This window comes from Nicotiana sylvestris, chromosome 6 (assembly GCF_000393655.2).
Source record: "Nicotiana sylvestris chromosome 6, ASM39365v2, whole genome shotgun sequence".
NCBI lineage: Eukaryota > Viridiplantae > Streptophyta > Magnoliopsida > Solanales > Solanaceae > Nicotiana > Nicotiana sylvestris.
Window position 1 is genome coordinate 4,824,594 of NC_091062.1, and position 72,089 is coordinate 4,896,682.

Here is a 72,089-nt window from a genome sequence, read left to right on the forward strand (position 1 = left end):
TTTGGTATGACACACGTAGCTTTATTTTTGGATATTATTTTTAGCTAAGATTAACTCTCCTTTAAGTAAAAAATAATTGGTTGAGCCAAAATTAATATATTTTGGTCAAACGGTTTGGGGCCGTCTGTGAAGATTTCTTAGTTAATTTTTTAGTTTCCTTTAGATCTACAACTAACGTGGGTCACTAGCTTCACAAACCCCAAGATTTTCCTTTTTCCTTGCATGTACAAAACCTACATGGCAGGTAACCAAGAAGAGAGAACTAAAGTAACAGGTGACTTCCCTAGCAACCTCATGAATGATATCAACGTTAGCTGTGAAACAATAGGCGAGGATGTGACGTCCACTGCCTCCCTAGAACGAGATGTCGCCTCCTCCCCATTGTAGTATAACAAAACCAATGGGAAATGAGCATCCACGTTCATAGAAGAAGGGACGCCACCCGCCGTGAAAAATCTCTTCGAAGCATGGCTGACCGATACGCTAGTAAGAGTGCTTAACAAACCCACTCCATGCACAACTACAAAGACTACAAGAACCTGCACAGTACAACAAGCAGATGAACAAAGCGATCGACCGGACCCTCCAACACCAGGTATAACTCACAATGTTACTAATATTGTAGGTGATAGCGCCCTCGCCGCCGTTCTAAAGAGGATGGAGGAAATGGAGAATGAAAATGACGCACTCAGAGATCAAATGAAAGAACACCAAGAACGAGTAGACAAGATACCGGGCACTCCTAAGCTATTGCCAAAGAGGGACACTGACAGGTTCGTAGAACAACTGTACAATGAAGAAGCAACCCCATATGCCATACCAAAGACCTTCAAAATGTCGTTCTACCTTAGGATATACAACGGAATGACTGATCTCGAAGATCATGTGACTCATTACATCACCACCGTAAAAGGCAACGACCTCACTAAGGAACAAGTGTCTTCTATTTTGTTGAAGAAGTTTGGTGAAAGCCTTACAGGAGGGGTATTGACTTGGTACTCACAACTACCAGCCCGCTCTATAGAAACTTTCAAGGAAATGGCTAATAAGTTCGTAACGGCACATGTCGGAGTCAAGAAGGCCGAAACTAGAGTAAACGACATATGTGCCATCAAACAGTCTGTGGGAGAGGGACTGAGGGACTTACCTCGCCCGATTCAACAGGGTAAGGGTGACTGTGTTAAACGTATACGAGGGGATGGCGGCCGTGGCTTCCCAGAACGGATTGAGTAGATATGGTTCGAGAGCAACTAGAAAACTATTGAGCTAATTGATGAAATATCCTCCAACCACTTAAGATGAAATCCATAATGCCTATTGTGCCCAAGTCCGAGCAGATGAGGATGACCTCAACAGACCAACTCATCAGATCATCTCGGTACAAGTCGAGTCTAGAAAAGAATGAAGAGACAACATTAGGAGAGATCACTCGTTCTCATGACCTAACAAGGAACGACACCAGCCATACATCAGGTCACTCGACCCACCTTCCCTCTGCTATGAAGAAGGCCCATCCAGACCGAGGACACGGACTCAGCAGAATGAGAGAGGTATGACCCCTTATTATTTGCTCAAAATTTTTGTGTGTCACCTACAGAAATAGTCTATGCTCTGGAGAAAATTAGAACAAAGGTAAAGTGGCCTCCAAAGATGAGGTCTGATCCTAGCACTAGAAAATTCGACGCCCTCTGTGAGTTCCACCAGGAACACGGGCACAAAACAGAAGATTGCATCTCCCTTAGGGAAAAAGTTTTAAACATGTTGCGGCAGGGACACCTTAAAGAGCTGCTAAGCGACAAGGGGAGAAACAACTTTGCCGGAGGAAAGGTCCGCCAAAGCCACCATCACCAGCTCGCATCAACATGACCATTGGCGGCAGTAATGACGTCTTTATCAACGGAGTTAAATTCACCACTACTTACAAGCTCAAACGGTCTATCACCAGCGAATGTTATGATGGGCTCGAAGAAGGTATCATCTTCGATGAGTCAGATTTCGATAGTTTGACTTCCCCTCATAATGACGCCCTCGTCATTACCTTGCGCATTTTAGATACCGATGTCAAACGTATAATAGTGGATGATGGAAGTGGATCGTGCATTATCTACCCCTGAGTCCTCACCCAAATGAGACTCGAGGACAAGATAGTGACGCGCTACATCACGCTAAACGGTTTTAATAATGCGGTTGAGCAAATATCGGGAGAAATTACACTCCTCATCTTGGCTGGCAGCGTGACACTGGGGAAAATATTCCACATCATGGACCAGGCCATCGCGTACAATGCAATAGTAGGACAACCACGGATACATCCCTTGGGAGTCATGCCCTCCAGCCTATAACAAGTAATCAAATTCCCAACACCTTGGGGGATATTCAGCATACGCGGAGAATAACGTACATTCCGGTAGTGCTACCACATCGCCTTAGACGACACGACAACCCAACAGAAAAAAGATAAGGAAAAAGAGTCATAGCAATCAACAGGGTCGAGGTCGACACAAGAAGAGACCAGGGATGTCATCATGGATCCCAAAATGGTCGAGGCTGCAAACTCGACCATAAAAGACCTCGATCCTGTTCAATTGGATCTTAAATATTGTAAGAAAAAGGCCTACATGGGCTGCAAACTCCGTGAACCGGGAAAATTCAGTCAATTGTTAATAGCTAATACATATTTGTTTGTCTTCAGCCATACAGATATGCCAGGCATCCCCAGGGAGATCGCCACACACAAATTGAATGTCGACCCATTCTACCCCCAGTAAGGCAGGTCAGGCATAAATTCAACCCCGTCATCAATGATGTCATCCGTGAGGAGGTGGAGAAACTGTTAGAAAATGGCTCCATCAGGGAGTCGAAGTACCCCAAATGGATCGCCAATGTAGTGATGGACAAAAAGAAAATGGGAAATGGTGGATGTGCGTGGATTTCACAGATTTGAACAAAGCATGTTTGAAGGATTCGTTCCCGTTACCACACATCGACCAAATCATAGACATAACGACCGGGCATGAGTTATTGAGTTTCTTGGATGCGTACTCAGGCTATAACCAAATACTTATGGAAGAAGAAGACCAGGAGAAAACCATGTTCATCACCCACCAAGGAACGTATTGCTATAGAGTCATGCCATTTGGGCTGAAGAACGCGAGGGCCACACACAAAGGTTGGTCATAAGGATGTTCAAAGATCAGCTCGGCAAGACCATGGAAGTATACATCGACAATATGGTGGTCAAGTTCGTAAAGGCAGAGGACAATATCGACAATTTGAAGGAAGCTTTCGACATACTAAGGCAATACGGAATGAAACTAAACCATGAGAAATACGCGTTTGGCGTAGCCTCTTGGGCTTCTTAGTGTCACAACAGGGGATCGAGGTCAACCCAGACCAAATCAAAGCTATTGAAGGGAAACTGGAGCTCCTGACTACTATGAATCAAGTCCAAAGGTTGACTAGTCGAAACGTCGACTTATCACTGTTCATCTCGCCGTCATCCGATAGATGTCACAAATTTTTCGGTGTGCTAATAAAAAACAATGGCCTCGAGTGGACACCCAAGTGCATACAAGCTTTGCAAGAACTGAAGGTATATTTGTAATCACCACCCCTACTTTCAAAGCCAGAACACGGGGATCTCCTCGTCTAACTAGTCGTCACCGAAGTAGTAGTAAGTAATCATTGAGATGAGGTACATCTATTACATAATCAAAGGTACGTAATCTCCCATCTATTACATTAGCAAAAGACTCATCGACGTTGAGATGAGGTACATGCACCTCGAGAAACTGGCGTTGGCACTAGTCATAGCTTCATGAAAGCTTAGACCCTATTTCCAGTGCTACCCTATCTCAGTTGTTACCACCTTCCCCTTGAGAGGCATTTTGCATAAACCTGAGCTATTAGGGAGTCTGGCCAAATGTGCCATCGAGCTAAGCGAGCATGATATGACATATCATCCTGAACGGTGATAAAGTCGCAAGTGCTCGCTAACTTCGTTGTAGACTTCAGTGCGAAGGATGACGTCCAAGTTTCTCTCCAAACACAAGACCTCTAGGTCCTATATACTGACAGTGTATCCAACGTTTTTGGATCTGGACTGGGAGTCGTGCTCGAGGTCCCTACAAGCGAAGTAATTCATCAGTCAATAAGATGCTCAGATATGACTAATAATGAGGCCGAGTATGAGGCCGTAATTGTAGGATTGAGGCTAGCACTCAAGTACGGGGCAAAGCAGTTGAAACTCCATTGTGGTTCTCAACTCATGGTCAACCAAGTTACAGGGACTTTCAAAATCAATGAACAAAGATTGTAAAAATACCAGACCGATATCTGTAAGTTATTGCCCGAGTTCGACGAACGCCAGCTCGACCAGTCCCGCGTGTGCAGAATGCTGAAGCAGACGGCCTTGGCAAATTGGTCACAGCCACCAAAAGCATCGCGACCAAAGATGAAAGTGTAGTCCACCTCTTCAACTCATCACTAGATCAAATCGAGGTAAGATCTGTAAGCTTAACTTGATATTGGCGCAATCGTATTATCGCCTATTTGCAGGACGACACACTCCCAAACGATAAAAAGAAATCCAAGAAACTAAGAATGCAAGCAGCCAGATATAGTCTCCTCTATAGCGGCTTGTAGAAGAGGACTTACGGCAGCCCTCTGGTGAAATACTTGGGCCCAAATCAGACCCAGCGCATCCTCGAAGAAGTCCATGAAGTCCATTGTAGTGCTCATTTTGGCAATCGAGCACACGTCAGATGCCTCATACGAGCAGGATACGATTGACCCTCCATTAAAAAGGACGCCTCAAAATTTCTAAAGAAATTCGAACAATGCCAAAAGTACGCCCCAATGATTCACCAAGCAGTCGAATACCTCCACTCAGTCACCTTCCCGTGGCCGTTCACCAAATAGGGAATGGACATCGTGGGCTCCCTCCCAGCAGGGCGAGGTAACGTACGATTCCTTTTGGTTTTAACTGACTATTTCTATAAATGGGTGGAAGTAAGAGCATCTGCCCAAATTTAAGACCAAGAGGTAATCACCTTTATATGGAGTAACATCATCTGCCAATTAGGCCTACATAAAGAGATTAGCTGTGACGATGGATCCCAGTTCACGGGAAAGAAAATCGCCGAATTCTTCGAGAAATGGCATATCAGGAGGATACTATCGACCCCGTATCACCCAGTGGGTAACAGACAAGCAGTGTCCTCTAACAAGTCCATATAAAACATCATGAAGAAAAAGCTCGAAAATGCCAAGGACTGTGGCCGAAAATACTGCCAGAAGTATTATGGGCGTATAGAACTACCCCGAAGACGATTATATGAGAGCAGCCTACTCTTTGGTCTATGGGACCGAAGCAGTTATACTAGTCGAAGTCGGAGAGCCCGGCATAAAATACTCCCACGAAAGCAGTACTAGTAATGGTGAGAGTAGAAGATAAGAAATTGATTAAATCAATGAACGAAGAGATATGGCATATATAAGAATGGTCGTCCAATAGTAGCAAACATAACGTTATTGTAAGCACGTGATTTTTGCTTTACCAGCAATCGCTCCAAAAGAAAATAAAAATAGTGACAAATGACTGCGCTATACAATGTTTCGAGTTTTCCGTGACATGTGTTGTTAATCATTTGCGGGTCTGTCCATTTTGCATCTAATCTTACCGATCAAAATACAAAGCATGTATGTCAGGGTAATTAAAATCATAATTCGGTCGTTAAAAGAAAATCCACAAAAATATGAAATGCATCTAGGTGGTGATTTAAACCTACTTGAATATTTCAATATGTGAGTGATAACTGTGTCAAAGGTTTAAATTAATGATTGTTTTAATGTCATTTTTTATTATTTCTATTTATTTAATTTTAAAATTAGGAAAAGGAACAAAAAGAAAAGAGTGCAAGATTAACCGGACTTGGGCCTATTTGTTTTGAATATTCTAAGCCCAAAAGCAGCCCAAATCAGCAGCCCAAGCGACCCATTCCCCAGGCCATCAAAACGACGTAGTTCAACACCAAAACTACGTCGTTTCAGGGATGATTAATCTGAGCCGTTCATTTCCAGTGATCCGATGGCCCTTATTAGCCCTCATGACCCGACCCACTCCCATTTTAACCGACCCCCTACTTAACCAAAACGGCACCGTATTGATAAGCCTCCCCAATCCTGACCATCAATTGTGATCAATCCAACGGCCAGGATTGAGTCACCCTCCCCGTATATAAACCTGACCCCTTACCCCACGCCCCAAGCCACACCCCCCTTCAGCCACTGTTCACCATCTTCCCCAGGACCCCTTTCCTCTCAAACCCCTAGCAGCCTAGGTTTTTCCCCCATGAGCCCGGTAACTACAGTTCCGATGACCACCAAAATAACATCCCCGATGCACCCAGCCACCCTGAACACAAATCCGTTAACCGCTCACCTCGAATCAACCCGTAGCATCTCGAATCATCAAACGAAGATTCGAGCAAAAACTAGATCTACACCGATTGACCCCAAACTCACACCACAACCCCTCCTGACCTCCCTCACCCCCTGAGTGGCTTTGGTTCCGTTCGAATCTGACTGGAATTGAACGGTTCCCAAATCGAACCTCAAGAGCCCTATGATTCAGATCTATGGGTTTTGTTCGAATCAGTGGCAGGATCAGGGTCTAGCAGACTTTTACCAAAGTGTTCTCAGTTGAGAACACTTCGGTTAAATTCCATTAAACCCCAAATAACCTGGTCCAAGTTCGAGCTTGTGTCGATCTTAGTTTCATTCCCCTGAGGTATTTTTCCTTTTTCTTTCGTCCTCCTAAAATCTATCTGTCGTTCATGTTCTGGTTTGTTTTGTTTTGTGACTCATCTGTCCATGTTTGTGTCCGTTTTAAGTTAATGATGAGTTTGTTTGTTGGTTTTATTGGTTGTTTGCTGTATATTATAGTTTGTGTAGTCATCTAAATAAGTGTCGTCAACTGAATTCACTTGAAAGATTGAAAAATCAGGAGTCTACATTTCAGTACGATTACTGTGCCTGTTTCTTTTATTTTATGATGTTGTTTGTAAGCCTGATATAGTAGCACGTCGATTATAGTTTACACCCTTGACAGCATATTGGATCAATTGGTTGTGAGTTGGTCAGGCTTGGCTCCCAATGTGGCCAACTCATACCATTTGATTAGCACCCCTGTTTGCTTAAAGTTTGAATCATTGCCTGAACTCAGGCAGAGAATTGGCAATTAGCTTTAGGGATCTAACAAATCAGCCTGAAAGCAGTTTGAGTTTAATTAGCTAGTATTCAGGTATTGGCTGAAATCAGAAAGGTTTATATACTAACTATTAAGAGTTAGGGTAATACAGTAATATGCAAGGTATAAGGGTAATCTTGGCATAAGACAGGGTCTGATTAGGGGATAATTTCAGAATATGTCAAGTGGTAATTAAAATATGATTAACCTAGTGATAATGGGGAACAAAACATGAGGGCATGGGTTTAAAAGGAATACTAAAATAAGCCCATAATCCTGGATTAAAGAATAAACCAGGCGTGGGGAGCAAATGGCTGGCACCAAAAGATGTTTAGGCATGGGCTTAAAGGGTATGGGCAGTCTGCCAATTGGCAGGGCAGGCAGCTTAGCTGCACTAGGTCGATTAGCCTATAAAGAAGCTGTTTCAGAACATAAGGGAGGGGGAGAATTTTGAGTCTTGAGGCTGGAATTCTTAGTCTTGAGAAAGGTTTTGTGAGTTAAAGAAAAAGACTGAAAACATAAGAGAGTTTCAAAAAACATTGTAACCAAACACTGTCTGAGAGCTATATAAGAGTTCATATTGGTCAAGCTGTCTTGGCCAGTTCTGTTTCTTTGGCACTGACTGAGCTGCTTGCGATTGTCAAACTGTTGGTCTGCTGCATTGAACACTTTGTCCCTCCTGTTGTTTCCTTACTCTTTCCTGGGATTGTTTGTTTGGTGCTCGACTATCTGCTGGTTTCTTTTGTTCTGGGAATTATTGTTGGTTGTTTGTGGACTGTGGAAAACAATTTTGGTTGTTGGTTTGTTGCTGTGCTATTGCTGTGCATCTGCTGCTGCTGTGTTTGTGGCATACTGCCCGACTGACCATTCCTTTCTTCTTTTGTTCTCTATACCAGGTACACACCTAATACACTATCAGATGTAATTGGAAAATTGAGGATGAATACAAATGAGAAAACCTGAAGAATGTCTTTTATACATAGATTGTTGCATTAAATATCATGTAATGTAGAATAATTTTATTCTTGTTTGGATGCTGGAAGTAGATTGCACGCCTAGTAGATATCAATGCATGGTAATTGAATATCAATTTGTATACGTATGCTGCTAGTTAAAAGTATTCTCAATGTGTTGGATTGTATCTTAGACTTAGTATAATCGTGTAGCATATTCTTTAATACATGCTAAGCATGAAGCCATCCATTGTTAGCTAAGTTCATTTCTTTTGATAAACTGCCTCATTATAATTGATAAGCCACACCTTTAAAACAAAAAAACACAAATTCAGGGCCTCAACCTCATAAAGGTCGAGCCCAGGTCAAAACAGACCAGGCGGGCCCGCATCGAACGAGCAGTGGCCCAGGTCTGGCCTATTACGCATGGGCTGGATTTGGGCCCGGGATTATTTGTTCGGCTGACTGTACATGCAGCCTCATTTCTGATTTTCAAGCTTTTCTGAATGTTGTTACAAACAACTTGCAAGCATGTAATTAATTAGGACTATCTACTGTTTTCAATTGATAGAGACAAACACGACAAGAAACGTAGTTGCTATAGGATATCCTTTTAAAATAAGAACGAGATGAGCCTCGATGAAAATAAACAAAACGCGCAGATGCGGGGCCCTTGTTAAATGTATATTATTGAAGCATTTAGTTTCCAGGACGGGTTGTTTAGCAAATCTCACAACCCTCCTAAAATAACAATACGTTAGACTCTTTAGGACGCGCCTTAATAAATCTTACCTTCTTAAACTTGGGTGCACATTTATGTGACCCAAATCCAATTCTCAACGGAGTCGAAATGTGTTTCTAATCACGGGTACATTGATTGTGACGTGGTTCGAGATGCGTGTCCATGACGTTGCAAATTCATTTTAAAAAAAATAAGAATGAGATGAGCCTCGCCAAATAAAATACAAATTGCGGGGCCCTCAGTAAATATTTGCTTTAAAAATTGTTTAGACTTCGGGACGGACCGTTTAGTAAAATTCCACGGTCCTACCCAAAATAAATACGCTAGTCGCTTTAGGCGCGCCTTTGATAATTTAATTTCCTTAGACTCGGGTGCACATTGATGTGACCCAAATCCAAATCTCAAAACATCAAATAAAATGCGTTCCGGATTGTGGGTGCATTTCATGTGACGCAGTCCAAAGACGTGTTTTAAGCGATGTTCACATTCTTGTAAAAACAATAATAATAAAGCGGTTAAAAGTTAAAATTTGCACATAAGTTCATACTTGTATAAAATCAGATAATCAAGCCGAATATAACAATTGAGCGACCGTGCTAGAACCACGGAACTCGGGAATGCCTAACACCTTCTCCCGGGTTAACAGAATTCCTTATCCGGATTTCTGGTACGCAGACTATAATATAGAGTCATTATTTTCCTCGATTCGGGATTAAAATTGGTGACTTGGGACACCCTAAATCTCCCAAGTGGCGACTCTGAAATAATTAAACCAATCCCGTTTCGATTGTCCTTTAATTGGAAAAAACTCCCCTCGCGCCCCTCGGGCACGGAAAAAGGAGGTGTGACAGTTATTACAACAAGAAAGCAAAGGTCCGACCACTCAAAGTCGAGGGCTACGTACTCAAAGCCAAAACTCATGCGAGCAAAGACCCATCGGGAGGCAAGCTGGGAACAAACTGGGAAGATCCGTACAAAATCACAGCCAAAGCAAATAAGGGTTCATTCCAATTAGAGACAATGGAAGGAAAGCAATTACCAAACAATTGGAACATCAGCAACTTCAAATACTTCAACTTCTAAGGAAAGAAGTGTCCCCCAAGTCGTACTCTTTTTCCCTCACTTGAGTTTTATTCCCGTTAGAGTTTTCTCAAGGATATTTTTACCGAGGCAGCAAAGGGAACTCTTCGAGTCGAAGTATGCATGGGAAGGACTATTTTTTATCTTTCATTGCTCGACTCCTCTATACTTTCCAAGTCAAACAATGAAGGGACTGGGTACACTGGGATTGGGACTGGAATGCCAACCAATGCCCAAAATTTGTAAATATCCCCAATCATGTATCCAGAAGCAACAACGTAAAAGTAATAAGAAATTTACGATTATCAGAGCTCCTTTTGTGTTAAGGTTAAGTTTGACCCATCTCGAACAATACCTATCGGCCCTCAGTCATGACTTAATAAAAGGTTATGTTCGACCCAGATCGAACAACACCTATCGTCCCTCGGTCGCGAACAAATAATAAGGTTAAGTTCGACCCAGCTCGACAACACCTATCGGCTCTCGGCCGTAATTTAATAAAAGGTTAAGTTCCACCCAGCTCAAACAACACCCGTTGACCCTCGACCGCGATCTAATAAAAGGTTAAGTTTGACCCAGCTCGAACAATACCTATCGGCCCTCGGCCGCGATTTAATAAAAGGTTAAGCTCGACCCAACTTGAATGATACATATCAGCCCTCGACCGCGATTTAATAAAAGATATAGTTCGACCGAATACGAACTAAACCACTCGGTCCTCGACCACAACTTGGAAAAGGACCAAAATCAACCAAGTCCAAACAAACACCTATCAGCCTAACCTAAACAAAGAGGCTCACCCAATCTATATAAACAAAGGGCAGATACGACCCATAAATATTTGCCAACAATGCTACGGCCAGCTAGAAGACAACGACAATAGAAAAAGCAAAAATCAAAAAAATCAAACAACAAAAGCAGAGTACACAAGTGCAAAAACGAACAACAGGTATGGAGGAAAGCACAGAAAACAACTTAAAAATCCATATACAAAAAGAGAGTTCATTACTAAGGATCTTAAAGACACCGTCAAATTACACAAAAAAGTCTAAGAAAAATACTACTGGCCCTTGCCATAACGGTCCTATGCGACCTCACCAACTTGTCCCTAAACACCTTTACTGCCTTCGCCCTCAGGATAAGCAGTATCATACACAAGCGTTCTCCTCAAGCCGGTGCACACCCTCTTCCCCATCCTCCTCGTCAACTTGGCGCGTAGCGGGATCATAACTGCAAGCAACTCGAGCTTCACCAGCCTTAACCCAGTCATCCTTAAGGGCAGCCTCAGGAACGGAACCTGCTGCATGCAAATCCTGAAACACATCTAACCGGGCCTCAGTATGAATCCATTCTTCATATAACTCCCGAGGTACATTGGGAAAATCAGAAATGTTGGATGAGTAGGTCCGTGCAAGAAGATGAGCCCTCTCGGCTTCTAGAGCGGTCATTCGATCATGAAGGAAAGAGTTGTCTTTCTCCAGTTCCCTGATGCTCTCCTCGAGCCGGCCTTCCTTAGCTCTCACTGTCGACTGATTATTTTCTTGCTCGGCTCGAGAGTCCTATTCTCCAACTCGAGCATTTCCACATTCCTTCGAGCATCCAAACGAGAAGACTCCGCCTTCTCGAGCTCCTCCTGCTTCTCGGCAACCTCGCCACTGAGGGCCTCCAATTGGAACCGACACTTTTCGAGTTGCCTTCGTAATTCGACCACTTGAGCTTGAAGATCGTTACACTAGGCCTCCACGCCCTTGCTAACCTCATGTTTCTCATCCTTACTTTTCAATGTCCCCTCAAGGACACTAAACTTCTCGATGGCCTATACTATCTCATCGTCCCTCTTGTACAACTTGTCCCTCAGGGCCTGCAAGTCGCCACCCTTGCGAAACCGCTTACGAAGATCCCGATACTTGCCGCAATACTCAACATATTTATCTTTCAGTTTAACTAAAATCTCTTTATGCCTCTTCTTCGTCTGAGCACTCTCAATCTACAAATCACCATTTGCGAACCAAAAAAGAGAAGAAAAAGGTCGGAACAACGAATGCCCTGAATAACAGAAAAAAATTAGTATCACAAATACTTACCCTAAGAGCAAGGCCAACAATTCTCCTCGATAAAGCACCATCGTTTATTTCTTTAAGGGTCTTACCCTCAACTTTGGAACAAAGAGGACCGAGGGCAGGGACTACCTTCTCAGTGTTCACAAACAGATCACAATCCATAGGGATCGCGATAGTCCTCGTAGACCCCTCTAACCTGACTTCAAGCTAAGTAAGACCTTCTTCGATCATCCTCATCGACATCGGAACCTGACTCATCACCTTCTTTAGCGATGATTTTGCCCCTCTCGTCGATAACCAAGGAAATATCTGCGACCGTCGGAGAGGTCGATGCCTCCTCTAGCTGTGAAGGGTCAAGAACATCAGCAGTCGTCCCTTCAGTCTCCATCACCATAGAATGAAGAGATACATCTATATCGACTTTCACCGACCTTGAAGCCTTAAGACTCGACTCGACTCGACATCATCTCCAACAAAAATTATTGCCGTCTCATCAACAAAGTCTCATTCCGCCGCATCAATGACCAGGGTGACTCTGTTACCAGCATCCACAGACCTCCTCTTTTGAGGTTGGAGATCTCCATCACTGGGAAAAAGCTCATCATCCTCGTCGATGAGAGAATATAGAGGAGGAGTTTAAGTCTCAATGGCCGAAGATGAAGCAAAGGCGGAGACTGAAGGTGGAGTTAGAACAGAAACATGACCGGCCGTAGTTGGAGCAGGGGCAGAGACTAAAGGTGTAGTGGCCTTCCTCTTTTTAAACGAAGGCGCGAGAGCTCTCGGCCTCCTCGTAGACCCCTTGGCCAAAGCTAAATAAAAGTGGGAAAGGGAAAATTCAGCAAAGGTAACGGGCATGAACGATGAAATCAAGGCATTGATGGTAGGAAAAGAGTTACCTGTTGAGGGAGGAGACGGCCTAAATCTCTGGGAAAAGCTCAACCAATCGCAGGTATGAGGGAGAATTTGTCTAACCCAATCAGCAATGTGGGCTACCATCTGGAGAGGTCGAACAATAGCTATAGAAAGGAGAAAGCCGGTTAACCGACCCGCAAAAAGGAAAACATTAGAAACAAAGAGGTATGTGAGCTTATACGAGCACTTACGAGTAGGGTTCCAAGCCTCAGGGAAGTCTGCGGTGGTGGACACTACGTCTTCGATCCTGACAAAGAAGTAGTCAAGCCAGAAATACCGACTAGCTTTGTTGTCTATCCTCACCACCAAACATTTTCCCCCACGGTGGCGAAGATTTAGCAAGGTACCTCAGTAGAAATTAGGGGCGAAGAGATGGATCAGGTTGCACACTGTAATGTCAACGCCGACCAATTCAGTGAACTTCGTCAATATCTTGGCCACCTTAAAGATATAAGGGGTGAGCTGCACTGGGCATACGTTGTAGTATCGACACAAGTTTTCTATCAATGGCGGCAAGAGGAACGAATACCCAATTAAGAACGGGCATGCATAAAGGGGGCAGAAGCCGAGACGGTGAACCCGAACCTCGTCGTCGCTCGCGGATCAAGTCCACGTGACCAGGTAGGCCGAGTCTAACCATGAATTCAGTTAATCATTCAGTCGTCAAGCCTGATTTAAACCTCTCCATCACCATTTCCGGCACTTTTTGGAGGTCTGGTTTAGCATCAGGGCACCGAGGTACAATTTCCTCTATAGTAGGGAGGCTTTCCTCCTCAACGGCAGTCCCGCCATCTTCCCCTTGGTCTGGAAAAATGACATTTAGAGGAACGGAGTGGTCTTCCATATGTATATCTAATGGTGGGACAAATATTGTTGTAGAAAAAAAAATGGTAAAGCAAAGAAAACATCATAAAGTTACAAGGATTCTCCGAAAGGGATGAAGAAGAGGCTATGCTTAAGAAGTAGAAGGAGTTTGGAAAAGTTTCAAAATCAACAAACCATCCCCTATTTATAAGACTTAGGGGCACCAGAATCGAAATTGCAAGCCATGATTAGCATGAAGATCGAAACGATACAACCAATCAAGGGTCACACTTGAATCGGTGCAACACGTTGGGAAACAACATCATTATGATGCATGACATCATGGCATCACCTTTTCTCTTGGACCAGATGACTCCAATGAACTTCCCGGGAAATTCCAAGAATTCAAAATGTGCGGCCCTCAGAAAGCAACATTGTCCTGCCGCCACCATCACGACCTGTATAGCCAGCTCGATAAAGATAGATTACAAACGGCACTATCCATTTATCGACCTCGATCGCGAGGACGACTTCAATAAGAGGAGGGACTAACTGTATAGGCCAAAAAATATCTTTGATATGGGCAAGCCACGTCTGCATTATTATAGCTCTCATTGACCACCACGTGCTATTAGTGGTGTCCCCACATAGACTGACCTTTGGTTAAAGTAGCCTCAAAGCAATGAAGGAAGTAGTCGAAGAGTTAACAAAGAACAAGGTCGCGAAGTTACCATGGATCAAGGTCGAGGTCGAGCATCTTAGACGGGGTTATAACGACTAGTTCTAAGATAAGACATAAAAGAAAATATTCTAGTGGATATTCTCTACACATGTACTATCAGGGTTTTCTAGGAAAGAGTTTCCTATAAATAGAAAGAGATACAGTGACAAGGGACATAAGATATTCATTTGTAAAGAATACATTGATTTTGTAAGAGAGAATCTGGTCTTAATATATACAAAAACAACCTTTTTACGAAGATTCTTGTCTAGCATTTTCACCGGATCCAAGAACAACCTAAATTTTCAAAGGCTTAGCAATTATTCATCATTATCAGAAAGAATATCCACAAATCTCATCCCTTTTCGGGTGACTCACACATTTTATTGACCTAAATTCCATTTATTTCTATTTATGACTATTTAATGCCATATTCCATCTGGTGCCCCAAATATGCTTTTGATTGTTGTAAAGTAAGATTTTTTTTTAAAAAAAAAATATTTCAGTAGAGGCAAAAACACTAGTAGATGATTTTTTTTATCTATTCAAGCTTTGACGGATAAGGTTATTTGATACTTATATTAGCTGAAGTGCGCATAATCGGGACTGAATACCTAAATTATTGAAAAAAGTAAAGTTAAGCTCTTTTTTTTTTTTAAAAAAAAAATTATCATCAAAAGTATAAAATTGACATTATTTTGCAATTACTACAGCCACGCATGTTTTCTTGATTTGGGAGTTGAATGTAGTCCTCTATAGACTCAATTTTAAAAATGTTTTAATTCCCCCATTTCCTTATTTATAAAAAAGCCTACTCCTTGCCTTTTGCTCTCACTCTTTTTCATTCATCTCTGAATCTTAATTAATATTCATTTTCCGACTATATTTCCGGCGAATAAACAACTCTGAATCTCTATATTTGTGTCCTCAGATCTGCAACAAAGTTAAAGAGAAAAAGCAAAGAGACCCTTTTGCAGAAAAAAAAAAACATTCAAATAATCAAAAGAGCTAGTATGGAATCTTTACCTATCTTTAGTCATTTCTTTATTTAATTCTTTTACTATTTTTAATCTTCATTGTTTTTTTTTTTGTATAAAACATTCAAAAGCCTGCTAACTATGAAAAAAAATATATTTTGTTCACTGCATGCTTAAAGCTCTTTTTTAGTCTTTTGCTTCTCTTTTCTTTCGATGAAAGTTCTCTTTTTTTCCTTAAATTAAAGGTAGCGAGTGAGTGTGCAACTTCGTTTTCTGTATTCAGAGTTCATTTCCATTTGTTTAATCTTAATCACACATCTTATACATTCCCAATGCCCAAATTAAAATATTTCTTCCGTTTTAATTTATAGTTTGACTCGACATGAAATTTAATAATAAAAACTTTTTTAACTTCTGATTCTGAAATATGTTACATAAATTAAAATGTAAGGAATAAAAAACTTTTGTTTTATTTATGTGGCGTTCTTTCATTATTAGACATATGCATTTTGTTAATTCGTTCAAAGATCATCGTGCTATCATAAAAAAAATTAACTTTAAAATTTTTCTATTTACTCTTAATATATGTTCTTATGATATAAAAATATCATGATATATTTAAGACCGAAAGGTATTCTATAGATACTTTTCTAACTTCTTTTAATAACGAAGATATTTAGATCAATTTGTGCATAACTCAATTATTTTACTGAATACCTCCACTCTCTATAAATAAGATGCATATTTTTGGTATGTTTCCGAAGTCTTTTTTGGTTAAACTCGTGTTCAATCAAACCTCTCTGTAATAATATTTCTATATAATAATTATCTACTATAAAAAGTCAAGTTTTTCTCGAATCAATTTTTGTGTTATGTTAGAATGCACGGAAGAGGGTCAAAATACCCTTTTAGTATTGAATATTGTTTAAAATTACCCTCCATTAGACTATTAGCTCAAACGAACCCTTACCGCGCTCCTATTGATAAAAAATACCCTCCAGTTAAGTATTTGGTTTATCCGAATTTATTTTTATACTGACTCGACCCAATATCTGATACCCGATCCAAGGCATTAAACCCTAAAAATATCATTTTCTTCTTTTTTTTTCTTTCTCTTCGAGGTAACACCTACTAAAAAATATCGAAACAAATAAAATTGTTATAAAGAGATTTTACTTAAATATAAAAAACAGGGAGAGTATTATTTTACTACTTCCCAAAACTCTATTTATTCCCAAAACTCCTTCATTCCTTTTGCTTTTCTCGTCAACCAAAACACAGTTTCAAGACTCGCATTTTCCAGCAAAGTGGTTTCTATAAAAAGGTTTCGTTTTGCTCTTCTCTGCTTTCATAAAAAGATAATTTTGAACTGCTTTTGCTTGCTTTTTCTTGGTGTTTGTTCTTTTCTAAAAATTCAAATCTTGGACTATTTGGTTTCACTATTATATTCAAGCTTCTTCTACATTTTCTTCTAGTCATTTTATAAAGTGAAAAATTTCCAGCTTCTTATGTTGCTGTAGAAACAAAAATCTTCAAGTAGTTGCTGTAAGTTTTCAGTTCTCAACTATTCAAAGATCAAATTGACATTATTTATATTTTATATTTTTTTTACCTGTCTTATCTACTTCTTTCGTTTGATTTTACTGCCCCAACTGCTCCTTTTGCTTCAAAGTCAAAGTCTTTTTTTTTACCCATTTCATAAATTTTACTTCAGGTCAAATCTGCACATGATCTTCTCTACTATAATATGATGATTTGTTCAACCTATATGCACAGATAGTGAAGAATTTTCACACTATAATTATACTGTAAGATGTTATAGTATGTTATCTGTGTTATTTTGCTGATTACTGATCTGTTTATTATGGACGACTATATGTCATTAACATTTAAGTGATTAATTTTTTTCATAAAATTAATCAGTGTATAGAACTTAAGTTATTTTATATATTTTGAACAAATTCTGTAGTCCGTATCTAGAATAAATAAAATCATGTTATTTGTTTTTTTTTTTGCAGAAGAAGGCTAATAAATTCAGTTAATGAATTAAGAGGAAACAAAAAGTCAAGGACATATATTCAAGCAGCAGGCTAAAGTTATAAGGATAACGTAAATCACAAGGTTTTGTTTCTATTTTTCTCTTTCTCTTTTATATTATTATAGTTATATTATTATTTTGTGATACGTGCATTTATTTTTGGTTGGATTTTAAGGGAATAGGGTCGGCTATGTGCAGACTTTTATAGAAGGGAGAGAGAGAGAGGAGTAAATGAGTCTAAAATAGAGTGTCTCTGTACATTCTCATCATTGCTGTTTCTGTTTTAGTCTCTTTTGGCCTTTAATTCTCAACCATATCTTATATCCTTGGGAATGAACAGAAGTAGAGAATTTACAGTATATTCTTTACTCTCTCTCTCTTCCTTTTTCTTCAACTTTTATTTTCTCTTTCTTTTGTTATTTTTTTGTATTTCAAAAGTGTCCGATCTTGAGTCGAGAATCTATCGAGAACAGTCTCTCAATCTTGATGCATAATATCTTCTTCAGATTCTACTCGTAAGATTTTACTGAATTTACTATTATTAACCTCCACTTCCAACCAAGAGATTATGAGTTCGAGTCTCCCCAAGAGCAAAGTGAGAAGTTCTTGGAGGGAAGGATGCCGGGGTCTATTTGGAAACAGACTCTCTACCTCAGGGTAGGGGTAACGTCTGCGTACACACTACCCTCCCTAGACCCCACTAAATAAAATTATACTGTGTTGTTATTGTTGTTGTTGTTGATTGTTATAACGTCGTATTTATTTTGGATTCCGACTATGTCAGATATATCGCATTAAAAAGTCTCAGTTTGAAATAAGATATTTCATATAGAAAATGACTTTACCGTACTCAAATTGGAAATCTCTAATTAAAAATAAAAAAATACTTATCATTTTACCATAATATTTGGTGGTTGTTTTTTTGTCATAGCATCAAGTGAGTTTTGACCCCACATACCAACATTTTTTTTTTTTTTGTCCATCACACGTGATGAGTAGTTAAAGAAAGTTAATAAATGTGACCTTTGCGTATGAGTCTTGATTTTTTGGTCGTGTGACCAAATCTTTTAAGCGTGCATTTATGGGTTATAGCCATGGCCAAGGTCACCCAACAACTCATAAAATATGACAATAATATTTTTTTTAAAAAGGTAGCTGAGCTTCACATGTCCATCGACGCTGAATAAATAGGAAGAAATTATCTAAGGATGACAATTTGAGACTAAACCCATTTGACTCGCTCAATCCGTTCAAGTTTGGAATGGTTATTGACCCATTCATTTGTTCAACTCAACCATTTTGACTCATCTATTTTAGCTCATCTAAAGTTGCTCTGATTTTTAGCCCAAATTGATTCATGAGTAATTTTACTAAAATATTTTAAAAATATTTTTTTTTGTTTGGTATATTATATATGACCATAATAAAAGAAAAAAAAATCTTATTTGATAATTAAACAATTTATAAGAAAATAATGCATATTAACTAAAGTTTGGTAAGAGTTGGGCGAGTTGGCTTATGATCCAAATTTTAGCCCAACTTAACCCAACTCATGTCAGCCCAAGTTACTGTTGGGCGGGTCAATGACCTGCACATTTTGACCCGCCTAAAATCAGCCCAACTCGCCCATTAAACACTCCTAAAATTATCTATTTTTCTTTATCTCAACTTGAACTTGAACCTAAGACCTTATAGTTCTCGCAAACATCTAAATTAGTGCTTAGAAATCAATGTATCTAGCCAATTAAGTCAAACTCTAGTACCTTCTCCTGTTACAAGTGGTGAATAATGTCTTCACAACAACCCTATGTATATATAGCAACATTTTTCTCTCATTTCTTTGTAACAGAAAAAGAAGTTCGAGTGGAAGTTGTAATAATTTTTTGCCATTTATCAAGTCTAGTTACTCTCAAAGTACACAAATATATAAACAAAATATTTAAGAAACTGAGAGCTAGAAATTTAATATAGTTGTGGTCACAGCTCTCAAAGTTCAACCACCAAAGCACCATAGGACCTTAGCCGAATAAACGGATTCAGGATTTCAAGAGGATGTGTGTATTATTGTGAAGAAATGTATCTAGAATTCACGTCTGAGGGTTTAGCTTTAGTATATTACTATGAACCCACTACACTTTTTAAAATTATAGGTTCAAAATGATATTCTTTTTGAAATTTTATTAATTTTCACATACATATCTACATTCCGTGCCGAAATCAAGACTGTTAAGAGTGGGATGTGAACCACCAATTTTATTCGTAGAGGTACAACCAATAATAATTGCACTATAGGAGTCTTTGAGCAAGAGTTCACCAACATATATTTAAGTAATTTGAAAAAATATAATATTATTATACATAATTTAGTAAGAGAAATATGAGTTCACATGAACCCATATCCATCAACCTGAATACGCCTTTGACCTTATTAGGCGGATTTGGTGGGTCTGGTTAGTACGAAAAAATTTTCTCGCACCTGATATTTGCACTAAAATTACGTAATGTTATAATGATTAAGGATAAATCAAGACTAGAACATATTTATTAAAAAGTCGTGTATATTATATTTATTAATTTGATGTAAATATTAAGTGCGACGTAGAGTGGGATTTGGTGGGTAGACTGTAGTGCTGTACAAGTGAATATATGCAAAGGGTATAGTAGAAAGAATAAACTTTGGGTTTGCAGTGCATGGTCATTATCAAAAAACAATTCTTTTATTGGTCAATGTGGATATTCATTGTTTCAAGAGCTGCCCACACTCCACAAGACACTGTTGTCCTATTTTATACAGACATTTTGGACTGTTTGGTTGGAATACTAAACTCCCCATCTTCTTCTTTTTTTCTTTTTTTTATTTGGAAAAATTATATACTATATTTCACTAATCCCAAAAAAGAGAATTAAGTAGGAAAAAAATTCCAAACAATAAGAAAAACAAAGCAAGCTTTGGAGATAGGGGTGTTCATAAAAATCCGAAAATTCGAACCAAATCGAAAACTAAATTAAATCGACCGAAAAAATCGATACTTTTTGGTTTGGTTTGGTTTTGGTTTTGAAATTTAAAAACCGATCAAATTTGGTTTGGTTTTGGTTTTAATAAAAAAAAACCGAACCAAACCGAATATAGGAGTAGCTATTTTAAATTTAGAATTACACCTATATATATGTATACTTTTATACGAAGTTTCAAAAATTTTATAGTAAATGTTAATCGTTTGCACTTTTAGTACAGTTCTTTACCTTTACATTCTAGTTTGATTGGTAGTTTTCTTTTGTTAAGTGTAAGAATCTATTTCATGTTAAAAATAATATATTTTTAATTGAGTCCTTAAATTATTCATCACTATTTGATTCAATTATCATCAATATATCTTGGTAAATAATAGATTTCTCAAAGGGCAATTGATTTGATAGTATTACGTTAAAACTGTGGTCGCTGAAATATGTATTTGGTAGTGTATGTTTTATATTTAAGAAAAAATCCGACAAATAACCGAAAAAACCGAATCGAGAAAAAACCGACTTAATTAGTTTGGTTTGGTTCTAGTATTTGAAAAACCGACTTAATTGGTTTGGTTTCTTTTTAGGAAAAAACTGATCCAAACCGAACCATGAACATCCTATTTGGAGGTATGCAAGCCCAATAAATAGAGGAAAAAGCAAAATGTGCAAAAATTATTAGTTTTAAATTTTAGTAGAAGCATAAATATTATCCCCTCTTCAATTCTAATATGAGTTATGTTGGTAAAATGTAAGGGGTTGTTTGGTTTGAGTACAATTTATGCTGGAATTAGTTATGCTGAAATTAATTATCCTGGTATTATTTCTAGTTAACTGTTTGGGATATTGTATTTAATCTTAGGATTGTCAATTTTACTGTTATATTTTGGGATAACTTATCTTGGGATTACTCAGGGGCGTATGTAGCGTATAGGTGACGGATTCAATTGAACCCATAATATTTTACGTGTATCATAAATTTATGTGTAAAATCTACTAAAACTGCAACAAATAGTAGATTTGAACTTGTAGCTTTTAATAATATAATAAGTTCAATGCTAAAACTTTTAAAGGCTGAACTCATAAGATTTAAATCCTGGATCCGCCTTTGGGATTATTGCCATCCTCTGACAGGTATAAGTTATTCCGGTATACCTTATCTCAGAATTTATCCCAATATTATTTTTATTTATCTATCGTACCAAATAACCTCTAATAAATACTCTACGAGACAATCGAGGTACGTATAAATTAACGAGAACTCTTGTTAAAAAAGTAGTGTCAAAAAGAAAGACGCAATTTAGGGTGTTTTTTCTTTCTCTCTTAGATTTTTTTTTAATTTTTTTTTTTTTGAGAAACAGATAAATCACATAGTCAGATATTGGGCCCTGAGCCAACCACTTGGACCGTTATGGTGAAACCATTCTGTCAACCACCTATGATACATCTCTATCTTGCTTTCGATCCTTCAATTTGAATTTAATAACTGGAACACTATTCATTACCAAATGTTGTGGTAGGGTAATAATTTTTTTTTTATCTTTAATTAGAGGTTTCGAGTAGTCTTTGAAAGGTAGCTTTATCCCAAAGTAAGATTTCTCGGTATGAATCCAAATTAATTAGGCCCCATGTCAGGTTGCAAATACCACCATTACCACCTAACAACAAACCCTGTATAATTTTACATACATGGTTCAAGTTCCAAACACCTAAAAAAGCAGTTCGGTGTATTAAGCTTCCGCTATATGCGAGGTTCCGAAAAGGGCCGGTCCATAAAGGTTTATTGTAAGTAGTCTTACCCTGTATTTTTACAAGAGGCTGTTTTCACGGCTCGAACCCGTGACCTCCTAGTTACGTGACGACAACTCTACCAGTTACGCCAAGACTCTTGGTCACCAAGAGAGAAAAAAATACTAGTTAGAACAGTATTCACTCCTAGTGTTCTAAGTGTAATTATCTTCTGGTCTCTGCCAAATTGTTGAAAAATCCTTGGTTCCTAGGGATTTATTTTATTAGCAGCTGCATTTAGCATTAAATGCATTCTTGTACTATTGTCTTAGCTCACAGTCACTGGCTCCAGCTTTTGGGCTACATTATAAATTATAAACAAAAATTATAATCCACTAGTAATTCATTTGATTCTGATTATTTCAGCTACAATACACTATTGTATGCACCTATGGATGTAACTTATAAGCACTAATATACAGAGGCGGACCTATGTAGTAATTAGAGGGGTTGCCGGCAACCGGAGAGTTCGGCAAAATTTCTGTGTATATATGTATATGTCCTTAAAAATAGTAAAATATTAATAGTAGTACCCGATATATAAAGCAGATTTTAGTTGAATGCAAAAATGTATCCGCAACCTTCAAATTGTGGATCCGCTTCTGCCAATATATACACTAAAACAATTACATTATCAATGTACTATAATTTTTTTGTAGCATGTTAAATGCCTTATTTTCCAAATTTACTAATGCATTTTTTTTATACGTGAGAATCTCCTACCAAGTGGTGCATGGTTATATATTGGTGGATAGGCTCGCCCCTCTATCTTTCTTCACTTAAATACTATGTTTTTGTATGTGAATTTCACTTATTTTGAACTGTTATTTTTGATTATCTTTTAGATTAGCATAAAATTCTTTTACACTGGTTAAATCATTGATTAGAATGCAACAAGTTTTAATTTTTTTCTCATGGACTTTTCTTATATACACTTATAGGGTAAATATCCTTTACATAGTATAATTTAACATAATATAGCTAGTTAATTATCATTTTTACCTGTTAGTAACCTGATTATATAAATAAGTTAAAACTCTCTTTCCATTTATATAGCTCTCATATATAAGCTAAGCTATAGTAGCGGCTAAAGCGTAAAAATAGCACGATATAGCCAGTTTTCGGACTGGTTATTCAAAAATAGCCAGCGTTTACGAAGTCAAAAAAATAGCCACTATTTTGCTGCAACAGAGACCGGTCCAGCATAATATATTGGAGTTCGGTGCACCTGTATATAAACTCCAGCATAATATGTTGGACCGATATACTTTGCTGGCTCCAGTATAATATACTGGAGATTGGACCACCGGTGCTCCAAACTCCAGTATATTATGCTGGACCGGTATACTTGCTGGAACTCCAGCATATTATACTGGAGTTCTAGTGTACTTATGCTGGAACTCCATCATATTATGCTAGAGTTCCAGCATACCTATCCTGGAACTCCAGTATAATATGCTGGAGTTCAAATATACTTATGCTGGAGCTCCAGCATAATATACTGACGTATTTTTCGGGTTTTGAACAGTGTTTTCGCTCAGATTTATCTTTACATGAAAAGTGGCTAAATTTCGATTACTTTTGAAACTGAGCTATTTTTGAACAACTAGTTGTAATTTGGCTATTTTTGAATTTCTCCGAGAAAATTAGAAGGGGGAAATCTAGCAGTCTTTAAATTTTGGTCACGGACCTCAATGAGATGGAACAGGTTAAAACTTAAAAACTAAAATATGGTGATATACATATAGGGGACCCTGTATTTTCTGTCACATTGATTATGACACTTCATTGAAGAAGTTTGTTAGCATTAAGTTGACAGACGATTTTGTCACAGAAGAAATTCTAATGGTTAATTAATTGGGTTTCATTTTTAGCCCGCGCCAGAAAGTATTTACATCTGGTAGCTGAAAAAGTGTATAAAATTTGTATAATTTTTGTATATAGCATACAAAATGTATATATATACAAAAAATATACAAATTTTATACATTTTTTCGGCTATTATTTTTATAGCGCCTATACAATATCATTTTTCCTAATTAATTTAGACTCTAACCGCCAAATTTATGTGACACTATTACTATTTTGGGAGTCAATAAATTTTTGCTTTGATTACAATTTCTCAAACTTTTGAAATATTTTGAATGATAGTATATTGAGTTATAGTACTTTTTAAGTAGTTTTAAAATATGTATATCTTATTCTAGAAAACTTGAATAATTGGTTACTCGAATTAATACTTAAATTTAAGTGTTTTGACCTTTGTATTCCGAATTCTTAAAATGGGACAGAGGTAGTATGTGTGTGTATGTGTGTTTAAGCTTTGTACATGGAAAGTGTTTCAGTATCTAAGACTATGAAGTTAAGTAGATCTATAATAATAGGTAATTTTTTAAGATTTAAGTTATGTACATTAATAGTGTAAAAAATAATTTTTACAGTACTATTAATGACTTTTAATGTGTGATAGCAAGTTATTTATCATTTTTATCATATTACCAATTAATTCTCATCAAAAGATTTATGTGAAATTAACTAATAAGTGAATAAATTGTGTAAATATTGTTTACACCAACATTATGATACTTAGACTCAATTATTTGTAACAAATCTGATATAGTAACTTGAAAATAGGGTAATAACTTGCTACAGTCAGTTAAATTACACAGATATTGTAAGAGTATATGTAATTTAAATCCCATATATATATATGTGTGTGTGTGTATGTGTCTTTAGAAGGGGAACTTTGGAGCAACGATAAAGTTGTCTTTGTGTGACCTATAGGTCATGGATTCGAGACGTGGAAACAGCCACTAATGGTTGCATTTGGGTAGGCTGTCTACATCCCACTCCTTAGGGTGCGGCCTTTCACCGGACCCTGCGTGATGTCTTGTGCACGGGGCTACCTGCCCTATATATATGTCTCTGTTAAGGTCTATGTGGTTGCATATGTTGAATAGCTTTATCCCCTTATGCATGAGAATAGAGACTAATAAAGTGATCCATACATGTGTGTATTCTTGTACTTTTTGATGTCTACATATATCAGGTGTACTTTTGGTACTATTTATCTTTCTGAGGTGAATTCCAGTAGCTTCAATATTTTTTTTTTTGTGGGGTGTTTTTTTAATAAAGGAATCCTTTTGTTTTACTTGGGCCGTTGGTATTTGCATGGTTGCATGGGTCTGTTACTTTGGCTTTGAACCTTTTCAGCGAAAAAAACTGTATTGAAGACAAAATACTGTGAAGATTTGATTCTTTACTACTATTCTTTTTGCTTCTTTTTATCCCCTCAGATTCTTGGATTTACCCGTGAAAAATGTCATGCCAGTTAACTTTGTAGCAGTACTTTAATTATCTATTCATTGTCTTATTATGCAAAATTTTCCCTTTATCTCTATCCCCTTTTAATTCTTTAGCTTTCTTGAATTGTTATAATCTGAAACACTTTCATTCTATTTGTCATGTGAAGGGTCATAGTTGAAAAATCACAAAAAAATGCCTCAGTGGCAAATGAAAGATCCTGAGCAAAAGCATATGGTTTCAAGAACTCCATTAAAAGAGTCGTTGAATCAGAACGCGCAACCCCAAATTAGTGGAGAGCGTAGAATTGAAGAAGTCAAGAGAAATAATAATGCGGGGAGGAGAAGGAGCAGGAGGAAAGGAAAAGGGATATTAGTCGAAAAAATGCAGGATATAAATGATTCTCAGACTAGTACCCCTTGTTCTGCTTCATCATCCGAAAGAAGTCTCGTGTTTCCTCATAGGCCGGGATATGGCCAACTCGGTACTAAGTGTATGGTAAAAGCCAACCATTTCATTGCTGAATTATCAGAAAGGAGCTTAAGCCAATATAGCGTAAGACGTTACTTCTTGGCGCCTAAATTAATTGGTAATGCTTTGGCAATGGCTTGAAATTCTGATCCTTTGATGATTTTCGGGTGCAGGTAAAAATTACTCCGGAAGTTAAATGTACAAGATTGAACAAGGCTGTTATGGCTGAGTTGGTAAAACTTCATAAAGATTCCGACTTGGGTAAAAGAATTCCCGTTTTTGATGGAAGAAGAACACTTTATACAGCAGGGTTGCTTCCCTTTAACGCAAAAGATTTCAGCATCGTTCTTGCTGATGATGACGAATGGATAGGAATCACAAAGTACCTGTCTAGTTCAACCTTTTGTTCTGTTTATATTTTGATTAATACTTGTCATTTTATTCAAATGAGATTTGATATCTTGATAATTGTTCCAGGGAGCGTACGTTTACTGTTACAATCAAGTTCATGTCACAAGCAAACTTGCTTCCGCTACGCGAACTTCTTTCTGGGAAGCAAGTTGACAGTCCTCCACAAGCACTTAAAATTATTGATATTGTGCTCCGGGAGCTCGCTTCTCAAAGGTGAATTTCATTGTCTGTTCTCTATAGCCACGGTATATTATTACAAGCTAAATCAAGTTATCTACAATTATTTAGTTTTTCTCGTGTTCGTTTAGGTACATATCAGTTGGGAGATTTTTCTATTCTCCTAATATTAAGAAGCCACAGACACTAGGTAATGGCTTACAGTCTTGGAGGGGTTTCTACCAGAGCATAAAACCTACTCAAATGGGATTGTCACTTAATATTGGTAGGACAATCGTATTATTCTGTAAAAATTGAATTTCGCCAACTTGATATGATGGTATGTGTGTGTGATTACAATTTAATGTCTTGTATTTGTCGAACAGATATGTCAACAACAGCTTTCATTGAACCACTCCCAGTTGTTGAATTTGTTGCTCAAGTTTTGGGAAAAGATGTTAGTTCAAGGCCACTGTCCGATGCAGATCGAGTAAAGGTACAGATACACAAATGAATTAAATTAATTGTCCTTTAACTTTCTTGAAAACATCAACCATAAGGCAGCATATGTTTAGAGTCTAGAAACGCGTTCTTTCCAAGATCATTGCAGATTATTCATTTATTCTCAATGCTTCTCTTAAGATCTACCTTCGCGAGGTAGGGGTAAGATCTGCATACACACTACCCTCCCCAGACCCCACTATGTAGGATTACACTGGGTTTGTTGTTGTTGCTGTTTCTCTCTTAAGGCTTTTAATTGCTAATATTACATTGATAGAAGAAGCACTGCAGAATAAGTTTTGTGTCAAAACTCTTCCTAGTCATTTTTGGTTTTGTTTTGTTCTATCCCATTTTCTTACTACAGTAGTCTCTTTGGTTTTTGATTGATTATGTGGAATGCCATCATAAAGAGTGCCAACATGGATGCAAAATCCAGTAAAATATAAAATTCTGCTCTCCGGTCTTGATTACAGTTGAGATATCATCCAATATGATAATATAGGCTTCTTTAAAGAAGTTTCCGGTATCTGCAACATGGGATGACAAATAGTCGACTGAGATACCCTATATCGGTTGCTAAAGTTTTGGTTTTCAACTTGTTGCTGATAAGTGATAATGTAGTTTCGTTAATGCTACTGAGTATTTCGTTCATTCTAGTAGTGCTGCAAGTGTATTGTACTTAGAAGTTTGCACTACAAGTGTATACCCTCCCACGTAATTTATAATCTTGTTTATATGCAAGAAGTTATGCACCATCTGTTTCTCTAAGCAGAAAATCTTACTGTCTCCTTGGAATAATTCCTATCCTCGAGATCTTGATACCCTTAATGCCAAAACCTATTGCTTTAGATAAAAGCTGATCGATTGTTTGTGCTTTAATCAGGTTAAGAAGGCTCTCAGAGGTGTCAAAGTTGAAGTTACACATAGGGGAAATATTCGAAGGAAATACCGAATTTCTGGGTTGACATCACAGCCAACAAGAGAGCTAATGTACTTCTAGTTTCATATAGCTTCACTTTTGTTTTTATTTTTTTGCACTTTTTCTTGATCGTAATGCTTTACTTTCTTATGTTCATTACAGTTTTCCAGTTGATGAAGAAAAGAACATGAAATCGGTCATCGAGTATTTCCAAGAGGTGTACGGATTTACCATTCAGTATCCTCATTTACCTTGTCTCCTCGTGGGAAGCCAAAAGAAAGTAAATTACTTACCGATGGAGGTAAACATGCGGAAAAACTTCAAGATTCAACTCACTTTAATCTCAAGCGAAAAGTTTTCCAAATAACGATTGCTATTAATAGGCTTGTAAGATTCTTGAGGGACAAAGATACACCAAAAGGCTGGATGAGAAACAGATCACATCACTATTAAAATCGTCATGCCAACGACCACGAGAACAAGAAATGGATATTTTGCAGGTTTGTCGATTCATTTCCATGAAAACATAATATGTAGATATATACATTTTTAATCCAATTTTTGGAATGCATTTGGCTTTCTTGTAATAGACACAAGGTTAGTAGGTGATTGCTTTATTTTATATCATCACAAATCGTCTATAAATTTGATAAGATTATGATCATTTTCTCCCCTGAAATTACTTCTTGTAAGCTCTTTCTTTCTAAATCATTGGCTTTTGTGTTAATATATTGAACTAAAAGGTGTCTGCTATATGTCCAGACCATTCGCCAGAACGGATACAAACACGATCCTATAGCAAAGGAGTTTGGCATAAGCATTGATGATAAGCTTGCAACAGTTGAAGCTCGAGTTCTCCCAGCCCCGTGGGTAACGACTGATATACCTGAACTTTTATGACTCGGTTTTATAATCACCAAGAGATTATTCATTTGTTTTTTTGTCTTTGTTAGTTGAAGTACAATGATTCAGGGAAGGAAAAGGAATGTCATCCACAGCTAGGTCAGTGGAACATGGTAAATAAGGTAATAAAATCCTGGTGAAATATCCATGCTTAAGATCCTTTAGTTGTCGTATTTAGTATTTGAGGAATGATTAAATTTGAACATATTGACTTCATCATACAGAAAGTAATTAACGGAAGTACTGTAAACCATTGGGCTTGCATCAACTTCTCATGTAATGTCCAAGAAAATGCGGCCCGTGGATTTTGTCATCAGCTTGCCCAGATGTGCCAAGTTTCTGGAATGGTAAATATTTCTGATTTGAACATCTTTTAGCTGCAGTAGGTTTTATTTCTTTCTTTTCTTGTACTGTTTTAGCTCATTATCATGGAAACAAGTTCGCGCTATACTCTACAGATTTGTCGGAGCCTAAGCATACTGTCCAAATGGTATTGATTGTTGACGTTTCATTTCAGGAATTTAATTGTGAGCCAGTGGTACCGATTTATAGTGCAAGACCGGATCAAGCAAAGAAGGCACTGAGTTATGTATATAACGCTGCTGCAAACAAACTTGGAGGAAAAGAATTGGAGTTGCTAATTGCCATTCTTCCTGACAACAATGGTTCTTTGTATGGTATGTCCCAAGCTTTGTTAAATCTTCTATAATGGTGATAACGGTCGAACATGTTGGAAAAAATTCTTCCGCTTGATAGATCTGGAATATAAGTCGTCTATATATTTATGAATATCGTTAACACATTGATCATGATGGTCAATTGGAAACAGCCTCTCTACCTTCAAGGTAGGTGTAAGGTCTGCGTACAGACTACCCTCCCCGTACCCTATTTATGGGATTACACTGGGTTTTTTGTTGTTGTTAACACATTGATCATCAATGTTTAGGTTCTCTGAAGAAAATTTGTGAGACAGATTTGGGGCTGATTTCTCAGTGTTGTCTTACAAAGCATGTATTAAAGATTAGCAAGCAATACCTGTCAAATGTATCGCTGAAAATCAATGTGAAGGTATGAAGTAAATGACCAAACTACTGCTAGCAATTCAATACGCTGAGACAATTATAATCCATTTCTTATGCTGTACTCCTTGTGCGCTGTAGATGGGAGGAAGAAATACTGTGCTTTTAGATGCTTTGAGGTGGAAAATTCCACTTGTCAGTGATATTCCAACTATTATATTTGGTGCGGACGTGACTCATCCAGAATCGGGAGAGGATTGTAGTCCATCAATTGCAGCTGTGAGCGTCTTTTTTTTTAAAAATATAATTGCTAGAACTTTTTCAAGTGGTTAAATTTGATATCTAATTTTCTTGATTCAGGTTGTAGCATCACAAGATTGGCCGGAAGTTACTAAATATGCAGGTTTGGTATGTGCTCAGCCTCATAGACAAGAACTCATTCAGGATCTTTATCGGACCTGGCAAGATCCTCAACGGGGAACAATGTCCGGAGGGATGATTAGGTGCATATAATGCTTAATATCGTCACTTAAATCTTGTGAAATGTAAACATTCAGTTAAATCAAATGCACTGACATTTTTATTTTTGCCATTTTCCAGAGAACTTTTGTTGGCATTCAAGAAAGCCACAGGACAAAAACCACTGAGAATAATATTCTACAGGTACAATCAAGTGACAATTTCTCGATCAGTTCATTCGATACGAACAAGTGGATATTGCTGTGAATTACATTGTCTTTCAATTTTATGTAGGGATGGTGTCAGTGATGGACAGTTTTATCAGGTCCTACTTTATGAACTCGATGCAATTCGTAAGGTATGCGAGTGTTGGCGTTATTCTTATATAATTTTCAGTTCTGTGTTTGTCTAGTTCACTCATTCTTTGCAATACACAGGCTTGTGCATCTCTTGAACCAGGTTACCAACCTCCAGTAACGTTCATAGTTGTCCAAAAACGTCACCACACACGACTTTTGCCAAACAATCACAATGATAGAAATCATACTGACAGAAGTGGAAACATCCTACCTGGTACAACTCTACTCTTCTTACCCTGACATTGTGCTTAAACTTTTTGAAAAAGTTCACATTACGAAATGGGAGAATTTCTCCGACTGGTAATTAGATGCTCGATAGCCTAAGTGAGGTTTGCGAACGTTGGTAGTTAATATGCTGACCAATTTTCCTTTCTGACTTGGGTATGTGTTATTTCTCTTGTTGCTTGACTTAAAATCACCAAATGCAGGTACTGTGGTTGATACTAAAATTTGTCATCCCACTGAATTTGATTTTTACTTATGTAGTCATGCTGGAATTCAGGTGAAGTGCTAATCAATTTGCTTTAGTTTAATTTTGGATTTCTAAAGTACCTCATTTGCTTAGTATGTAGTCAGTATTGGATTTCTAGAAAAGGGCAGCCTTGTGCACGAAGCATCCAGCGTTCATGCAGGGGCCGGGGAAGGGCCACACCTTAAGGGGGCGTGATGTCGGCAGCGTACCCTAATGCAAGCATCCGTGGCTGATTCCACGGCTCGAACCCGTGACTTATAAGTCGCACAAAGACAACTTTACCGTTGCTCCAAGGCTCCTCTTCTAATATTTGATTTCTGACGTACTCATATTTCGTACCAACTGGTAAAGTTGCTGCCATGTGACTAGGAGGTCACGGGTTCGAGCTGTGAAAAGAGCCTCTTGCAGAAATGCAGGGTAAGGCCGCGTATAATAAATCCTTGTGGTCCGGCCCTTCCCTGAAACCCGCATATAGCGGGAGCTTAGTGCACTGGGCTGCCCTTTTCATATTTCGTACCAGGTCATACCATAAGATAGCTCGTTAGCGATACAACTCGTTATTTGGAAGAAAGCTCAACAAGAATTTACAATGTTGGATTTGCAGGGAACTAGTCGTCCTGCACACTATCATGTTCTCTGGGATGAAAACAATTTTACTGCAGATGAAATGCAGTCTTTGACTAACAACCTTTGCTATACGTAAGGAATCTTAATTCTCAACATTTATCCTTTTCGAAAGTTGCTTTTGATATCTATTTTTGGGAAGTTCCTTAGTGACTGTTGGATTAATTGCAGATATGCTCGATGCACTCGATCTGTTTCTGTAGGTAAATTTCTAATACTCTCTCCTAAGAGAATTAGAGAGCTTAGATTCCATAGGCTTGTTGTAGTTGTATGAGCTTAATCCTTGTGCTGAAATTGATAATAAGCTCGTTCTCGCATAACTTACATTAGTTTTGTTCTGGATTCAGTTCCTCCGGCATATTATGCTCATTTGGCAGCCTACAGAGCACGTTGCTACGTAGAACCTGACTCGCATGGCAATGGTTCAAAGCGTAGCACACGTACAACGAATGGTTCTGTCAACGTCCGTCCTCTACCAGCATTGAAAGAGAAGGTGAAGAATGTGATGTTCTATTGCTAGCGTTAATGTTAAGTTAACTACATGTATGAAATTAGGATAGGGATCTAATCATGAACTAATGTTATGTTTATAAGAAATTAGGATAGTTAATGTTAATGTTGCAATAGGAAATTTTGTGAACTAGAGGTCTTCTCTCTGTGTAATACATGTATAATGCCTAGTTAAAATTTTGGAATCAGATGAATAGTTTCACTTGGAGATATTTGCAGTTAAATCAGAGCTTTAATGTGGTACGTAGTTACTTTTTTTTTTTTTTTAAAACTTTACATAGCGGTGTTCAGTGAGGATTCATATAGTCGACCCTAACTTGTTCGGGACTGAGACGTAGTTATTTATATAACAGTCGTGTTTGGGTTAGCTTGCGTACACCTCAATTATTCTATTGCGTACTTGCTACTTTTCACCACCACAAGCACCAAGTAACTGTGGACACTCGTAGTGGCGGAGCAACATTGAACCAAGGGGTGTCCTTCACCGGAAAATTACACTATATTGCTAGATAATTTTTTTATTTTATGTATATTTGCTATACGGTGACTCTCTTTGACTTTTCGATGTATCTAATTATTTATATTTTGATACTCCTTGATGAAAATTCTGGCTCCGCCACTGTACACTCAGGACAAGTATTAAAATATTGCTTGAGATATATGTCATACAATTAATACCCTAAGACTTCCACATAGATGTCACTATTGACTGTTCTACAGTAATAATTTAAATATTGTGAAAAAATAAAAAGAAGATACATCTAATAATTTAGTGATCTCAGAAATCCTAATAACACCTTGATGTAAACCTCAGCCGCAAAATGTTTCAACCCATATATAAACCTATATATATTCCTACTTAATTAGGAGTAAAACCTAGGTTCATACTTCTTCCTCATGTATGGATTAGACATTATGAGTTCTATCAAACAGCATGCGTCTACACTAAATCTGTTACTTCCAAGAATTTCCGATGAATATCATGCAGCTGGAGCATAATCATAATCGCCATCATCGTCTCCTTCCAAGGATGCAGCAGGAGCATAGTCATAGTCTCCATCATCATCTCCTTCTAAGCATGCGGCTGGAGCATAATCATACCCATCATCTCCATCATCATCTCCATCTAAACACGATTTTCTCTTCTCGAACCTAATAATCTTGAAAATACAAGACATTATATCTTTCTTCTTAATTGGACTATTGGAATATGGAAATATGAGATATTGGGTGTTGTATCTCTTTGATAAGATGTGAAAATTGTTTTTTTTTTTGTAGTTTGTATGATTGGTGAAGAAACCATTTGCTTATATAAAGGTAAGAGCCAACTCTGGACTCATTTTGACTGAGTTTGGCACGTTAGGAAGTGTGTAATGTTAGCTGAAGAATGTGCAGAGCCATAAGCTTGGCTGCAATTTTAGGTGCCACATCCAAAATTCACTTTACATGTCATTATGTATGATTAGTGTTGAAAGGTGAATGCCAGAATTTAAAATTTATAGTTTTTAAATTTGACATCAGATCTATAGCGCATCTAGATTTACAATTACATATTTATACATATTTAATGAATTTTCTATATAAATACAAAATTTAAGCAAAAACTACTGAATTCGTCCGAACACGTACATACCCTCTAGCTCCGCCCCATAGTGTTAAAGATTATTCTCCATCCTAGTGGTGGACATAGAATCTCTGTCTCTCTATAACTTTTTGGGTGGGTTTTCAGTATAAACCATCAAAATGCAAAAAATTCATTAGCTTTCACTTTTCATAAACTAATCTGTTAGCCACATGCAATTGTCTATATTTGGTGTTTCAACCTTTTACCAAAAAAAGATGGAACGTGTGCATAAATGACCCAAAGCAAATATTAGTACGTGGAAACGTGTGCATGACACGTGGAAGTGTGTATTGTCTATGTGAATGCTGATTTGCTTAGTTGGCATGCCACCTAGGCGAATATATGTTGACTACATTAATGTCGAGTTACATGTTCTTTTGACCAGAAATATTGTGAAAATGTCGACATTCCTTTTTGTGCATGAGTTCTCAAGTATATGTATCCGACATAAGAGTGGTTGACTACACTCGTGAACCAAGAATTTCACGAAGCATATTCAAAATTTTAAAACACACACACACACACACATATATATATATATATATATATATATATATATATATATATATGTATATGTATATATATATATATATATATATATGTATATGTATATGTATATGTATATATATATATATATATGTATATATATATATATGTATGTATTCTCAGTGTAGAAGATTGTTATGTTTGCCCTATGTGGCTGACTACTCTTTTATGTTTACCCTATGTGGATGACTACTCTTCATACACTATAATATTTACTTCCTTAGTTTCAGTTTATGTAACTTCAATTGCTTTTTAGCAAATTATAAAAAATGATGACCTTTTTAAGAAAAAAAATAATTTAACTTAAACTTTTTTATGTAATTTCACAAGTTTTTATAATCTCATTTTAAACTCTGTATTCAGTCAAATAGGATCACATAAATAAGACAGAAGGAGTACTATTTGACACCGTGATTGATATACAAGCCAACACCTCTTTTGACTGCTACGTACAATGGTGAACCACCAACCTTTATACTCAGGGGCGGATGCACGCTTACCAAAGCGGTGTCATGCGACATCGCTTCGTCAGTAAATTTTACTAATATATATATATATTAATACTGTATGAAAATGACATCACTTGACATAAATTATTATATGGTATGTTGGTTATGTGTTTGATTTTGCTCTAGGAGGTCAAAGGTACAAATCTCAACTGACACATTTTTCTTTTGCAAATATTTGAGAGAGCCTTTTGTGAATAAAAATTGTAATGAAGTAGAATTGAACTCATGATCTTTTCTAACTTAACATTCAACACAACTAATAGATTAAGGATATCTATTGTCTAAAAGTATGATAATCAAATATATATTCCAGTTCTTCTATAAATTTCGAGACCGCTTACAAAAATTTATGCGTACACCCTGTAATTATATAAGTTATGAGTTTAAATGTATTCACAGAAAGATGTAGATAATCATGCGACCAACTATGGAATATACAATCACACATCATCAAGTGAGACTACATTAAAATTATATTACTACAATCCACGTCACTCTTCTGCATATATAAGTTATTCAAATAAATATTGTCAAAAATGAAGATACATCCAACTAGCTACTGATCTAAGAGTCCCTTATAACACCTTAGTGTAGACCTCACTCGCAAAAGATTTCAACTAATACATAAGCCTATATATTTCTATCAATAAAAAAAAAAGAGGACTAGGATATATTAAGTAAACTTGAACCAAGTTTCCTACTTCTTCCTCATGTATGAATTAGAGGCCGTGAGTTTGACCAAACACGCTATGTCTACTCTAATCTGCCATTGTCAAGATTAATCTCCGTTGAATTCATGCAGCAGGAGCATAATTACAGTCCCGTCATCGTCATCGCCTTCCAAGGATGCTGCTGGAGCATAGTCATAGTCTGCATCATCGTCGTCACCACCTCCTTCTAAGCATGATGCTGGGGCATAATCATACCCATTATCTCCATCATCATCTCCATCTGAACACGACGACCTTTTCTTCTCGAATCCAATAATCTTGAAAATGCTAGACATCGTATATATCTTTGGGTTATTGGAGTATGAAAATATTGAAATATGAGATATTGGATGTTGTATATGTTTCTTAATTTGAATATAGGATATGAAGAATTGTTGTTGTAGTCTGAATAGGTGAGGAAACCATTTGCTTATATAAGGGGAAGAGCCAACTCTGGACTAGGTATTGGCACGTTAGGAAGTGTGCAATATACCTGAGAATGTGACAAAACCATATGCTTGGCTACATGAAGCCACACATCAAAAATTCACTTTACATGTAATCATATATATATGAGGAGTGGTAAAGATTATTCTCCATAAATAGTTCACAATTAAGCGAATAATGAAGTAATAGACCTCAAATTCTGTTGTCATCTTCATCAAGCGGGAAGAGCTACTTGTAAACTATTTTCTTACGTGTATGTGGCCCAATAAGATTAGGCCCATAATTAATATTTAATTAATGAGCAAATCTCATCCGTCCGATCGGTTACTTGATGGACGTACCGGATTAAGTGAGAACCTCTATAAATTGGTCATCTCCCCACCCATTAGGGTTACCGTATTTTTATTCTCTCTTCCATCTCTAAAGGCGGCGGTAACATAAAGTTAGGGCAAGGGGCGAGAAACCAGTTTTGAACTAACGCTTCCGCTTCAAGATAATGGATTCCGCTTCAGGTATGTTTTCTATGGCAATTACATGTAAGATTATCATGTTCAAGATTCTGGTATGAATTAAAGTTTATGCTTACATGTGGTATCATGAACCTGGATTACTTGAATTGATAATCTTCATTAAAAATAATAAACCTTTGCAAATGAGTTGCTGTTTTGAAATTATGTATACATACGGTAATTATGAAATCATGCTTTAAATCATTGGCGCAACCAGTGAAGTGATTCTTCAATGCCTTAAATCTTGTGAACTCTGTAACAAATAATTCTTCAACGCCTGAGGCATTAAAGACCTTGGGCAGCATCTTCTTTATTGACCGAGAGAAACAAAATTGTTTCTCTGTACTTGAATAGATTTTGTATTATATAGGTTATGATATTAGAAGATAACGATTATACTGATATGCAAGAATTTGATGATACGGGAGTAACGTTAATGATGCCTTAATGCCATAAATTGATTTGAAACTTTTTTTAAAAAATTCTTGGACAGTATAGTAATCTATTTTGGGCTATTAGGTTGGTGAAACTATTTATTGTTTATTTTATGTATGTGATCAATGTGTATATAGTTTGTTAGTCACCAAAGTGACCAAACTAGATTGTTTAAAGTATTCACATGCATAAAAACTTATGATCTCTATTTTGTGTGTGCACTTATGTTATATAGTTTGTTAGTCACCAAAGAGACCAAACTAGTTTGTTTATGAAAATACGCATACATAAAATTGTAGTTTATCCATGAAATTAATGAAATGCCTATAATAAAAATTAGTGGATAAATTAATTTTCACTATTGCTAGAACTTAAGGATTTACCCAAAGGTGAATCAATTATTCTATGAATAGTGAATATGATGAGGTAAATTAATATTCTTAGTCAAATATATATTGCTTGTCCAAAGATGGCATATATATTTGGTTAAAAATATTTTATTACCTATTAAAGACTAAATGACATTTAAATTATGATAGTGTGTCGTAGTATCTACCCAAAGGAGAATTGCGATATGCTTTAACTGTTTTGTTGAATCCATATTGATTTGTGAGCATGTATTATCTATTTTGCAGCTATTCTTTTTCATTCGCTTGCTTCGTCTGTTACTATGTTCAATGGATTGAACTTCTCTGAATGGCGTGAACAAGTCCAGTTCCACTTAGGTGTGATGGATCTTGACTTGGCTCTGCTGAATGATAAGCCCGCTGCCATTACTGATTCGACCAGTGCGGATGAGAAGTCTTTCTATAAAGCATGGGAACGCTCTAACAGGCTAAGCCTTATGTTTATGCGAATGAATATTGCCAACAACATTAAGAGTACTATTCCACAAACAGAAAGTACCAGGAAATACCTGACGTTTGTGGAAGAACGTTTTCGTTCTGCAGATAAGTCTCTCGCTGGTACACTAATGGCTGAACTCACGACCACGAAGTTTGATGGGTCGCGTAGTATGCAAAACCATATCATCGAGATGACTAACATTGCAGCAAAACTTCAGACCTTAGGGATGAAAGTGGATGACTCCTTCTTGGTTCAGTTTATTCTGAACTCATTACCTCCTGAGTATGGACCTTTTCAAATTAACTATAACACTATTAAGGATAAGTGGAATGTTAGTGAATTGTCCAGTATGCTTACTCAAGAGGAGTCGAGACTTAAGAAACAAGGGAATCATTCAATTAACCTCATGGGTCAAGGAGCTGGTAAAGGACTTAAAGTGAAGGCCAACAAGTTTAAGAAGAAGAAAGCACCTGCTAAAGCTCAACAGGATGCTAACAAGGAACATAAGGCAGATACGTGTCGTTTCTGTAACAAGGAAGGACACTATCAGAAAGATTGCCTGAAACGTAAAGCTTGGTTCGAAAAGAAAGGTACAATTAGTGCTTTTGTATGTTTCGAATCAAATTTAGTAGAAGTTCCTAATAGTACTTGGTGGCTTGATTCTGGTGCAACTGCTCATGTATCTACTACGTTGCAGGGATTCCTTACGATCCAAACTACAAGTCCAAATAAGGATTTCTTGTTCATGGGAAATCGCATGAAGGCTCCAATTAAAGGCATAGGGACTTATCGTTTGATCATGGAGACTGGACGTCACCTTGATCTATTACAAACTCTTTATGTACCTTCAGTTTCTAGGAATTTGATTTCTCTTTCAAGACTTGATGTTTCTGGATTTGATTTAAAGTTTGGAAATGGATGTTTCAATTTATATAAGAATGCTAATTTTTATGGTTCTGGCTTTCTCAGTGATGGTTTATATAAATTAAAACTCGATATTGGTTTTTCTGAATCTCTTCTTACTGTTCAACATAATGTTGGAATTAAACGTAGTTTACTAGATGAAAGTTCTGCTTAATTGTGACATAGATGTTTGGGTCATATATATAAAGAATGGTTAGAAAGATTAGTAAAAAAATGAGATTCTTCCGAATCTAAATTTTACTGATCTTACTATGTGTTTGGATTGCATTAAGGGAAAGCAAACCAAGCATATTAAGAAAGGTGCCACAAGAAGCACCCAACTTCTTGAAATTATACACACAGATATTTGTGGACCCTTTGATGTTCCATCTTTTGGTGGAGAGAAATATTTTCACTTTTATCGATGATTTTTCACGTTATGGATACATCTATTTGTTGAAAGAAAAATCTCAAGCAGTAAATGCTCTCAAAGTGTTTGTTAATGAGGTTGAAAGGCAATTAGATAAAAAGGTGAAAATCATTAGGTCAGATAGAGGTGGTGAATATTATGGAAAATATAATAAATCAGGACAATGTCCAGGTCCATTTGCAAAGTTCCTCGAGGAACGTGGCATATGTGCACAGTATACTATGCCAGGAACACCTCAACAAAATGGTGTTGCAGAAAGGCGTAATAGAACACTTATAGATATGGTTAGGAGCATGATAAGTAATTCCTCATTAACCAAATCATTGTGGATGTATGCTCTTAAAACCGCTGTATATTTATTAAATAGGGTTCCTAGTAAGGCAGTTCCAAAGACCCCTTTTGAATTGTGGACAGGAAGGAAACCTAGTTTAAGGCACCTGCATGTTTGGGGTTGCCCAGCGGAAGCTAGAGTTTATAATCCACAAGAAAAGAAATTAGATTCTCGAACAGTAAGTGGTTACTTTATTGGTTACCCAGAGAAATCTAAAGGGTATGTGTTTTACTGTCCAAACCATAGTTCGAGAATTGTTGAAACCGGTAATGCAAGATTCATTAAGAATGGTGAAGTTAGTGAGAGTGTTGAAAAGCAAAGTGTGGAAATTGTCACACCTCCTTTTTCACTATACCCCGCAAAGGGCATGAAGGAGGTTTTCCATTTAAAGGACAATCAGAACGGGATTTAATTATTAATTATTCAGAGTCTCCACTTGGGAGATTAATGGTGTCCCAAGTCACCGGTTGTATCCCGAACCGAGGAAAAATCTGACTCTATTACAGTCTGCGAACCATAAATCCGAGTAAGGAATCCTGTTAACCCGGGAGAAGGTGTTAGGCATTCCCGAGTTCCGTGGTTCTAGCACGGTCGCTTAACTGTTGTATTTAATTTTTATCTGATTTTAATACCTGCTAGCTTATGTGCCCTTTATTCGTAAACCGCTTTTTATTATTATTTATTTTAAAAGAATTGTGACGTCGTGAAAACGCGTTTCGAACCACGTCGCAATCAATGCACCCGTGGTTGTCAACACATTTCGACTTAGTCGAGATTTAGATTTGGGTCACATCAATGCGCACCCGAATTTAAGAAAGTGATTTAATTAAATCATGCCCACAGATTCTAACGTATTATTATTTTGGGGAAGGCTGTGGAACTTACTAAACAACCTTTCCAAATTTAGTTATTTTAATAACCATTCGTTGAGGGCCCCGCGTACATGATTTTGTTTGGCGAAGTTCGTCTCAAACACTTTTATTAAAAAAAAATGCCCATTTGAGAGTGACTACAATTTTCTATTGATCAATTGTCCCTAAAAGAAGAAAGAAAAACTTAATTACGTAAAAACTGAACTGAGATTATGCACTAAAATTCAGTAGTCCAACCTCAACAATGAGCTGGACCACTGATGGGCTTCAGAAACGGCCCAAAAATTTGGTCAGGCACGAGAAAGGGAAGCCCAGATGATAGGTGACAGCACCTGGGATCGAATCCCCTAGGAAAGCCCAAACTCATGAAGGCAATCCATGTGATAGCCTGAGATGGCTTATCGATGAACCCAGCGAGGCCTCGACCTAGTTCCACCAAACGCCCCCTGAAATTACCCCTAAATTATTTTAAGTATTCAACAACTATAGCAAAGGAGAAACAATACGCATTTACTCGAATTAGAGGGATATTAGTCAATTGAATTCCAGTTTTATGCACAGACTAATTTATCTACTGATATTCCGGTGAGTCCTTAGACATCATTAAGGTGAGAACCAAACTGTAAACACGATTTCAACAACATAAAGCAGACTAACTACTTCTGAATTAATTCACGCCAACATTGCTATCAACCTATCATGTAATCAACTAACACTAGTGCTCACCTTATAGTAATCACATGAATCCAATCAAATTAGAAAATGACTACTATCAGAAGAGTTCACACGTTTGTAAGCTAATCAGTTAACAGTCCTCAAATATTACAGAATCGGGGCAGTCTTAGTTCGAGTTCAACAACCCAATGTTTATTCAATTTGTATATTGTAAAAATCCAAATCAAATCGACCCAATCTAGTTTAACACATAAACTGGAGATGAGTTTCACGTTCCAATCAGCACAATCATAAACAAAAGCCAAGCATGTAACAGAACTTTTTAAACTACAATTTCGCAGCAGAAAACTTGGCTCATTTTTATTTTGTGTTTCCTAACAGGATATGCTACATTGAGTCAAGCTTGAAATATGTACCTGGGTTCGAAAGTACAGCGAAGAATGAGAAATCAGCAGATGAAACAATTCGCAGCAACAACAGAAATTCAACAGGATTACAACCAACAGCAAATGGAGTGAATTTTGATCCAAAATAGTTCCTCAAAGACCAATGATGATTTATAGGACTTAGTACACAGTCAGATAACCAAAGCAGTGCAGTGAACCCACAATTTAACCCAAGGCTAGTTCAAATGAGATCAGATGACTCCCAAATTGACTCAACTTCAAATCAAACCAACACAGCACCCCAAATCGATCCTAAATGCCTCCAATTGAAATCAAAATTTACTCGAACACCAACCAGAAACACCTTTGCATTTCAATTACCAAAGCTTAAGCCATGAAAATCCAATCAATTAGTTAGCAGCTGTTGTTCACCCAGAATCTTAATGCAACAGTAATATTTTTTTTTTGAATTTCAGGTTTCTACTTCAGATCTGGAAAGAGTTTTTGGGGAGCTTCAATAGCTGAGAAGTTCAATCCCTTCCTCAAGGCACTTGATGCCCTTTTATAGGTGACACCAAATGATGAATCAGATTTTAGGTTTCTTTTTAGTCCCTCCCTTATTTTCAGTTTAGTCCCCTTACTTTTGACTTGCTCAACAAGTAAATCCCTCTATTGTGCTAATATCTACACTAAAGTACCCTTCTAGAGGGCCCTAGGATGCTCTTCTACCCCTAAAATACCTATACTACCCTTACCCCTACTTTGAAATTACTATTCCTATAGAAACTGCTCTTTTCTATGCCTAAAATGTCCTTCTAATAGTCTGAAAACTACAGACTAAGGTCAACTGATCCCAGTCTCTTACCCTGGCTAGAATTTAATTAAAGTTAGCCAAAACAAAAGATTTTGTTCAGCTATAACCAACCAGGTTCACCTGTAACGCAAAATATTCAAGCTGAATTATACTACCAATTAATCCTAATGCACACTCTACCAAGCCAATAAACACTCGAAAGTAATCATCAACATGAGAATGGACTAAGTTAACAACTAATCCCGGAATCATCACCCATAAGCAAGAAACAAACAAAAGAGAAGAACAGAACAAAGGCCTGGAGAAATCAGATCAAAAAACTACTAATCTAACTGACTAATTAACGATAATTCAGAGCCTAAGTCCTACTGTTAATTGAAACAGCTAACTGATAAAGCATAGAAACACGAACTAATTTAACCTAATAAAATTAGACTTAAAACAAGTAAAAATCAGAATTAACCATGGACAATTTCCACAATCGATCAAATCAAATAGAGAAGAAGAAGAGACTGTTAGGCTACACTGATGGAAATCGAGCTTAGAAAGTTGGAGAGAGACTCACCGACGGAGAGAAAACTCCGGTCAACCACTGCCATTCGAATCTCTCCAGATTTTTGACACGCAACATCCCTAACCATGTGTTTTTACAAGAGAACACATGGTTAAGGATATTGTGGTCCAAAATCACAAAGATTTTGGGTTAGGGTTTTGGCCATAAATTCTTAGATTTGAAATTCGAGCCGCTTCACCGAGATTCGAAGGAAGATGGTCATGGATTTGGGTTGAGGGAAGTCCGGGGATGGTGTGGTATGATTTTGGTCCAGTTTGGATGAATTTGCGACTTGGACGGAAAACTTTAATCGAAGATTCGACGAGCTCCGGCAATATTCAAGGGAAACCAATGGTAGGAATGGAAAGAGGAGAGTGAGGAGGACCAGAGGTGTAAATTTGGGGGTGATTAGCATCGGCGCGGCCACCGGCGATCTAGGGGTTTCAGGGCGGCGCGGCTAGGGTTTGTGGGGGGTGAGGAAGACGATGGGGAATGGGGTGGGGGAGGGGGGGGGACCTTCAGACAGTTTTATAGTACGCCTACCCCGCCTCTGAGCCATTGATCTTGTTAACCTCGACGGTTTGGATTGATCGACGCCAAACGACGTCATTTTGATTTTAGCGTATTGGACTGGATGGGGAGAGGATTCTGGGATGTTTGGCGTGATGGCTTGGGCTGATGCTCAATTCAGAAGAGGCCCAATTGTTTCTTGCTTGAGACAGCCCTTTTATTCCTCATTTTAAATTATTCTTCTCTTTGAATTTTGATTTTCCAAATTAATTCATCCTTATTTTCCACCTCATTTTTGTTACTAATTATCTAATTTGCAAAGATTGCAAGAAGTTAAAAACTAAACTAAGCTAATTAATGTCTAAAAACTTTTAAAACTAATTTGTGACAATTTCACAATTAAAACAATAAAATGCTAAAGTGAGCTATTTTGTAATTTTCATGTTTTGTTTAAAAACAAATTAATCCCTAATTAATCCTAAAAATATGAAACTATATCCTAAATGTAAATGCATATTTTTGTATTTTCATGTGAATTAACACGCACAAATAAAAATGCAAACAATTAACAGAAAATGACACAAAAATTCACAAAAATTGTTAAAATAAGGGAAACATCATTTTGTTTGAGTTTTTGGGAATAATTTCATATATAGGGCAAACAATCACATGCTCACAGCTGCCCCTCTTTGCTCGGAAACATGAAAAGTTTTCGTGCAAAGATAAGTGAGCAAATACGAGCGATTTTTGCCCGTTTAAATATTCCGTGGTGAAGCATTTTGAAAAGTTTTGACCGCACCCTGTTTTAGAGGTTGCCTACATATCCTGGGCTAAACAGGAATCAGGTCAGTGTAGTTCAGGAGTGTCTGGTAGCTGGGACTACCAGGAACTGTAATTTCACCGCGCTTGCTGCTGTTACTGCTTGCTGACCTCCCTTATTACACTACGTCAAAGATAAAAGAAGCTAAACTAACTATGCTCTATGAATTACAAAAGTCCTATCTAGATTCTTCAAACTTGCTCTTGTACTTCCTTGTTGCCTTGTTGTCTTGTGTTTTTTTGTTGCCTCATTGTCTTGTGTTTTCTCGATAAAATTCCTTGTTGCTACTTCAACTGGTCAACTGAGATGTTGTTCCCTCTCTCCAAATTGCTGAACTTGAATAAACTTGAACTCAAATGTATTCCTCTGTTATCCAAGCGGGCTCCTGACTGCTGGACTTGAAATTGAAAATACTCCTTTATTATCCAGGCGGGCTCCTGACTTCACAGAAATAGACAAACGAAGAAAACTTTCTGCCCAGTTTCCACCGGATATTAATAGGAATTTGACTAAAGCTAGACTTGAAATACCTCTGCTTTACAGGCGGGCTCCTGCTTTCCGAAACTTGAATTGTATACCTCTGTTCTCCAGGCGGGCTCCTGACTGCGACTACCTAAAAATTTAGCACTTCCATTCTCCCGGCGGGCTCCTGACTTCGACTACTTAAAAATTTAACACCTCCATTCTCCAGGCGGGCTCCTGACTTCAACTACTTAAAAATTTGACACCTCCATTCTTCAGGCGGGCTCCTGACTTCGACTACTTAAAAAAAATTAACACCTCCATTCTCCAGGCGGGCTCCTGACTTCGACTACTTAAAAATTTAACACCTCCATTCTCCAGGCGGGCTCCTGACTTCGACTACTTAAAAATTTAACACCTCCATTCTCCAGGTGGGCTCCTGACTTCGACTACTTAAAAATTTAACACCTCCATTCTCCAGGCGGGCTCCTGACTTCGACTACTTAAAAATTTAATACCTCCATTCTCCAGGCGGGCTCCTGACTTCGACTACTTAAAAATTTAATACCTCTATTCTCCAGGCGGGCTCCTGACTTCAAAATAGACAAAGAAATTGATTGAAAACTAAAATCTGAATTGTGTCACCTCTGTTCTTCAAGCGGGCTCTTGATTGCTTAAAATTTGAACTGTATGTCTCTATTCTCCAGGCGGGCTCCTGATTGCCGAAATTCGAAATGCGTGCCTCTGTTTTCCAGGCGGACTCCTGACTTTTAAAATTTAAACTGTATGTCTCCGTTCTTCAGGCGAACTCCTGACACCAAACTTAAAAGAGTATGTCTCTGTTCTCCAGGCGGACTCCTGTCTTCAACAAAATAATCAACCAACGAAAATCTTTCTGCCCCAGTTTGGAAGCTGGGTGTATGGGTGAGTGTTAAACTGAATCATATTATCACATATTACTAAGAATTGAAAGCTAAATCCTATTATCTAGGGAAGTTCTGACAACTCCTCATAATTACAAATCTAAAGTATTACTCTCACTATATCATGTTATCTACAAGGGTTTAAACTATATCTTTTTATCCAGGAAGATCCCGTCAAACTCCAAACAATTATGAACCTACGGTGTTACTTCTCACTATACCATGTTATCTTATCCGGGTATTTGAATTATGTCCTATTATCCAGGAAGGTCCTGACAACTTGCATTTTATCCTAAACATGCAAACTTTGCAACCAAATTATATTCCCCTACGCTATTCATGATTATCTCGTATTTAATCAAACCGCACTTTGCGGTCAAACTTGATTACTGCTTGCTTTCCTTTTATGAGAATTCCTCATGAATAACCAACTTTCTGCCCCTCCACGCACTGACTCTGAACCGCTTGACTTTCTGACCAACTTTTAAATTCCCCGACCTCTGGCGACCTAAATGTTTTACACCCATGCTGTTATTTCGGTTTTCTGACCCTTTTGTTTGAACCTTTGCATTTCCTACGACATCTCCCAATCATTTTACCGATAAAACTTCCGTTAATTCCCTGTATTCCATTTTACATCATGTTGTTTTTGACATGCTCTGACCACGATGTACTTTATAATTCTGGAAGCTGGTAGTGAGCCTTGAGATCCTTTCCCACTTGCTTTTGAACATAACTAACGTTAGAACATTTAGACAAACAAAACCCCCAAAAGAGAATGAAATGCAATGGTTTTACGGGTTAAGGATAAGAAGAATCCAAAACCGGATGACTACTAAAAATGAGGTAAAGAAAAGAAACTTATCTAACCGAAACAGTTGGCACCAATGGTCATGACATGCATTTCGGACTAATCGGCCCAACCGATCCAACTAAGCAACACTCAATTGCCATACCTCATTGCCCAGAACTTCCATCACTTGTTTGATTTACCCAGACCTTAACTTTGTTTTCCTGCGGTATCACAAAACGGTTTCCATCAACAGACCTTTCTCAGTTTGCCATTTCTCATCTCACCTTTGCCTCTAGGTGCCTGTGAAGGTTTTCACCAACAAGACTCTCTCATTTATTTTTCTCTCAGCTCTCGTCGCCTTACGGTGCCCGTGAGGGTTTTCACCCATAAGACTCTCTCATTTCTATCTTTTGTTCTTCTTGCTTGAACCAGAGTGTTGCCCTTATCGTGAGTTATTCCTACCTGTTCAACTTGGCACTTCTCAAAACTGATCAGAAGGTCTTTCTTTTGACCGTAATGTAGGCTTTTGGATTGGGTTAGAAAGAAAAGTATAAAAGGCTCAAAACAATTCAAATGAGTTCAAATTACAACTTTCGGAATCCAACTGTTCACAACAATCACAACTTCTGCCCCAGTTTCTTGCTTGGGGATTTTTGGATTTTTATTTTGGTATGACTGAACCTCAGAGTAAGGCTGCCTACGTACCCTTTCGGGATCAAGTCAAACGTAGTTCACTGTATCAAAGTTACCTTTGTTGTTGTGTGTTTTTTCTTTTCTTTTATTTCTTTTCTTCTTCTTTTCCTTCTCTTTCTCTTTTCTTTCACTTTTCATTTTTCTTCTTTTTGTTTTTTTCTTTTTCCTTCTTCTTTCTTTTTTTTCTTTTCTTTTCTTTTTCCTTTGCTTTTCTCTTTTTTTCTTTTATGTTCGGCACCTGTGTTCCTTGATAGTGTCATTGATTCCGAAAGAGGGGTATGAAAAATAAGTAAGGCTCAAAGGGGATGACAAGGGATAAAAGTGTTTGGATAGCAGGACAAAACACCTTCGTCATTTCAATCTTTAAGATATGCCAAATACAAACAAATACATTCAGAAATAAAGAAATCATACATAATATCTCTTGACTGCATCGGAATTGATGGCCATTTCTATACATTTTCCTTCTACATCTGTCAAATACAATGCCCCGTTAGACAACACTCTAGTTACTACAAATGGTCCCTGCCAGTTTGGGGCAAATTTTCCTTTTGCTTCAGCCCAATGAGGCAAAATCTGCCTCAGTACTAACTGTCCGACTTCGAATTTCCTTGGACGCACTTTCTTGTTGTATGCTCTTACCATTCTTCGTTGGTACAGTTGACCATGACACACTGATGCCAATCTCTTCTCGTCAATCAAACTCAACTGCTCAAGGCGGCTTTTCACCCATTCATCATCATCGATCTCAGCCTCTGCAACGACTTGCAGAGACGGGATTTCCACCTCTGTAGGTATTACTGCCTCGGTGCCATACACCAATGAATAAGGAGTCGTCCCCACCGAGGTACGAACGGTGGTGCGGTATCCTAACAATGCAAAAGGTAATTTCTCATGCCACTGTCTAGACCCTTCAACCATCTTCCGGAGTATTTTCTTTATATTCTTATTGGCTGCTTCAACCGCACCATTTGCCTTGGGACGCTATGGAGTAGAATGCCTATGGGTAATCTTAAACTGCTCACATGTCTCTTTCATCAAATGGCTATTAAGATTAGCACCATTATCTGTGATGATTACCTTCGGAATCCCAAATCGACAGATGATATTTGAGTGCACGAAGTCGACCACAACTTTCTTAGTCACAGACTTGAACGTCTTAGCTTCCACCCATTTAGTAAAATAGTCTATAGCTACCAGAATAAACCTGTGCCCATTTGACGCTGCTGGATCAATTGGCCCAATAACATCCATGCCCCATGCGACAAAAGGCCATGGTGCGGACATCGTATGTAGTTCTGATGGTGGAGAGTGAATCAAATCTCCATGCACTTGGCACTGATGACATTTACGCACAAAACTGATACAATCCCGCTCCATAGTGAGCCAATAATAACCTGCTCGGAGAATCTTTTTTGCTAGAACGTACCCACTTATATGCGGTCCACAAACTCCGGAATGTACCTCAGTCATGACAGATGTGGCCTATCTTGCATCCGTGCATCTCAACAACCCAAGGTCTGGAGTTCTTTTGTACAACACTCCTCCACTAAAGAAAAACCCGCTTGCCAATCGCCGAATCATTCTTTTCTGATCACCGATGGCCTGTACCGGATATACTCCCGTCCTGATGTACTCTTTAATATCATGGAACCACGGCTCGCCATCAATTTCCTCTTCTATCATATTACAGTAAGCATGCTGATTACGGACCTGAATCTGCAACGGATCAACATAAGCCTTGTCTGGATGATGCAACATCGACGCCAAAGTAGCCAAAGCGTCGGCAACCTCATTATGAATCCTTGGAATGTTCCTGAATTCTATAGCTTGAAACCGCTGACAAAGCTCATGCAGACATTGCCGGTACGGTATAAGCTTTAAATCCCGTGTTTCCCATTCTCCTTGAATCTGGTATACCAGTAGGTCTGAGTCACCCATGACCAAGATTTCCCGTACACCCATATCTACAGCTAATCTCAATCCCAATATACACGCCTCATATTCTGCCATGTTGTTCGTACAGTAAAAATGAAGCCGAGCTGTAACAGGGTAATGCTGACCTATTTCAGAAATAAGTACCGCTCCTATTCCCATGCCTTTCATATTTGCAGCCCCATCAAAGAAAAGTTTCCATCTCGGCTACTCAGCTTGTTCCAATTCATCAATGTGCATCACCTCTTCATTAGGGAAATAAGTTTTCAAAGGTTCGTAATCTTCATCGATGGGGTTCTCAGCCAAATGATCGGCTAGTGCCTGTGCTTTCATCGCAGTCCGTGTCACATAGATAATGTCGAACTCTGTAAGAAGGATCTTCCACTTTTCAAGCCACCCTGTGGGCTAAGCTTCTGAAAAATATACTTCAGTGGGTCCAATCGAGATATGAGGTAAGTGCTGTAGGATGACAAATAATGTTTCAACTTCTGTGCCACCCAAGTTAGGGCGCAACATGTCCTCTCCAGATGAGTATACTTAACCTCGTAAGATGTGAACTTCTTGCTGAGATAGTAGATAGCCTGTTCCTTTCTACCCATAACATCGTGCTGCCCCAGTACACAGCCGAATGAATTATCCAAAACCATCAGATATAGAATCAAAGGCCTCCCTGGTTCTGGCGGGACCAACATGGGTGGGTTCGACAAATACCCCTTTATCTTATCAAAAGCCTCCTGACATTCATCAGTCCATTTGACCGTAGTGCCTTTCTTCAACAATTTGAAAATCGGCTCACAAGTTGTCGTGAGCTGAGCAATGAACCTACTGATATAGTTCAATCTTCCTAACAAACTCATCACCTCAGTTTTATTTCTTGGAGGTGGCAATTCCTGAATAGCTTTGTTCTTCGACGGGTCTAACTCAATACCCCGCCGGCTGACTATAAACCCCAACAACTTCCCAGATGGCACCCCGAAAACACACTTTGCAGGATTGAGCTTAAGATTGTACCTGCAAAGCCTTTGAAAGAACTTTGTCAAATCTCTGACATGGGCTGACTGCTGTCTAGACTTCACGATCACATCATCCACGTACACCTCGATTTCCTTGTGTATCATATCATGGAATATTGTTGTCATGGCCCTCATATAAGTTGCCCCAGCGTTTTTCAAACCGAACGGCATGACCCGATAACAATACGTTCCCTACGGCGTGATGAATGCCGTCTTTTCTGCATCTTCCTCGTCCATTAGAATTTGATGATAACCCGCGTAACAATCCACAAAAGAGCCAATATCATGTTTGGCACAATTGTCAATCAGTATATGGATGTTGGGCAGTGGGAAGTTGTCTTTTGGACTCGCCTTGTTAAGATCTCATAATCGACACACATCCTAGTCTTGCCATCTTTCTTCGGCATAGGCACAACATTAGCTAACCAAGTGGGATACCGTGTAACCCGAATGACCTTTGCATCAAATTGCTTGGTAATTTCTTCTTTGATCTTCACACTTATGTCCGTTTTGAACTTTCTCAACTTCTGCTTGACAGGAAGGAGTGCCGGATCAGTGGGCAATTTGTGAACCACCAAATCAGTGCTTAGACCCGGCATATCATCATATGACCATGCAAAAACATCTTTGTACTCATGCAATACTTTAATTATCTCCTCCTTGAGTTGTGGCTCCAGATGAATACTTACTTTAGTTTCCCGCACATTGTCTTGGTCCCCTAGATTAACTGTTTCTGTGTCATTTAGGTTAGGTTTGAGTTTTTCTTCAAAGTGACTTAATTCTTTACTAATTTCCTCATAAGCCTCATCGTCATTACAATCCACCCCATCATCACACTCGATTTCTTGTATTATTATTTCTGAGCTAGATTGGCTTTTAAAACTGGGCCGAAGATTCCTCATGCATGTCATATCATTGATATCAGCATAAAAAGAACTGTACAAAAAGAAAAGAAAAAATGGAAACACAATTAGGAATGAAGAAAGAAGAAAATTGCATTTCATTGAATGTAAAGATAATAGGGTTTTAACTCATCCAAACGGACAGAACATAGCAACTGAATTACAAACCCTGGAATAATCCAGGTGACAAAAGGAAAACAAAACCCACTACCACGACTCCCTCCGAATTGGAAGAGGAGTAGCTTCCCAATTGTTGACGTTAGCATGCGGTCCGATATACTGTATATCTGCTCCGCTTGACCCTTCCCTGGTCTCAACCATGTTCACTTCAGTAAATACCCTCTCGAACACCTTATCCAAGTTCCCCTCTACACCAATCAGTGGACCCTACACCTTTGCCAATGACTGCTTCTTGCCACCCGGCCTTACGAAGGACCTGGAAAAGCGTGGAATCGGTTTAGGAAAAACCCAAGCTTTCTTTTTCAATTTACGAGCCCTTCTAACATCTGCCGCTGTTGGTTTGAACCCTAGTCTGAAGGTGTCAAGATTTTTGGGCAGAGAAACAGGTTGAACAATGCCCTGAAGCTCAGCCTCCAGACCTTTTCCTGGAACGAACCCATTACTCAACATTTCTGATACTACCATGACGGTCGCAGCTGCCACCCTGGGACATGGAATTCTTTTACCCTCGGGCACTCTGTTCACCGGGACCGTGTCGAAGACCTGATAAACCCATGGTCCCTTATCATCTTCAGTTTCTATAAAGGGCACAATGGCATCATTCATGGTGCATGTGGGATCTTCCCATATAACATGATTTCTTGTCTGTCCCACTCGAACTTGACCATTTGGTGCAGTGTGGAAGTCACTGCTTTGGCCGCGTGGATCCATGGTCAACCCAACAAAAGATTGTAGGACACTGCAACATCCAACACCTGAAATTCCATAGTGAACTCGACTAGGCCAATAGTCAATTCGAGTATAATATCCCCCACTGTGTTTGTTCCCCCTCCGTCGAACCCTCGAACACAAATACTATTTTTGCGGATTCTATCATCATCAACCTTCAACTTGTTCAATGTGGACAACGTACAAATATTAGAACTTGACCCGTTATCGATCAACGCCCGAGTAACCATTGAATCTTCACACTTGACCGTCAAGTAGAGAGCTTTATTGTGTTCTGTGCCTTCCACAGGCAATTCATCATCAGAAAATGTTACCCTGTTTACCTCAAAGATTTTGTTGGCAATTGTCTCCAGATGGTTCACTAAAATTTTGTCGGGCACATGAGCTTCATTCAATATCTTCATCAAAGCTCGGCAATGCTCATCAAAATGGATCAATAATGACAACAACGAGATCTAGGCCGATGTTTTTCTCAATTGTTCAACAATGGAATAATCTTGCACTTTCATCTTTTTCAGAAATTCTTCTGCCTCTTCTTCTGTCACAGCCTTTTTGACTAACACTGGATTATCCTTAACGTCCCTATCCCTTCTCAACTCTTCGGGCACAAAACAACGTCCCGACCGAGTTAGTCCTTGTGCTTCACAACTCTCTTCCTCAATTTCCTTTCCTTTGTATGTCAACACTACCTTGTCATATTTCCACGGTACGGCTTTACTATCAACCACGGGTAATTGGACTACCGGCTTTATGACAACTGTATCTATGTAGGCCCCTTTCACAACAACCACGGGTGCAGATGATGACCCTGGTACAACTAACTTGACTGGCTCTGGCTTTTTTGCAGCAACAAATGGTCCTTTTCCTATTACCAACAATGGCTTATCTTTTATCGCTTTTAGCTGAACCGCTGGCCTCACGCTAACTGTCTTTTCTTTGACCTTGGCTTTCGTAGAACGGATCACCATGACCGTCTGCGAGGGTTTTTTAGGCTCTGTCCCCTTATGTATCAGTTCGATCATATTGGCTTCATAATGTGCTGGTAACGGGTTTTGATTGATGTTTGGAGCTTCTGGAGCCTGTACTTTAATACGGCGATTATCAATGAGTTCTTGTACCGCGTTTTTCAATTTCCAGCATTTTTCAGTATCGTGCCCCGACATCCTTGAGCAATACTCGCAGCTAACAGAATGGTCCAGGTTTCTGGGAAGGGGGTTTGGTGCTTTGGACTCAATTGGGGTCAACATTCCCAACTGTTTCAATCTATGGAAGAGAGTGGTGTAAGATTCTCCCAGCGGAGTAAATGTTTTTCTGTTTGGGGCCTTCTCACTTCTAAAAGCTTGGTTTGGGCGGAAGCCGGTTCCTGGTCTGTTTGCCCTGGGGGGGTAGATAGGTGTTTTGTGGGGGTGGATGTGTGTTTTGGGGAGTCGGTGCACGCCATTGTGAGTGCACCGGAGGCTGAGTGTATGTCTGGGCGTGGTGGATAGAAAAGTGTGGTTCTGGTGGTGGATAGTAGTGTTGCGGTGGGCCATATAGGGTATATTGGTAATTTGGGTGGTGGGGTCTGGGTTGGTTGTAGTAGGGTGGAGGGTTATTGGGCCTGGACCAAGTACTAGTTTCAACCGTAGCAACTTCTTCCTTCTTCTTCTTTCCAAGCACACCACCAGTACCGCTTTGGATGGCCTGGGTAGTTGCTTTCAATGCCGAGTAGCTCAAGATCTTGTTAGACTTCAATCCCTCTTCAATCATGGCTCCCATTTTTACCACTTCATTAAACGATTTTCTGATAGATGTCACTAGATGACCAAAATAGGTAGACTCCAAGGTTTGTAAGAAGTAATCTACCATCTCACTCTCCCTCATCGGAGGATCAACCCTTGCTGCTTGTTCCCTCCAACGAAAACCAAACTCTCTAAAACTTTCCCCAGGCTTCTTTTCCAGCTTCAACAATGACAGACGGTCAGGGACTATCTCAAGGTTATACTGAAAATGGCCAATGAATGCTTGTTCCAAATCATCCCATGTATACCATCGGCCAGGGTCCTGTCTCGTGTACCATTCCAGCGCAGACCCGCTCAAGCTTTGACCAAAATAGGCTATCAACAATTCATCCTTCCCCCCAACACCTCTCATTTTGCTACAAAAGCCATGCAGATGGGCTACTGGGTCATCGTGCCCCTCATACAAGTCAAACTTCGGCATTTTGAACCCCGCAGGCAACTGAACATCGGGGAAAGGGCACAAATCTTTGTACGCAATGCTGACTTGGTTGCCTAAACCATGCATGTTCCTGAAGGATTGCTCTAGGCTTTTGACTTTACGAATCACTTCCTCCTGTTCTGCATTCTTAACCGGTTTCTCAACTTCTCCTGGGATTTCAAAATGGGGAGAATAGGTATATGGCTCAGGCGCTTTGAAAGTGGGTTCGGGAGGGTAATATTGGGTGTCGTGAGCTTGGAATAGCGGCTCACTGGACGATCTATGTAATGGGGTTGGGGGAGGTGCCACAAAGACTGGAACCATGGGTGAGGGAGGGTTCTGTTTGGGGGGTGGAGCTGGAGGAGCGTATGAAGTGGTACCATAGCCCTGGGCGTGATAGGGGAAGGCTGAAGATGCGTGGGGAGTGGTGGGCTCCTGAGCCTGAGCCAGAGGTGGTATGTAAGATGGATTAGCGGGGTATAGCGGTGCTGGGTGTCCTTGAGCCCATGCCCGATGCATTTCGGCCATTTGCGCTTTTAGTTTCCTCATCTCTTCTTTCATAGCACCCACATCTGTTACCTCAACTTCATTTGAAGGGTCTACGATGCTGATTTCCGAGTCCTGTCCTGTCATGTTTACTTTATCTTTCGACCGGGTGTTGTACGGGTGAGTTGCCAGAATTGCCAATCAACTAACCACCTGCCTGGACTCACACATTTAGACAACCACTTTGTTAGTGATTAAGTCTTAACAGATTTGACAACCGCACGTTGGTATGAATGCACCTATACAGTTAATCATTTCTATTATGCTTTTGCTCTATCGTATGCGTCATCCCGGCACTTCGTTCCTTGTTTCTTTTTATCTTTCTTTCACATTTCTCACCTTATCCCTCTCTGGTGCTCTTTTCTTTCTTCTATTTCTTTCTCTTTTGGGTTTCCGCTCATTTCTTGCTTTCTCTTTCTCTTTTTGTTTTTCCGCTCTCGTCTTTCTTTCTCCCTTTTTTCGCTCCCATCTTTTTATCTCTCTCTCTTTCTTACGTTTTGTTGTTACGATTACGGTCGAATCCTATGGAGATTGCCTGCGTATCGTGACCCCGCACGAATCAAACCAAGCGTAGTTCGTGAAAAATAAATGCAAAAATAAAGGGTGGAAATTTTGAAATTTTCAATTTTCATTACTAAAACAAACTATTACAAACTAAACATTTTTCGGAATGAAACTAACAGACGCAAATTAAAAGCAAACACAGACTCTAAGACTACAAACATGCTTGACCTGAAAGGATGACGGACAAACGAAAGACAAACTCAAAAGGTAGAAAACTACAAACATGGCCTATGCATACTCTAGTGCTTCAAACTTAGGTGTCCGCGGGGCATCGTTTGGCCTTGCCGCGAGCCTAGGATCCAAATCCCTTTTCTAGCTGCTCTAATTCATTCATGGTTCGTTTCACATAGATCATTACTGCGGAGACAAAAGTAGTATGGGTCATGTCTTCACAAGCCTGGCATCTCCTGAAAATGGCATGAGCAATGGCTCTAATCCTGTCTTTTGTTTGCTTCTTTTCTATAAGCAAGCGTCTTATCTGATCGCTGCATGTCTTTAAAGCTCGAGAATCCTGCAGGTGTTGATCTTGCAACTGCTGCACTTCTACCTCCATTTGGGCCAACAAGTCGTAACAATGTCCACTTTCAATTCCAAAATCCCTAGCCTGTCTAACCGCTTTACCCTCAAGGGCAAACACTTTTCTCTTTAAATCGGCAACAATTTTCCCATGGTCCCTTTTCAACTGATTCAAGTACTGGCGACGCTCCTCGGTTCTTGTAAGCCCATTGCACTTTAAGCTCTGCCACGATATTCTCAGATTTTTCTAATTCATCCCGCCATTCCCTGACTTCATTTTCCAGCCTTTTTATCAATTGCTCATCTGATCGGCTCCTTAGTTGCTTATCGACGGTTATCCTCAATTGCCGGATTTGGGCCCTAAGCGCTTCGTTTTCTCGAGCCAGTCTGTTCTTCTCACCTTGATCCGCAACAACTTGTACACTGTTCTCGAATTTCAGACTCTCAACTTACTGCTTCACTTTACCAATCTCAACTCGATAACCTTCTTCCTTTGCTAACCAGTCCCATTGCTCTTGGGACGACTCGGCGAAATCTTCGAGATGAGGTCTTTTAGCCGGTCTCCCGTATGCCATGTCACCTCTGAACCAATCATGATACCCGAGGCAACTTCCCCTTTAGCCCTATCTGACACACAAGTGTTCGCCATCAAATGTTGACACTCACTCTAGATTTGGCGAACTTCTTCTTCGGGGAATCGACCGTCAGGACTAATTTCGACCACTAGGGTACTCAGATCTTCATCTCTCGGTACTACTTGATACCTCCCGAGCTGCCTCAGAACCCGATATGGCGCATATGGCTGGATGCTTTTGAGTCCCATCAACAGAAAATACGGCCTGGCTGCTGGCATGTATATGACTTCTTCGACAGGCAACCATCCGAGCACCCACTGTATCTGGCTGGCAGTGAGAGTCCGAAATAATGATGTCCAAGCCGTGACTCCTTCAGGTAAACTAGCCCCTTTGATTCTTGTGTAAAATTCTCCTATACAAGTTTTCTCAAATGAACCATAACTCAAGAGCTGAGAGCGGGCACAAATGCTTAGTCATCCACATTTGTAACAACAAGTTACATCCCTCAAAATATTTCCCCCCAGCTTTGCAAGCCGTGAGAGCCCGAAAGATGTCAGCCACGATCATAGGTGCTAAAGTGCTTTTCCCCATAGTTTGCAAGGTACTAACGACCCCCGCTACTTTCAAATCAATATTACCATCTTTCCTTGGGAATACTATGAGGCCCAAAAAGGCTATCATAAAAGCCACCCGTCTGTGTTCCTCCCATTTTTGTCGGTTACTTCTACTACATAGCTTAAAGTCTGGATTAATGAATCCGTCCACGTGGCCATATCTATCATATATGAAACGAAAACTGCAGAAACCCTTTGCAAAATCTGGATGATGAACTGTTCGAGGTATTTTCAAGGAATCCAAAAACCAATGTACGGTAATGGCCCTGGGAGCAATTAAGTATTTGAACCTCAACGGAGCTTGATCACTTCTGATGTACCCCGCTATTTCCTCCAATGTCGGGGTGAGCTCAAAGTCCGAGAAATGAAATACATTATGTGCCGAATTCCAATAAGCGACCAATGCCCTGATAATATCACCCCGAGGCTGAATGTCTAATAAATCCGGGAGATCTTTCAAATACTTTTGCACTTCGTCTTGCCCTTCTTTGCCTAAATCATTCCACCATAATCGCAACTCAAAAGGGATTTTGGTCATTATTGAAAAGGGTTCATTCAGCATCGTGCTCATCCTGCACATTTATTAAGGCGATTAAGCAAAAGAAAAACTTTTACTCGACTCAAAAAAGACCTATATATATTTTTGACTCAGAATTACCTATATATTTTAAAATTTTAAAAATGAAGAACTCGATTCTCAAACGCGGCCTTTCAGCACTTCGGGAACAAAGATTTTAAGGCTGCGAAAGTCAACCAGTCAAAAATCAAAAATTGACCAAGACGACTGTTTTTGCAAAGTCAGCCTTCCAGCGTCCTTTTTGGGGACATTCGGCTATTTATGACAAGACGGCCCCACTTGACTTATTTACGACGAAAAATAAAAATTTTGACATTTTTTGGCTATTTTTGTAAAAGAAAGGTTGGACCCGATGAGGGTTGCCTACGTATCCCACACCTTGTGAGAATCAAACCGGCGTATTTCGAGCGAACTAACCGAACCATTTTAAAACAAGACTCTTTTTGATTTTCATTTTTCATGGCAAGACAAACTATTTTCATTTTCTATTTTTTTGAAAACAAGACAAAATAACGTTATTTTTTTTTTCGACGAACAATAAAACAACCTACTTTTCCAAACTAAAATAAAGACTCTTTCCTATTTTCTTTTTCAACAAACAACTGTCCGAAAATAAAAGACTCTTTTTTCCTATTTTCCTCTTTTCTGTTTTCTCAAAATTTCGGCAGAGTTTCGACAGTACTTGGTTTTTCTGTTATTTCTCTCTTTTTCTCTTTTTTCCGACTTTTCAACATTCCCGAGTTTCAGAAAATCGGTCAGCATGCAGGTTCGAAACAAATATATGCACAGAGCAAGTAGGGTGCATCATGATGGTCCTTTCATTTCAGGTTGCTAGCCCTAGACAGACTCAACCCCGACGTTGAGTCCCCTAAGTCAAATGCAACATGATGCAAATAATCGTTCCTACTAGGGATCCGGCATGAAGTCCCGTTATTCTATATTCAAAACCTGGGTCGGTGTTCTAGACCGTGTACCCGAGCGGACAACTCAGGTCGAGGAGGGGGCAACTTACCGGGAACCAAAAGACCATCCGACTTCGTAACTTATCCGGCCTCTTTCTTATTTCAAGGTATGACACTAACAGAATAGGGAGTCTCAACCAATAAGCACATCCCCGGAGGTGAAGAGAGAAGGGTGTCGGCACAATTTATATATAGTTCAGATAATATCAAAGCGGTAACACTTAGCACATTCAGCACAAAACATGTAGGAAAATCAGATATAATCAAATACAACAATTTATCTAAGCACGAATCCTGAACCCTGCGAAACTAGAGATTCTGGGTTCGATCCCCAGTAGAGTCGCCAGAGCTGTCACACCTCCTTTTTCACTACACCCCGCAAAGGGCATGAAGGAATTTTTCCATTTAAAGGACAATCAGAACGGGGATTTAATTATTAATTATTCAGAGTCGCCACTTGGGAGATTAATGGTGTCCCAATTCACCGGTTGAACCCCGAACCGAGGAAAATTGTGACTCTATTACAGTCTGCGAACCAGAAATCCGAGTAAGGAATCCTGTTAACCCGGGAGAAGGTGTTAGGCATTCCCGAGTTCCGTGGTTCTAGCACGGTCGCTTAACTGTTGTATTTAATTTTTATCTGATTTTAATACCTGCTAGCTTATGTGCCCTTTATTCGTAAACCGCTTTTTATCATTATTTATTTTAAAAGAATTGTGACGTCGTGAAAACGCATTTCGAACCACGTTGCAATCAATGCACCCGTGGTTGTCAACACATTTCGACTTCGCCGAGATTTGGATTTGGGTCACATCAATGCGCACCCGAATTTAAGAAAGTGATTTAATTAAATCGTGCCTACAGATTCTAATGTATTATTATTTTGGGGAAGGCTGTGGAACTTACTAAACAACCTTTCCAAATTTAGTTATTTTAATAACCATTCGTTGAGGGCCCCGCGTACATGATTTTGTTTGGCGAAGTTCGTCTCAAACACTTTTATTAAACCATTTGAGAGTGACTACAATTTTCTATTGATCAATTGTCCCTAAAAGAAGAAAGAAAAACTTAATTACGTAAAAATTGAACTGAGATTATGCACTAAAATTCAGTAGTCCAACCTCAACAATGAGCTGGACCACTGATGGGCTTCAGAAACGGCCCAAAAATTTGGTCAGGCAGGAGAAAGGGAAGCCCAGATAATAGGTGACAACACCTGGGATCGAATCCCCTAGGAAAGCCCAAACTCATGAAGGCAGTCCATGTGACAGCCTGAGATGGCTTATCACTGAAAAGTGTTCAACAATTATAGCAAAGGGGAAACAATACGCATCTAATCGAATTAGAGGGATATTAGTCAATTGAATTCCAGTTTTATGCACAGACTAATTTATCTACTGATATTCCGGCGAGTCCTTAGACATCATTAAGGTGAGAACCAAGCTGTAAACACGATTTCAACAGCATAAAGCAGACTAACTACTTCTGAATTAATTCACGCCAACATTGCTATCAACCTAACATGTAATCAACTAACACTAGTGCTCACCTTATAGTAATCACATGAATCCAATCAAATTAGAAAATGACTACTATCAGAAGAGTTCACACGTTTGTAAGCTAATCAGTTAACAGTCCTCAAATATTACAGAATCGGGGCAGTCTTAGTTCGAGTTCAACAACCCAATGATTATTCAATTTGTATATTGTAAAAATCCAAATCAAATCGACCCAATCTAGTTTAACACATAAACTGGAGATGAGTTTCACGTTCCAATCAGCACAATCATAAACAAAAGCCAAGCATGTAACAGAACTTTTTAAACTATAATTTCGCAGCAGAAAACTTGGCTCATTTTTATTCTGTGTTTCCCAGCAGGATATGCTACATTGAGTCAAGCTTGAAATATGTACCTGGGTTCGAAAGTACAGTGAAGAATGAGAAATCAGCAGATGAAACAATTCGCAGCAACAGCAGAAATTCAACAGGATTACAACCAACAACAAATGGAGTGAATTTTGATCCAAAATAGTTCCTCAAAGAACAATGATGATTTATAGGACTTAGCATACAATCAGATAACCAGAGCAGTGCAGTGAACCCACAATTTAACCCAAGGCTAGTTCAAATGAGATCAGATGACTCCCAAGTGGACTCAACTTCAAATCAAACCAACACAACACCCCAAATCGATCCTAAATGCCTCCAATTGAAATCAAAATTTACTCGAACACCAACCAGAAACACCTTTGCATTTCAATTACCAAAGCTTAAGCCATGAAAATCCAATCAATTAGTTACCAGCTGTTGTTCACCCAGAATCTTAATGCAACAGTAATATTTTTTTTTTTTTTGAATTTCAGGTTTCTACTTCAGATCTGGAAAGAGTTTTTGGGGAGCTTCAATAGCTGAGAAGTTCAATCCCTTCCTCAAGGCACTTGATGCCCTTTTATAGGTGACACCAAAGGATGAATCAGATTTTAGGTTTCTTTTTAGTCCCTCCCTTACTTTCAGTTTAGTCCCCTTACTTTTGACTTGATCAACAAGTAAATCCCTCTATTGTGCTAATATCTGCACTAAAGTACCCTTCTAGAAGGCCCTAGAATGCTCTTCTACCCCTAAAATACCTATACTACCCTTACCCCTACTTTGAAATTACTATTCCTAAAGAAACTGCCCTTTTCTATGCCTAAAATGTCCTTATAATAGTCTAAAAACTACAGACTAAGGTTAACTGATCCCAGTCTCTTACCCTGGCTAGAATTTAATTAAAGTTAGCCAAAACAAAAGATTTTGTTCAGCTATAACCAACCAGGTTCACCTCTAACGCAAAATATTCAAGCTGAATTATACTACCAATTAATCCTAATGCACACTCTACCAAGCCAATAAACACCCGAAAGTAATCATCAACATGAGAATGGACTAAGCTAACAACTAATCACGGAATCATCACCCATAAGCAAGAAACAGACAAAAGAGAAGAACAGAACAAAGGCCTGGAGAAATTAGATCAAAAAACTACTAATCTAACTGACTAATTAACGATAATTCAGAGCCTAAGTCCTACTATTAATTGAAACGGCTAACTGATAAAGCATAGAAACACGAACTAATTTAACCTAATAAAATTAGACTTAAAACAAGTAAAAATCCAAATTAACCATGGACAATTTCCACAATCGATCAAATCAAATAGAGAAGAAGAAGAGACTATTAGGCTACACTGATGGAAATCGATCTTAGAAAGTTGGAGAGAGACTCACCAACGGAGAGAAAACTCCGGTCAACCACTGCCATCCGAATCTCTCCAGATTTTTGACACGCAACATCCCTAACCATGTGTTTTTACAAGAGAACACATGGTTAAGGATATTATGGTCCAAAATCACAAAGATTTTGGGTTAGGGTTTTGGCCATAAATTCTTAGATTTGAAATTCGAGCCGCTTCACCGAGATTCGAAGGAAGATGGTCATGGATTTGGGTTGAGGGAAGTCCGGGGATGGTGTGGTATGATTTGGTCCAGTTTGGATGAATTTGCGACTTGGCCGGAAAACTTCAATCGGAGATTTGACGAGCTACGACAATATTCGAGGGAAACCAATGGTAGGAATGGAAAGAGGAGAGTGAGGAGGATAAGGGGTGTAAATTTGGGGGTGATTAGCATCGGCGCCGCCACCGACGATCTAGAGGGCGGCGCGGCTAGGGTTTGTGGGGGGTGAGGAAGACGATGGGGAATGGGGTGGGGGGGGGGGGACCTTCGGACAGTTTTATAGTACGCCTACCCCGCCTCTGAGCCGTTGATCTTGTTAACCTCGACGGTTTGGGTTGATCGACGCCAAACGAAGTCGTTTTGATTTTAGCGTATTGGACCGGATGGGGAGAGGGTTCTAGGCTGTTTGGCGTGATGGCTTGGGTTGATGCTCAATTCAGAAGAGGCCCAATTGTTTCTTTGCTTGAGACAACCCTTTTATTCCTCATTTTAAATTGTTCTTCTCTTTGAGTTTTGATTTTCCAACTTAATTCATCCTTATTTTCCACCTCATTTTTGTTACTAATTATCTAATTTGAAAAGATTGCAAGAAGTTAAAAACTAAACTAAGCTAATTAATGTCTAAAAACTTTTAAAACAAATTTGTGACAATTTCACAATTAAAACAATAAAATGCTAAAGTGAGCTATTTTGTAATTTTCATGTTTTGTTTAAAAACAAATTAATCCCTAATTAATCCTAAAAATATGAAACTATATCCTAAATGTAAATGCATATTTTTGTATTTTCATGTGAATTAACACGCACAAATAAAAATGCAAACAATTAACAGAAAATGACACAAAAATTCACAAAAATTGTATAAATAAGGAAAACATCATTTTGTTTGAATTTTTGGGAATAATTTCATATATAGGGCAAAAAATCACATGCTCACAGAAATTAAAGAGGTGAGGGTCAATATTCTATTACCCAGAAATGTGCCTACTTCCACACAAATACCAAATATTGTTCCAGTTGTTGAAGAACTCTTTGACAACACAGAGCAACATTTGGATGAAATACTTCATGAGAAACTAACTCACAAATATCTGACACAAATGAACCACAAGAAATGCCATTAAGAAAATCTTAAAGAGTTAGAAAATCGGCTATTTTGGATGATTACGTGGTTTATTTGCAAGAGTCGGATTTTGACATTGGTCTTAATAAGGATCCGGTTTCATTTTCACAAGCCATAGAAAGTAATGAGTCTGACAAATGGATTGATGCCATGAAGGAAGAGTTAAAATCCATGGAATACAATAAAGTCTGGGATCTTGTTGAATTGCCAAAAAGTTCTAAAAGAATCGGGTGTAGATGAGTCTTTAAGACCAAACACGATTCAAATGGCAATATTGAGAGATACAAATCCAGACTTGTTGCCAAGGGTTATACTCAGAAAGGAGGCATTGATTATAAAGAGACCTTTTCGCCGGTCTCAAAGAAAGACTCGTTAAGAATTATTATGTCTTTGGTGGCTCATTGTGATTTAGAGTTACACCAAATGGATGTGAAAACTGCCTTTCTTAATGGAGACCTCGAGGAAGAAATTTATATGGACCAACCAGAGGGTTTCGAAACTAAAGGAAAAGGTCAAATGGTGTGTAAACTGAAGAAGTCAATATATGGACTTAAACAAGCCTTACGACAATGGTATATAAAGTTTAATGATACCATAACATCTTTTAGATTTGTGAAAAATACCGTTGATCGGTGTATATACCAAAAGATCAGTGGGAGCAAGTTTATATTTTTAGTCCTATATGTTGATGATATTCTACTTGCTGCTAATGATTTAGGCATATTACGTGAGACTAAAGATTTTCTCTCTAAGAATTTTGAAATGAAAGATATGGGTGAGGTATCCTATGTGATAGGAATAGAAATATTCCGTGATAGATCACAAGGATTATTGGGATTGTCTCAGAAAGGCTATATCGAAAGAGTTTTAGAGAGATTTAACATGAATAATTGTTCAGCAGGAATTGTTCCAATTCAAAAAGGGGACAAATTTAGTCTCATGCAATGCCTTAAGAATGATGTAGAATGAAAGGAAATGGAATCAATTCCTTACTCTTCAATTGTTGGTAGTCTGATGTATGCTCAGACTTGCACAAGACCGGATATTAGTTTTGCGGTCGGAATGCTAGGAAGATATCAGAGTAACCCAGGAATTGATCATTGGAAAGCTGCAAAGAAAGTTTTGAGGTACCTGAAAGGAACGAAGGATTACATGCTCATGTATAGGAGATCCAAGCATTTGGAAGTTGTTGGATATTCAGATTCAGATTTCGCTGGATGTATTGACACTAGAAAATCCACGTTTGGTTATTTGTTCCAATTAGCTGAAGGAGCAATTTCGTGGAAGAGTGCCAAACAGTCTGTTATTGCTACATCCACGATGGAAGCAGAATTTGTGGCATGTTTTGAAGCCACAATTCATGCATTATGGTTGCGAAACTTTATTTCAGGACTTGGGGTTGTCGACACCATTACCAAGCCGCTGAAAATTTACTGTGATAATTCTGCAACAGTATTCTTCTCCAAGAACGATAAGTACTCCAAAGGTGCCAAACATATGGAATTGAAGTACTTTACCGTCAAGGAAGAAGTTCAGAAACAAAGAGTGTCACTTGAGCATATTAGAACTGATCTCATGATTGCAGATCCGTTAACGAAAGATTTACAGCCAAAGATATTTAAAGAACATGTACATAGAATGGGTCTTGGCTGTACTTATGATTGATGTATTTCTGATGTTTTGACACTCTGAGCTCATTTATATGTTTCTGATATACATTAATAATTTTCTGTTTCTCATAATGGTGTACACATTATTGTTTTGAGATATTACAGGATAAGTCTCAAGGAGACATTATTGTGGACCATAATATTTTATAGCTTATGAACCTGATATGATAAATTACTAATGTTGTAGTATATGGAAGGGAGTATGTAGACAAATTATGTATAACCGCCATAACTCATATTTACTAGTTTATCGTATTGTGGTATTTATGATGGACATTATAGAAGAGATTTGTTTATGCGCAACTAATGTTCCTATATTAAATATTAATATTATGTGAATATTGGGCCAAGTGGGAAAATGTAAACTATTTTCTTACGTGTATGTGGCCCAATAAGATTAGGCCCATAATTAATATTTAATTAATGAGCAAATCTCATCCATCCGATCGGTTACTTGATGGACGTACCAGATTAAGTGAGAACCTCTATAAATTGGTCCTCTCCCCACCCATTAGGGTTACCGTATTTTTATTCTCTCTTCCATCCCTAAAGGCGGCGGTAACATAAAGTTAGGGCAAGGGGCGAGAAACCAGTTTTGAACTAACGCTTCCGCTTCAAGATAATGGATTCCGCTTTAGGTATGTTTTCTATGGCAATTACATGTAAGATTATCATGTTCAAGATTCTGGTATGAATTAAAGTTTATGCTTACACTACAATATTAGGTACATGTTTGGATGAACTTAGTAACTTTCGCTTAGATGTATTTATGTTACATAAATCCATAAATATATATAATTGTTTAATTCCGGATCCAATAACTGAAACGAACTATGAATTCGGTGATAAGTTAAGAACAAAATCAATTAAAAGAACATAATGTAGTGATCAGAATCATCTTGATGCCTTCACTTTCATAACCCTGTCTCTTCGCCACATGAAAGTTTTGTACAGATTTTCCGAATGGACTCTATATATCTTTGCTAGTTTGTGATATCAAGTTTTGAAAGGGTAGTACGATTTCAAGGTGCAACTTTCTGTGGATGTAATTTGAATGAGCCACAACAACATTTAGCTCGTGGAAACGGGTGCATGCCACGTGGAACTGTGTATAATCTACGTGGATGCTTAGTTGGCATGAAAGGGCGGAGTTATAGTGTATACTATGATTCACGTGAACGCAATAGCTTTTGTCTCAAACTCGGTAATAAATGCATTAAGAAATTCACCGTCTATGAATATTTGATCATAAACTTAATTATTATTGTATCTTAACTTAATATATATTTACTATAGGAACCCATAAATTCCAAATCTTGAAGCCGTTTTTGACCTGCCACCCAGACAGGGTTACACTGCAGAACGTGTATATGTGGACAACCCTGTGATAGGCATATCCTTGACGAGAAATGTTGTGAACTTGTAGACATTATTCCTTTGCATGAATTCTCAAGCATATAATTGCGAGCATGATAACATTTGAGTGCAGCTTAATGATCAGTCAAGACATCTTTACATTCGTCTGAAATTGGATCTAAAACTGAATACTTTAGATTTATTCCAGAGAGGCAGAGCTTTTGGGTAAAAGAAAAAGCAATCTTTTTATTCTTATAAAATGTTGGTTGAGTCTGCACATCCCTAACACATAATAGCATCTTATAATGTTGGTTTATTTAGTGTCACATGTTCACTAAATGTCAGTCGGTTTTTTAAAAATTAATTTTAATTTACTTTAAATAAAAAAATGATTGAAATTGATCGGTTCTAAATTTTCTGGGACACAAAATACTTTCCCGCATTTTGGCGGAAAAAAAAAACCCGACAGAATCGGTCCGTTATTGGCGAATCTCCTTAGTTATTTTGTTTCCTTTATTTGTATAAATATTTTTGTACAGTTATTTTATTCCTTTATTTGTGTAGATTTTAGTGTATATTTAGTTTGTCAATTACATCTCATTATCCTATTTAGGAGTAATTCTTGGTCCATCCTTTGTATTTAGAGAGCTTTGTACATCATGAATAAATGAATAAGCCTTCATACTCTTTCTGCTGTGCACCTTTATGGTATCAAGGCTTTTCAAAGCTCCAATGAGAATCAATTGTCTGCTCGTCTCTTTTAAATCTACTTCCTAGTTTCAATGTCATCCATGGTTAATCCAAGCGACTCCATCATCCCTGCTAATAAAACACTACCAGAAATTGGGCAAAAACCGACTAACTTTGGCAGGTCAAAAACCGACAAAAAATGGACCAAAGTTGGTTGGTTTTTAAAATATTTTATTTTTTAATTTGTTTTTATGAAACCGACCAACTTTGGTCGGTTTTTTTTGGCGCAAAAATGCGGGAAACTATTTTTGAGTCCCTTGAAATTTATTTTTCAATTAAAATAATTAAAAATTAATATTAAAAAAAACCGACCAAAATTCGTCGGTTAATTCGGCCGGTCATTTTAAAAATTGGTCTAATTTTATAGTTGGTCGGTTTTTTTTTGCAATATTGTTTTTGAATCGTTGGTCGGTAAATTTCGACCAACGTTGGTCGGTATATTAAAAAGACCATCAAGATACCGTCCAATCATATTTGGCGCATTTTGGTCGGTAATTGGCCATAACCGACCAAATTTGGTCAGTTTTTGGCGGATTTCTAGTATTGACACCAATTACCTAGTTCAATTTAATCCAAGTTCCCAATTTCCTCTAAATCTCACTGGTTCAATCAATTTTGTCAATTGGAAGACCCAAGTCAAGTCTCTGTTGTCCACATCTATGGCTATCTTGACGGAATTATGACAACACCATCAAAAACTATCACCGTCAACAACTCAGAGGAACCCAGTGAGGACCAGTTGATCCGAAATGTATTGATGGCATCTGTTGATCCGGAGATCACCTCTGCAATCACAAAAACTTCCACTTCCAAGCAAGCGTGGGACTCATTACATAACTTAATATGTGAACGAATCTCATACACGGGTGCTCAGTCTCCGAAACTCCTTAGAAATAATTAAAAAAAATTCCGGCAGTATGACTGAGTACTTGCGAGAGATAAGGAACGTTGCTGATGATCTTGCAACTGCTGGAGCTCCTATTCCGGATGACGAACTTGCAGTCAAAATACTCAGTGGTCTAGGACCTGAGTATGATTCGATTTCGGCGGCGATTCAAGCGCGAGATGCACCTATCTCGTATGAAGAATTGTACAACAAGCTTCTGAATCGGGAACTTCTCCCAAAGCATCAAGAGCTGAACTAATCAACATCCTCAATCACTACCGCAGTGGCACAAAAAGCTTCCTTAAATAATTTTGTACCTCGCAACAATAAGCAAGGACAGCCATGGCGTTCACAAAATTCCAAGCAGCAGTATGCACCATCCTATCCCAGACAACAAAATATAGCATCATCACCTAACTGGTGTCCAAAAGTCCATCCTCAACAAAATCGTCCAGTTTGCCAGTTATGTGGTCACACTAGGCATACTGCCAATGTATACCGCTCATGCTCTCATAATCACTTGGAAGCCAAGGCAAACTTTGCTGTTATGCCTTGGATTGTTGATTCAGGAGCATCACATCATGTGACTACTAATACTCAGAATCTTCAACATTCAGATGACTACACTGGTACAGAGGACATTACGATGGGTATGTGAAAAAATAAAGTTAATTTTTTGGAATAATATAGAATTCTCTAGAATGTCCTAGTTTAGTATACTTGATATTTATCTAGTGGACATATCTAGATGTTCTAGAATGTTGTAGGAAGATAAGACATATCTAGATATTCTAGAGTGTTGTTAGAAGATAAGGTTGCTAGAATTTTCTTTGTACATTATCTAGAATCATATAGGGGGTATCTTGTTCATTTATAAGTAAGCCAAAATCAAGAAAACCTTCTTTCCTAAATAAGTTCTCCTATCTAAAATCTCTCTTCTTTTTTCAAGCTTCCTCTTCTTTAGTTGAATCCTCCAATCTTGGTTAACGATCTTGGGCTAGCAGAAAGTCTCCGAATAATACTCTTCTTCTGCTATTCTTTACATGGTATCAGAGCCATAAGTTGGCTCCTGGATTTCAAGGTCGGGTTAGTGGTTGATTCAACTGGTTTCTCTAAATGGATTTGGGTTGTCGTGCTAATGGACTGGGGATTGAGTTATTGAACCAGTCCAACTACAAGGTATGGAAGACTTGTATGGAGTCATACCTTGTTGGTGAGGATTTGTGGGAAGTTGTCAATGGGAGTAACACAAGTCCTCCTACTGACGCATCGGAAAATAGCAATGCACGTAAGAAGTGGAAGCAGATTAATGCTAAGGCGGAGTTTATCCTAAAGAGGTCCATCTCTCATAATTTATTTGATCATATTATAAGGTGTAAATCAGCTCACGAAATATGGAGGACCTTCGATCGGCTATTCAACAAGAAGGATGAAGCTCGGCTACAGATTTTGGAGAATGAGTTAGCTAACACCACTCAAGGTAATCTCTCGACCGCTGAGTATTTTTTGAAGGTAAAAAATCTATGTTGTGAAATTTCTCTATTGAATCCGGACGAGGCTATCTTTGAAGCACGAATAAGAAGAATTATTATTCGTGGCTTAAAGCCAGAATATATTCCCTTTGTTACATCGATTCAAGGATGGGTTCAACAACCATCTTTGGAAGAATTTGAGAATTTGCTATCGTCACAAGAGCTATTAGCCAAACAGATGGCTGGTGTATCCATCAAAGAAGGGGAAGGAAATGCTCTTGTCGCCGATAAGAGGAACTTTAAAGGGAAATCAAGAGATAACATGCACTTTCAATCCTCAAGTAGTTCGAGCTCGCTAGGAAAGAAGGGGGAGTCTTCCAGCAACGGTAAAAAGCCTTTAAAATGTTACCGTTGTGGCAAAGTCGGGCACATAAAAAGATATTGTCGAGCCAAAGAGAGCAATATAGCTCAAATCGAGGAAGTTGCTGAAGAAGAAGAAAAAGAAGAAGACTGGGGAAAGTGCTTCACAGCGGAGACTCGAGCAATAAATGCCATGGCTTCCATAAATTTTGAAAGAGACTGGATCATGGATTCAGGATGCGGGCACCATCTCACTGGAGATCAATCCAAATTCTCCACCTTTCGCGAATACAACGTATATGAGGTCATTGTTACAACAGATAATACAATCCATAATGTGGAGAAGGAAGACACTGTTGTGATCAACGAGAAGCAAAAAAACACTATCACCCTCAACAGTGTCTTTCACGTTCCAGGTATGAAGAAAAATCTATTTTCAGTTGCAAATGCTGTAGATGCTGGAAACTATTTGCTATTTGGCCCACGTGATGTGAAGTTCCTCCGAAATATCAAGGTACTCAAGGCAAGATATCGTTCACTCAGGTAAGAGAGTTAACGATTTATATGTCTTATCTGCCTCTAATTCATATATTGAGAAGATGAGTAGCAATGATAATACACATATTTGGCATGCTAGACTTGGACATCTAAGCATGGATAAATTAAAAGCCATGGTAAAGTTGAATCTAGTAAAAGGTTTGCCTAACTTAAGAAATTTTGATGGAGGAGAGGTTTGTGAAGGATGTCAATATGGAAAGGCACATCGTCTTCCATTTGACAGATCCTTGTCAAGGTGCAATGCCCCACTAGAACTTATTCACAGTGACTTAATGGGGCCAACGAGAACTCCTTCATTTTCAGGCTACTCCTATATGCTAATTTTCATTGATGATTTTACTAGATTTACTTGGATTTATTTTGTGAAGCACAAGTCAGAAGTTTTCAGTAAGTTTGTGGAGTTCAAAAAAACTGTTGAAGGTGAACTCCATTCCAGAATAAGGCGGCTACGAACTGATAATGGCGGTGAGTTTACATCAGATGAGTTTCTTTCCTTTTGTCATCAGCATGGCATTAAAATAGAGCTGACATGCGCTGATACGCCACAACAAAATGGAGTGGTGGAAAGGAAGATCCGACACTTAACTGAGACATGTAAGAGTTGGCTTCATGCCAAGAATCTACCTAGAGCCTTGTGGGCTGAAGGTATGAAATGTGCAGCGTACGTGATTAACAGAATGCCGATTTCTCCAAATAATATGAAGTCTCCCTATGAATTAATGTTTGGAGAAAAGCCTAGCGTGAAACAACTCAGGGTTTTTGGCTTTATTTGTTATGTTCACATACCGGATTCTCAAAGGAGCAAGTTAGATGCCAAGGCAAGGAAATGCATCTTTGTCGGATATGATGAAAGGAAAAAGGGATGGAAGTGCATGAATCCTAAAACTCATCTCTTTGTTGTCTCAAGGGATGTCATATTCGACGAAGTGTCTTTGTATTATGGAGCTGCATTGAATGGAGCGAGTTCAAAAACTTTAAATAATGGAGATTCAAGCTTGTCCATTGCAGGTGCTTCTCTAGATAATACAACTGCCGAGGAGTTAAGAGAAAGGGGGAGTCATGTACCTCAACAACATGAAACTCAACAAGAAGATGATTCAAGTGGTTCGGGAAGGCCAAAAAGAACTATTATCAAGCCAGCCCGCTTTAGAGATGAAAATTTTGTCAGTACGTATTCCTGTTTCTTTGCAGGACCAATTGATGATGAAGAACCTTCCTCATTCGAAGAAGCTAAAGGAGTCAAAGAATGGGAGCTTGCTATGGATGATGAAATGGAGGCTCTGATAAAAAATCAAACTTGGATCCTTGTACCAAAGCCGAAGGATGTACAACCCATTTCTTGTAAATGAGTTTACAAAATCAAAAGAAGAGCTGATGGCAACATAGATAGATATAAAGCAAGGCTAGTTGCTCGGGGATTTTCTCAAAAGTATGGTGAAGATTATGAAGAAACCTTTAGTCCGGTGGCTAAGATGATCTCTGTCCGAGTTGTGCTAGCCTTGGCAGCCTCGCATAATTGGAAGTTATGGCAACTTGACATGAAGAATGCTTTCTTATATGGAGAGCTTGACAAAGATATTTATATGGAGCAACCACCCGGGTATGTCTCTAACTTACATCCTAATCATGTCTGCAAACTTAAGAAGGCCCTTTATGGCCTCAAGCAAGCTCCACGAGCATGGTATGGAAAAATTGCTCAGTATCTACATTTTTGTGGCTATAATGCATCACAATCAGATCCTAGCTTATTTGTTAAAAAATAAGGATACTTGCATATGGTTGTTCTTTTGTACGTGGATGATATGATAATAACAGGAAACAATGAAGATGAAGTTGCTAGGCTTCAAGATGAGCTTTCCATAAGATTTGACATCAAGAAGTT

General features: G+C 38.5%; 2 protein-coding genes across 2 annotated transcripts; both read left to right on the forward strand.

Moving 5' to 3' along the window:
* Positions 1 to 16,731: 16,731 nt before the first annotated feature.
* On the forward strand, positions 16,732 to 32,658 carry LOC104230456 (protein argonaute PNH1-like). Its single transcript, XM_070150156.1, has 24 exons — positions 16,732 to 16,822; positions 17,517 to 17,619; positions 25,800 to 26,185; positions 26,275 to 26,483; positions 26,579 to 26,725; positions 26,821 to 26,954; positions 27,055 to 27,164; positions 28,053 to 28,159; positions 28,251 to 28,389; positions 28,472 to 28,588; positions 28,851 to 28,958; positions 29,042 to 29,113; positions 29,216 to 29,338; positions 29,509 to 29,668; positions 29,938 to 30,059; positions 30,152 to 30,289; positions 30,371 to 30,513; positions 30,611 to 30,673; positions 30,764 to 30,827; positions 30,907 to 31,042; positions 31,257 to 31,330; positions 31,905 to 31,999; positions 32,096 to 32,127; positions 32,272 to 32,658. Exons 3-24 carry the CDS (start codon positions 25,826 to 25,828, stop codon positions 32,442 to 32,444), a joined length of 2,826 nt encoding a protein of 941 aa, XP_070006257.1. The 5' UTR covers positions 16,732 to 16,822; positions 17,517 to 17,619; positions 25,800 to 25,825; the 3' UTR covers positions 32,445 to 32,658.
* Positions 32,659 to 64,130: 31,472 nt separating this feature from the next.
* On the forward strand, positions 64,131 to 64,820 carry LOC138870204 (secreted RxLR effector protein 161-like). The gene has a single exon (XM_070147996.1). It carries the CDS (start codon positions 64,131 to 64,133, stop codon positions 64,818 to 64,820), a length of 690 nt encoding a protein of 229 aa, XP_070004097.1.
* Positions 64,821 to 72,089: the final 7,269 nt, after the last annotated feature.

Bases quoted from the DNA above. Each gene is read 5' to 3' on its own strand.
- LOC104230456 (XM_070150156.1), top strand. From the start codon at position 25,826: ATGCCTCAGTGGCAAATGAAAGATCCTGAGCAAAAGCATATGGTTTCA. The intron at 28,160-28,250 runs GTACTTCTAGTT...TGTTCATTACAG, and splicing joins CAGCCAACAAGAGAGCTAAT to TTTTCCAGTTGATGAAGAAA. The intron at 28,589-28,850 runs GTTTGTCGATTC...CTATATGTCCAG, and splicing joins AAGAAATGGATATTTTGCAG to ACCATTCGCCAGAACGGATA.
- LOC138870204 (XM_070147996.1), top strand. From the start codon at position 64,131: ATGGAATCAATTCCTTACTCTTCAATTGTTGGTAGTCTGATGTATGCT.